The following is a 71,501-nucleotide window of genomic DNA, read 5'->3' as shown; positions in this document are numbered from 1 at the left end:
CAGACCCCTCCATCGCTCTGTGATTTTGAGCAATGGATCAACACTGAGATCAAGCCAGAAGACAAGGAGTGGATGCAGAACTATTACGATGGGAGACAGAGGACAAGGAGATAATGGAGAAGAGACGCAGAAAGGAGGCTCTAGAAAAGAAGCACAAGGAAGAGGAGGAAAGGAGACGTGTTGCTGCGTACAGGGAAGAGAGGGAGAGGAAGCTTGAGCATGCGCTCCGAGCGAAGACAGCGATGGAGGAGAATCCCGATGCCCAGAGGAATTGAAAGTGGCCTCGTTGCACTCAGTAGTCTTCATGACTTGCTAGTTTTATGGATTTTTCATGAACAATGTTATCTAATATTGGACTTTGTATTATGTTGTCATGTAATGCACTTTAAGTATGGACGTACCTAGGACATGTTCTGTGTTATTTAGTTTGTCCTCGTGTACTTCAAATGTTGTTATGTTGATTAATATGGTCTAAAATTAGACCTTTCATAGTGTTGTTGGTTTCATTATTTTTTGTCATAATATTGAGTTTAATATTGCATAGGTAGTGAAACGAGCTCACGTAGTGTAAATAAAACGTAACGAAGTAGTGGATTACCTAATTCAACATAAAATGGCATGTGATAACATGTGCCAAACTAAGGTACAGAGGTTCTAGACTAAACTTAACATGTCTTAGATAATTGAAGCAAACAACAAGCATATGAAATGGCATGTGAGAACATATACCAAACAAGGGTACATAGTTCCTTCGACTAACCCTAACATGCCTTAGGTGATTAAACAAAAATACACAAACACATAGATGTGGCCCGCTAAAAAGATTGGTTTGTCATAATAGTGTGGCCATATAGTAAATTGTGTTGCACCTTCTCTACAGTATCCTCCCATTGTTGGTGGTGGTGGCGGCGGGGGTGGCGGCGGAGGCCCCTTGTTCCTAGATTAGGGCAGGTGCAATATGGATCATTGCAGAGTGCCTCCTGTGAACCGACACCATTGTTGTTGTCGTCCTTGCAACATGCCTCCTTTCCTCCTCTTCCTTGTGCTTATTTTCTAGAGCCTCCTTCCTGCATCTCTTCTCCATCATCTCCTTGCCCTCTGTCTCCCACGGTAACAATTTCTACATCCACTCCTTGTCTTTCGGCTTGATCTCAGTGTCGATCCACTGCTCAAAATCACATAGCGATGGAGGGGTCTGCAACAAATGCAATTATTACAAAACAAATAAATCATGCAAGACTTCATTTGACACAAAATAATTATTACACAACATCAATTTATCACCATCTTGTTAATGCGGCGTTGACGAAGTGTAGGCTCAAACACAAAATTGGCACACATCCAATACCTCTGCCTATACGTGTCCTCTTCATCGGACTTGGCTAGCTTGCAAGGATCACCGCACCAACACATGGGCACTAGAACACCACTAGACAGAGGTAATGGGTCGAAGGCATTTCCGGTCATCCGGCCATAACTACAATTGAACCAAATTTGTTTTAAGAACCGAAAGCAATGAACATTAAATCATAAACCTAAGATTTTTCCATTTGTTGCACTTAAATGAAAACATAATATAACACGATGATAAGAGATTACCTTGGCTTACTAGCTTTACCACGCTTTAGCATCCTACCGTTAAATAATACGAAAAATAAAAAATCACTTCAAACATTAGGTAATAACGTATTGCAAAATAGATGTAATGTATACCAAATTAATGCGTAAAAATGATAAGGGGAGAGAGGATACCTTGCTCGTAAAGATGTATGGATCAAATCCAAGTATCAAGGTCAAATTCATCGATTCAAGAGATTGGACGGGTTAGGGAGAGGAAGAACCCGAGAGGGAGGAGGAAGAAATGAAAGCAGCCTCGACAAGGAAAACTTAACCGTGGGTTTTGAATCCATGCTCGGCGTCAGGATCCATGGCTCTAAGCTCGAAGCCGAGATCCATGGCTCCGAGGTCGGAGCCACAGATCTTGGCACCGAGCTCGGAGCCAAGATCTATGGCTCCGAGGTACCGGCTACCTCATTGCCACCTAGGATGCCCTGCTGTGCACGGTCAGGCACCTCGGAGCTAAGATCTTTGGCATCGAAACGTGTTACCTCGGAGCCATGAGTCCTAACGCCAACCCCAGAGTCTGAAGATAAGTTTATGTCTCCCAAGGGCCAAACTTAAAATTTCTTAAAAAAGACCAAATTAAAAAAAAGGCCACTGAGCCTCGCCAGTCGCCACGCACGAAGGAATGATCTCCTTCGCCTGGCGTCGCTCGTGCTACGGCGATCAACAAATCACATTGTACTGTACTAGTATGTGTACTACTGTTACGGATCGCATTGTCTTTATAAAAAATCGGAAGACAACGAGCGCGTGCACTGTTCTCGTGTGGCGATCGATCGGCCCTGCCGACGTGAAAGCCTGGTGAATAAGAAATAAATTCAGGGATAGGGGGATGGCGGGTGCAGAGAGTGTTAGTCGGAGGGAGATGGGCCGGCACTGCCATGCCCGGACGTACTAGTAGTAGACCGTAGCGTAGATAGATAGGAATAGGAATGGCAGCCTTCTTCCTGTGTCTTCACTCCCCATCCGGCTTTCAATTGAATTATGCGCGTCAACAGCGTTCTTGTCCGAGAGTCGTCGTGTTTAGGCCTTGATACTAATAAAAAAAACAACTTCGCCTTGTTTGGAGACCGACGTGATTCTCAGCCTTCCCTGCGTGCTGGGTAATGTTTCGGCAGGACCACGCTGTGAAAAACGACCCGAGACTGTCTTGCAGCGCAAGTGTGGCTGAGATTTCCCTAGCCAGCACGAGTCACCGTTTTCACAACTTCGCCTGTTTCGAGACGCTCGCGTTACTTCTCGTCTGTTTTCTCCACAGGCACCACAGGCTTACCCTCGGGCTCGGAGAAAGATACATCATGTAAGGATGTTCACTATCAGCGAGAAGCGATTCGTGACTGCTTATAGTGCTTTTGATTGATCGATAATGCTCGAAAGCCGGGACCGGCCATTTGGACGCCGCACGGCCTAGTCCGCCTCGCCGCTTCCGCTCACTCCACTCTCACGCCCGCGATGCGCGCTCCCTCCCGTCGCTTGCTCCGCTCATCGCGCGCCCCGCCGACGCAGATATGCCACCTACACCGCGCCACGCCAGGGGCGGATTTAGGCCTAGGGCAACTAGGGCCACCGCCCTAGGCGTGGCCCAAAAAGTCCCTTATGATATATGTAGTTATCCAGCTTGGTTCTAGATATTGGGCCAACTGTGTACACCCCAAACGGCCCAGAAGTCCAGCACAGAGAGAAGAGAGGCAGAGCGCGCAGATGGGAAATCGCGGGTGCGGCCGCGGCGCCCATCTCCGTTCGGCCATTCCTCTTCCTCACTTATAACACCCTCGTTGTTACACTGTACAATCTTTTGCTAAAACACTGTATGTGCATCATGTTTATGTGATAGTGTATGAAATATAATGTGTAAATAAATTCCTGTGACTTGAAACGTTTATCGGAAACGCGAAACGAATGTTATATTTTATGTCGCGTTATATCGCTTAGAGTTCTAAACGAATTTTTATTGAACGAAAATGCTATAGAACGCATACCCGGCACTTTAATAAAGTTTGTAGTACAAACTTCGTAGGTGACGATGAAATACTTACGGCCGAGAACGGGATTCGCTAGATAGCTTACTTAATAGCTTGGAAACTTCGCGAATCCGAACAAAAACTTAGTCAGTTTCTTAAGTCGGAAAATGAGTCGACGAAGCTAAGTTTGAGAATTTTTATAGGAGGATCGGGTTAAGTAGTGGCATGGTATTAGGGTTTGTTTTAGTTGTTTGATATACCATCTCGAACGTAAAATAGTTGGTTTAGCAATTGAAGCATTGAGGTGGGTTTTGGGCACGCTTTAAAAAGCGTGCAAGGCACATTCCCGAGCGGGAGCAGTGTCTGGCCGTGGTCAGCAGACCGCGGTTCGGCTTGCCGCGCGGCACTGGCCTGCTCCTGGCGCGCACGCGCACACCGCCATGCGGGCCCGCACCACCACTGCCGCGCTTGTGCAAGCACCCACACACGCACACGCACACGCACGCGCACGTCGCGCCCAGTGACCTGGCCGCTCGGCCAACACCGCCGTCGTCGCGGGCCTGTTGCCCTGGCTTGGCCACTCGCGCCGCTTCACCGTGTCGCTGACCCCGCGCGTCGCGCCACTACGCTGCTGCTAGCCGTGGCCGCTTGTGCGAAGTCGCCCACGTGCACTCTGCCACCGCCGTCGTGTCCGCCTGCCGTCCTACCGCCTCGCGCTCGCCTGTGCGGTGCCGTGAGCGTGTGGCCACACTTGGCCCTGCCCGCACGTCACCTTGCCCGCCTGCCTTGCCATCGTGTTCACGCTCATCGTGACGCTGCGCTGCTGCCTCCCCTGCCCAGCGCCACGCCACTACGGCACACAGAGCCGAGCCGTCGTCATCGGTTTGCAAATTATGGTCGTGCGGCCCACTGTCCTTAACGCGTTGGTCGTTTCCTCATCGCCCTGTAGCCGTACGTGATTGTGCACCAAAGTGATAGCCGCGTCCCGCCACGGCAGCGACGAGCCACGCCATGCCTGTCTCCCCTGTTTCTCTGGCGCCGTGGTCGCCGGATCTGCTCCTCTAAATTCGTCGTAGTGGAGCCACCTCAGTTCAATTAACCCCGTCCACAACTCCGTCGTGTAGTCAGCCAACCGCCCGACCCCACCTTGCAGCGAGCCTTGCTGTGCCATGCTACAATTCGGAGTTTTCCTCTCACCGGGTCGTTAAGACCGCCGTGGCATGCATCGAAGGCAAGCTCCCTATCCAGCGCAACTCGTGTCAATTCGTCGCACCGCTAACTTCGCCTCCACCTACTCGTCACCCTACGCACCTTTGCCTAATCGCTACCACCGTCTAGCCTTCCCTGACGCAGCCTTGCCACCGCCGTGCGCCACCGCACCGTCCGTGCGCACTCGGCCAGCTTGGCTCGGGCCACCTCCAGTCAAACCACCGCCTTGATTGGTTCCGTGGTGAGTTCCTTGAGCTCACTAGCTATCCCAATTTATCCGGCGTTGTCGTAACTCACCGGAACGCCACCGCCGTGATTGCAGGAGCTCTGCCGCCGTGGACCGGCCTTGCTGCGGCGTCCCAGCTCGCGCTTCCTTCGTCCAGTGCTTCGCGTTCAAGCCTAGTAAGGTATTGGCTCCGTAGATAGGGCGGGGAAGGGCTGGTCTGGCCGACGTAACCGCCCTGTGCCAGCGCCGCCACGCCGATGCGCGCGCGGGTGCCCGAGGGTATCATCGTTGCGAAGATAGGTTGTTTCGAGGGCTTATCTGCGAAGTAGATGAGTGTAGGACGTGGGTCTTAGAGTGATTTGCCCTTAGGTCAGGGCCGTTTCGCAAAACAGCCAAAGCGCGTGGGCCTCCCCGTTGTGGGCCGTCGGTGCCCGGCTGGGCCGCACCCCACATGGGCCGCGCCGTGCGTCGCGCGCGCACGCGCGTTGCGCCGAACTGGGCCGAGCCGCTCGCGTCTTGGGTCGCGCGGTAGAATTAGGTTTTCCAATTTCCAGTAAAGTTATGAATGCTTATTCAATTTAGTTTTGAGCTAAATTTTGATAAATTGTAGTAAATCTTATAGATGTTAAAAAATAATGAAACAAAATTTGTTAGGTTCACAAAAATGCCATCTATCTATTAGTGTAGTTAGTTTACAGTTAGCTGTGATAAGGATAGGTTCATAAATTTGATTTAGAAAGCTTAGTATTATGTAGGTTAATATTTGTAGGAATTTTTGTGGCAAATTGACGATATTTTTAGCCATGAAATTTTTACAGTAAGATCGTTAGATTATTATGTACTCACTGTAATTTTTGTAGCCCTAGAGTAGGTTGATAAATAGAGTAGCTAGTACCCCTGTTTAATCATATATAGAGTAAATCGGTATTAAGAGTAAGAATACCTTTAGTTGCGAAGATAATATATGTCATGCGGTATACTTGTTAGTGTTAACAGTAGGTAACTTAGCACCTTAGTCTGTAGGACTAGCTTAGTAGCTTGATAGATGTATTTTATTTTACGAGCTTCTGTTGCCGTATTACTAAGTGTTGCATCATTATTTCATGCATGTAGATCACAAGTTGGTAGAGTTCGTGCACAAGTTGGTAGAGTTCGTGCTCGTGGACGAACATGACTACGAGAAGGCCATTGAGGAATACGAGGAGGAGATCCTCGTGCATGAGGGAGCCCCAGAGCCTTTTGGTGTTGACTTTGTTGACCCACCGCCTGTCCAAGACAAGCCCCGGTGCACGACCCTTATTTTAAATAATCACTGAACATATATGATGTGCATTTACGTTACAGATATTTTATGGAAACTATGTGCATAAATCTATCTACCTATGAGTCCTACTAGTATAGGTCGAGTAGCTGCTATGCTCAGAATTTCGGTAGCGTGAGTAACCTACCGTTACTCACAATAGGTGATAATTATGACCACTCATGATAAAATGGTGGAAAGAAAAAGTGGTGACTGGGCAGGGATATGGTTTGGGAGAAAGAAAAAGTGGTGACTGGGCAGGGATATGGTTTGGGTACTGGTGGGTGTAAGAGGTTTTGTCCTGCGGCCAACAGGGCATAGCTTGATTACACTTTTTCCCTGTTTGTGTCGGTTAAGGACCAGCCGTTGCATAAGTCTCGAGGCAAGTCACAGATTTATTATCCCAAGCACATACTTGGGTATGGGCGCAGGGAAGACTTGTTGCTCTTTTGTCGTAGGTTCTGGCTCTTTCTGGACTGACTGATTGGAGGCGGGGATGGTGGAGGTCCCTGCACCGCACTAAGTCCAAGACTTAGAAGCAGGGGCTTGGAGTTTAAGTTTAGACGGGGACCTAGACCCTATGACAGGAGGGTGATGGGTTGGTCCTCCTTTGGTCTGAGGTACAAGCGGGGCATGTGTTTTTGGGTACCCAACTGGAGGCATTGATTCGCGAATCACCGGGCGATCCGGTACAACTTGTTTTGGGTCTAGCACCATAGTAAGAACTGAAAGATGAAAGGTGAAGAAAGGGAATTGATTGCTCAACTCTTGCTTGAAAGTAGAATAGGTGCTTACATAAAATGGTTAGATAATGAATTAATCATGGCTGATAATAATAACATAAATAAGGACTCACTATTAGTATTGCTTTCTGCAAAAAGGGAACCAGTAAACCATAAAGCTTTGCATATCCCTTGGAGTCGGAAAACTATTCCCACTATTTGGATAAGTCTTGCGAGCACATTTTGTACTTAGGGTTTATTTACCCTTGTTGTAGGTAACGCTTGAGGAGGACCTTTGTGTGAAGGATTCTTCTGGTGGGCACAAACGGATTCTTGTTCTTTATCACTAGACGTTTATTTTTATTCCGCTGTTTACTATTCCGCACTCTGACTTTGGAAATATAATAATGTACTTTTTTACGAACTCTGGATGTATGAAATGGATTAAGTATTGTAACTCGTTCTCATTATTGGATCCTTGGGGGAAAATGTGGATATTTCGGGTTCTCCATTGGGGTGTGCCCGACGGATACCGCCCGATGTAGCTTGCTTTCAGAGTGCTTAGTGTCTGGTGGAAGACGAGCGCCTCCGTAAGTGTGTTATTTCGGGCGGTTCTGCCACATCACTTCCTCTCCCACTCTGCGTTCTGAGTTGCTGCTAACCCTAGCGCCGGCGGCCATCCTCCACCGAGAGCCAAGCGTCGGTCCACCCTCGGCCCTCGCTCATTGTCTGTCGTCCTCCTGTGGTCCCATCGGACATTGGTTCTCCACGCGCTAGTTCTTCTAGCCCCGGCACAACTGCTCTGCCGCCCAGCACGGCGGCGGCCGCCTAGGCCTGGCCATAGGCCACACTAGATGGCGTCCCGTGCCCGGTAGGCCAGCATTTTGGTGCAAGCAGGCGGCAACAGCGCAACAGGCAGGCGCATGCCACAAGCGCCTCTATCTCTATGGTGTGCTGGAGTACATAGTACTGGTCTATGCCTCTGTGCTCTGTTAGACTATTATTACTCACTGATTGCAAGAGGGTTAACTGACTAAGCCTAGGTAATTCTTCCCCATTCTAAAATCTGAGTTTTGTTTTAAAGTTTAACTCTCCCCGATCTAGAAATTCCTAAATGAATAATTGATTATTATGTTGATATTTGTCAAGTCTGAGTCGAGGAATAAGATTGTCGAAGGGGGTAATTGGTAGAATTATAGGACGATTTGTTCTGTTAAACTAGATATCTTTGCAAGCATCAAAGATGAAAATAATTTGTATCAATTATGTTGTGTATTCGAACATGGAATTGAGATATCATCTAAATTTATACATTTATAGGCTAGTTTATTATCTATCATTATTATTGGGTCCGGTGTGGTTAGTATTTTAATCCGGTGCAGAACATATATGCACTTTGACAGTGGCCCTAGGAGCCAAAATCAACAAGCTCCGCCACTGCGCCATGCGCTCGGAATCGCACCTCCCACGCAGACTAGCGCCGCCCTCCATGGCCGCGCGCGCCATCTGCCTGCTACAACCACTGCCGAGCCTATGCCTCTCGGCTGGACTAGCACCGCCCTCCGCGTCACTCCTTGGCATCGAACTCCGCACTAGCATCGAGCTCCGCGTCGACGAGCCTTTTGGAATCGTATGTTTCACGCGATTCAGATGTATGTTTCATCTTTATGTTCTATGTGTTTCATCTGGATGTTGCAAAAGGAATTGGAGTTGCATATGTTGCAATAGCTACATGCGTATGTTTCAAGTGTATGTTCCACATATTTCAGCTGTTTCAGATGTATGTTGCAAATGTATGTTCTAAATGTTTTAGACGTTTCATCTAGATATTGCAATGACTATACGTTATGTTTCAAGAGTATACTGCGTATGTTGCAACGGTCGGAAAGATGTTGTAGAGGAGATGAGACATTAGGACGGGGAAGGGGTGCGGCCGAGACAGCGTGGCGGAGGACGGGGGCGTGGTCGGGGATGGTGCGTGGAGCGTGGTGCGGCGGGGAAGGAGCGACACGTGGTGGGGAAGGAGCGTGGTAGGCTCAACACGGGGGTGCAACTGAGATGGGATTGAGGCGCGGGATGGGTTGCGTGTGGCCGGACGTAGTCGCTTGCGTGATATGGGCCACGGGCTACCGGACGTGATCGCTGGCGCGGGATCTCTACGAGCACGGAGGCGTCCGATGCGCCACCGATGCAGGCGTTGAAGCTATGTCCAGACGTCCAGTCGCTAGCCCTGCCCTGCTCGAGCGCTGGCCTCCGACCTGGACGCCGTACGACACCCCACCTCGTTGTTCCCTCTCGCGTTGCTCTTTCATGCCCGCCACGCGCACCCCGTCCACGATGCGCGCTCTCTCCCGTCGCCCGCCCCGCTCATCGTGCGTCCCATCGACGTGGATATGCTGCCTCCACCGCGCCTCTTGCTTGGAATCGTGCCTTCCGCCTAGACAAGCGCTGACCTTCGCGGCCGCGTGCGCCATCCGCCTGCTGCTACCACTGCCGAGGCTCGTGCCTCGCTGCTGGACTAGCGCCGCCCTTCGTGTCACTCCGTGGCATCAAACTCCGCGCTAGCATTGAGCTCTGCATCGACGAGCCTTTTTGCAACCGTATGTTCTACGCGATTCAGATGTTTGTTTCATGTGTTTCATCTTTATGTTTAACGTGTTTCATCTGGATGTTGGAAAAGGATCTGGTGTTGCATATGTTGCAATAGCTACATAAGTATGTTTCAAGTGTATGTTCCACATGCTTCAGCTGTTTCAGACGTATGTTCCAAATGTTTCAGCTGTTTTTCAGACGCATGTTGCAAGCGTTTCATCTTGATGTTGCAATATTACATAGGTATGTTTCAAGAGTATGCTGCATGTGTTGCAACGGTCGGACGAATGTTGCAGAGGAGATGATACATTAGGATGTGGAAGTAGCACGACCGAGATAGTGCGGCGGAGGACTAGGGCACGACGGGGGATGGCGCCCGATGAGGGGAGAAGCATAGGCTCGGCTGGGGGAGGAGCGAGGCGTGTCGGGGAAGGAGTGCGGCAGGCTCAACGCGGGGGCGCAGCCGGGATGGATTGAGGTGTGGGATGGGTCGTGCGGGGAAGGAGCGTGGCAGGCTCAACGCGGGGGCGCAGCCGAGATGGATTGAGGTGTGGGATGGGTCGTGTGTGGCCGGACGCAGTCGTTGGCACGAGATGGGTCACGGGCTTCCGGACACGATCGCTGGCGCGGGATCTGTGTGAGCACGGAGGAGTTCGATGTGCCACCGGTGCAGGCGTCGAAGCCACGTCCAGAGATCCGGGCGTTAGCCCTGCCCCTAGAACAGTGTTTTCCCCTAACAATAAATTAGCTTCAGCCGGCTTATCAGCCGTTTTCCGAGAGACAAAAAAAAAGGTCCTATTCGCTTTGCTGAAAAGTCATAGCTGAAAGTACTGTTCGCTGATTTGTTGCGAAAGAAAAGCACTATTCATTAGCTGAAATAGTACGGCTCGTAAGACCAGCAAACATGGCCAAATATGTTTTTTTTTTGTATACGGGAGAAAGAGAGAGGAGAGCTGTACGATCCATTGCGAGGCAACCATGTTATCCAAATCCCTAAATCAAGGTACTGCGATTCTGAAATGGAATATATTCCTCTTGAAAACATGGTATCCGCGATAGAATACAATACAGAGGTGGGCGAGCCGCGTTTTCCTCACCGTCACCGGTGGTGGCGACGGCATCTCACCGCCCGGGGGCAGTGACGCCGATCGCGTGGGCAGCGACGCCGACGCCTCTCATCCAGTCATCCCTCGCTCCCGCGCACGGACGCGTCGCCTAGGAAAATCACCCAAGAACCAAGATCAGCCGCCGCCGTCGCCGGGGGACAGCACGTACGCGGCCCGCGGGATTATTTTACCCGGCCTGTCGGGCGTTGCGGTGAGCGGGCGCGGCAGCAGCATCGCGCACCTCCCACGGCCTACTCTGCTGCTGGTGCTGCTAACATGTCCCCATGGACGGCCGATGGGGTTTTGTTTAGTCGCCCGCGCGGAAGCAAGCGAAAACACGAAGGGCACCGGCTGCCTCGCACAGGCCCTGCTGGTATCCCCTTGCCCGCCGCATTACGCGACGGCAAGACGGTATTAGTTTAAGCTCCCCCGTGCCATCTTTCCCGGGGCTCCTACTCCTAATTAACTACGAGCGCGCGGTGTCGCGCCCTCACCGGTCAATCTCAAGATTCGGCATGCCCGGCGGCCCTCCGATCCGTTGACAATGACAGGGACGTCGAAGCCTGATAAAATGGCTGCAGCCTGCAGACGAGCTGGGCGTTGCTGTGATTAAGGCCTGTTTTCGTCACGAGATTAGCGTGTCTGGTCCTGATCGATTCGCTCGTCACCGAGCAATTAGGAACGTACGTGGACGGAAGGTGCATGCATGGCCCGGGGGGACAGCGCCGGTTGGAGCATAGCGTACGTCGACCGCCAGGGCCGTGTCCTCTAGTCCCGGCTGGTGATGTGGACCTAATACCTGCTGCTGCGATACGGTACATATATACGCATAGGAAATTTGGAATACGGATGCTTTCAGCGCGACGGAAAGGAACGCAATACCAGTACGTATAGGCGTATAGCTAGCGCGCGTCATGACCCGGAGCTCGTAATGGTCCTGGTCCTGCCCTCTAGCTGGGGATTATAAGCGTGTTCCAGTCGTTTTCTGGGTGGTGTGTGTGTAATGAGGTAGTAAGCCACGAACTTGGGTCCTGAAAATGTGCCGGGACCAATGGTAGAGATAGAGATTTTATCCATCCAAGTACCATTACAAGATCTATGAACCTGCCTGCGGCATCTTGCTGGTACCAAGAAACAAAATGATGGAAAAGTTAGGCCAGCGCCAGCAAAAACACGAGCCCTTGTCAAAGTGAATGAAGGAACACCTGGTGGCACGCACGTACTACGTACTAGTAGTACTATTATGATAGCACCCGTACTCGTGTATACTACCAAAATGTACTGGTACTGGTAGGGGTAGTAGACTCGTAGTCGTAGACGGCGAGAGGACAATTCCTGTCCGGGTAGGCTTTGACCTGACGTGACAACACACGTGCAAGTGTGCGACGCCCATAAAGCCTAGCGGGAGACTGGGGATGGGAGCGACGCGCCGACGCGGTAGAGCCGGGACGACGACGACGAACGTGCAGGCGCAGACTCCGGGCCGGCGGTTATTCAATGACACAAAGCCGCCGCAGCAGCGAAGCCTGCGACTAATCTCCCGTTAATCTTTGGTGTCCAGTGTTAGGATCAAAATACCAAGGGTAAGCCTCTTACTTAGATGAGGAAACTCTTAATGTACCTCGCCCTAGGTCAGCGGCTTGGACGCCGGCGTCGTGGCAGCTTGGTGTTGTGGAGTCCAGCGTAGTGATGGCGAGGTCCAGTGGCGACGGTGACCCGAGTGCAGTGGTGACGGCGATGTCAGTGCAGAGGCGACGACGGAGTCGGTGGGGCTTCCCGTCGCTGGCAGCACCCTTCTTTAGATTGGATTATGTTTCTCTGTAGGTGGTTACGGCGACTCCGGTCAATCTCGTAGTTAGAGCCGTGAACCCCACCTATCTTTATAGTGCTGTGCGACAGAGGCCCACCAACCGTATTAGGGTTGGACGCCCCCGATCAAGGCGCAGATCCAAGGGCCAAATAGACTGTTGGGCCTATTGGTGGAGATCAACTAACATTCTCTCATTTGATCTCACTACCATTTTCCAATTTCATATCCTTTACTTTTGTTCATTCTATTACAGATTAGTGCATAGAGCATGTTTCATCGTCACGGTCAATTTCCGATAGATTTAACAGCTACAACACACCACTCTATTCTGAAATAGATACTTAACTTTGGGCCTTCTTTTATCCAGGAATTTTAGGCTTTCCCTTAAACCCATGCTAGCTACATGTTCTCTGAACACATTGGGTGGTAAGCCTTCTGTAAGTGGATCCACGAGCATCTTTTCAGTACTTATATGCTCAAGACTAATGACATGATCCCAGACTTTATCTTTCACAACATAATACTTTATGTCAATGTGTTTGGCAGCACCACTTAACTTATTGTTGTGAACATACTGTACTGCCGAATTATGATCGCAGTATAACTTAAGTGGTCTATAGATGTTGTCAACCACCTTTAAACGGGGTATGAACTTCTTTAGCCAGTTCACCTGCCCCGTTGCCTTATAACACGCTACAAACTCGGCATACATTGTGGACGATGTAATGACGGTTTGCTTTGAGTTTTTTCATGAAATAGCTTCCCTTGCTAGAGTGAATACACGTCTAGACGTGGATTTTCTATCATCTCCCGCATAATCAGAATCTGAATATCCCACTATATGGAGTGAATAAGATCTTCTATATGTCATCATGAGGCATTTCGTTCCTTGTAAATAACGCAAGACTTTCTTTATTAATTTCCAGTGTCCTGTTCTAGGATTGCTCTGAAATCTGCCAAGTAACCCGGTAACAAATGCCAAGTCAGGGTGTGTACATACTTGAGCATATTGCAAGCTTTCGACAACTGAAGCATATGAAACCATTTTCAATTTGATCGATCTCATACTGGTTCCTGGGATATTGAAAATCCCCATATCTGTCGCTCTTGACTATGGGAGCAGGTGAGGGACTACATTTGTGCATACTGAATTTCTTTAAGATCCTTTCCATGTATGCCTTTTGTGACAGTCCTAATACCCCTTTACTTCTATCTCGGTGAATCTCGATCCCTAGAACGAACGAAGCTTCACCAAGATCTTTCATATCAAATTTTGAGGACAAAACTTCTTTGTCTCCAGTAGTAGACTGACATCACTACTAGCACGTAAGATATCATCCACATACAGGACAAGAAAGATAAACTTCCCATTCTTAAACTTTGCATTGACACAATTGTCCTCTATATTCTCTTTAAACCTAAAATTTCTTATCGTCTGATCAAACTTCAAGTACTATTGTCTTGAAGCTTGTTTTAATCCATAAATGGATTTCTTTAGGCGGCATCTCATTCGTTCTTTTCCTTTTATGACAAAACCTTTCGGTTGTACCATGTAAACATTTTCCTACAAGTCCCTGTTGAGAAATGACGTCTTTATATCCATCTGATGTAATTCTAAATCGTAATGTGCCACTAATGTCATTATGATTCTGAAGGAATCCTTACATAAGACTGGAGAAAATGTCTCATTGTAATCAATGCCTTCTCTTTACGTAAAGCCTTTTGCCACAAGTCGCGTTTTATATCTCTCTATATTCCTTTGAGAGTCAAGTTTTTGTTTTGTAGACCCATTTACAGTCTACTGTTTTGGCTCCTTTAGGAATTATTTTCAAGTCCCAAACTTTATTAGCATTTCATCTTCCATGGCCTCAAACCACTTTGATGAATGATCACTTCTCATGGCTTATTCAAATGAGGTGGGATCATCCTCCATTTGAAATTCCTCAGTATTGTATACTTCATAGTCAGCAGAAATAGCTGATTTCTAACTCTTTGAGACCTTTTAGGGGTCTCCATATTTGACACATCTTCTGTTTGAGGTTGTTGTTGCTCCCCCTCATGTGTGGCAATAGGTTCTATAGGATCCTGAAGAACATGATCCTACTCGTCATTCATTGTTGCCACAGACGGAATAACAACATGTGCTGGCACCACAGTATCTTGCACTGTCGATGCAGCGACAGCAGGTAGTGAGAAAATTGGCTCATGAATCATCGGATTGGGCGCATACACCCGCTTCTCTTCAAGGTCAATTTTTCGAGGTACCATGCTCCCCCTTATCATTTCATCCTTTAGGAAGACAACGTGTCTCGTTTCCACAAACTTTATATGTCTGTCTGGACAGTAGAAACGAAAACATTTTGACTTTTCTGGGTAGCCAATAAAATGATAACTTACTATTTTAGGATCTAGCTTCCCAATATTTGGGTTAAATACTTTAGCCTCAGCAGGACTCCCCCACACACGTAAGTGGTTTAATGAGGGTACTCTTCCTGTCCACAACTCATACAATGTTTTGGGCACCGACTTACTTGGTACTCTATTGAGAATATGAATGGTGATTTTTAACGCCTCTATCCATAGGCTCAACGATAAGGTGGAGTAACTTATCATACTGCGCACCATATCCATCGGGGTACGATTATGACTTTCAGCTACTCCATTCTACTGAGGTTCGCCCGGTATAGAATACTGGGCTACTTTGCCATTCTTCTATAAGAACCTTGCAAAAGGTCTAGGAACTTGGCCATATGGGGTATGTCGACCATAGTACTCCACTCATGGTCAGACCTGAATATCTTAATCTTTAAATTATGTTGGTTTTCAACTTCAGCCTTAAATATCTTAAATTTATCCAATGCTTCTTTTCTTTCTTTGATTGGATAAATGTAGCCACAATGGGAGTAATCATCTGTGAATGTTATGAACGAATCATAACCATCCACACTCTTTACAGAAAACGGACCACAAATGTCTGTGCGAGTAATCTGTAAAATTCCTACGCTTTATTTGACATCTTTCTTAATTTTCTTTATATACTTTCCTTTTATGCATTCTCTGCATTATTCTAAATCTGAGAGCTCTAATGGAGGAAGAATATTATTCTTAACTAGTCTTTCTATTCTCCCCCTTGAAGTATGGCCTCGTCGACAATGCCATAATTTCGACGACGCATTGTGAGCTCCCGTATCCACCATTTTCAGAGTAACACTCTGTCATCAGTTGCTTTTATCAGCTGGGTAGCATATATCTTTGAAGAACCAGTGAACTAACTCTTTATTCTATCGAGGTACTCGGTGACAGTGTCATACTCTGGGATTGAGCCCACAATTGCAGGCTTAATCATATTCTTTATCACAGCCAAACAGATCTTGTTGGTAGTGACCCACTTCCTATGCTCAAGGTCATAGGACATCTTTTGGGATTCAAAATCCTTCTCTTTAGTTGCCCAAGCGGCATCATCCTCGTTTGTCTCCCTCACCGGTGCCACAAGCCATGTGAAACACGGTGAGGTGACTACCTAGTCCACCTTAGTCAAGATGAAGGCCATGTCAAACTTTTTCTTAACATAAAAAAATAACAACAATTGCATGCCTTGATTCCAACGTTGGTCAAAATCAAAACATACAGCTGTTCTTATACATTAATTCTACATCACCGTTGGGCAGAAATATAATTAATGCATAAATCATTAAAATTACGACATTATTATTAACAACATTGGTCAGAAAATAACAACATCATAATCATGTGAAAATCTCTTTTTTCCAATTAAATATCACGTTGGTTCAAAATAACTGGAGAATAAATAATTTCTTTAGCAGCGGAAACATGAAAAATTCATTATCTATGTTTCAGAAGCATTAAACTTTTCTCAAATATTCTCTAAAAAATTATCCCGTTGGATCAAATTTTAACAAAGATATTAAACTAGACAATTCATCGAAATCTGCTTCTAAAAATTAAATAAACTTCAAATCTATTCATGCTATTCCTCTGGCCCGGCCTGCTGCAGCAGTAAAACGGCCCAGCGGCGCAGCAGTGCTCGCGGCCCAGCAACACGCCAGCGCAGCCCATGCCCATTTTGCACGCACGTCCGCTCGCTGCGCCTCCCCCGCGCCCAGGCCGCAACCTGGGCCTGGCCCGAGAAAGTCCTCGCCCGCCTGGGCCGATTCTGGCCCGTTCTCTTGTCGCCGTTGGATCAGATCCGATGGCTGTGCGTGGTTCTCGAGCGAACAAAAAAACCGCCGCCGCGGCCATCTCACCCGAAACCCTATCTTATTTCACATTCTCTGCTTCTCTCTCTTCGCTCGCTCTTCACCGCTCTCCTCTCCTCTCTCAGCGCATCCATGACACCGAGCGAGAGCGAGCAAGGACGGCAGAGCCATGGCGCCGTCGCCGGCCCCCTCGCCGGCGTGTGCGCTCCCCAGCGGGTGAGCGCGCCGCCGTCAAGCGGTCTGGCCACGACGCCCTACGCCAGAGGCTTCGCAACAGCCGCGCCGGTGGGTGTCGTGCCCTAGCGGCAGCGGTGGCTTCTTCTCACGCGCCGACGAGGTGGCAGCGCGGTGCACGGCGAGGTAGACCCCTTCCCCTTTTCCCCTTTCTTCTCCGATTTGGATCTTGTTTGTTCTTCTCGGATTCAACCGATTTGGGGATCTAGGGTTAGGGTTTTTTTTCCCCGATTTGTTTCATTCGATTTAGTTCATCTCTTTCATTTGATTTCTTTTCTTTTCTATTTGTACTGAATCGCTCTCTTCCCCTTCCTCGTCGCGAGTTAGAGTTAGGGTTCGGTTGAACCCGATTCGGTTTTGATTCGAGATCTGCGAGATAAGCCCCTTCCCCTCTTCCCCTTCTTCTCTTTTGGATCTTCTTTCTTTTTCTTTTGGAGTTGAACCGATTTGGGGTTGGGGTTTGACTCACTGGAGTCACTGTTCTTCTTCCCTAGTGAGTGCTTTGTAGGGTTAGGGTTCAGCTTTGATTCTCTTCTAGGCCGAATCCCTCTTCTTTTGTTCTTTCCTTCACCCAGTTAGTGTTAGGGTTAGGGAACCCCTTTTGTCTGCTCAGATCCGAAAGGAGGTCTGTTCTTTTCTTACCGCGCGCCGCGCGGTGGCGGTGGTGACCGGAAGTTCAGTGACGTCCGCCACCCCCGGTCTCTTTTTAATTTTCTTTTACCCGGTTAGGGTTAGGGTTTTATTCCGAAAACAGATCAAACCCTTGTGATTTCTTTGATTTCTTTTCAATGCTTTACCCCATACTAGATCTACACACCGGCAACCTTAACTCCGATACCATTGTTAGGATCAAAATACCTCTCTGTAATGTAGATCAAGGGTAAGCCTCTTACTTAGATGGGGAAACTCTTGATGTACCCCGCCCTAGGTCATCATTCGATCCATGGCGCGCGCAGCGGCTTGGACGCCGGCGTTGTGGCAGCTCGGCGTTGTGGAGTCCAGCGTAGTGATGGCGAGGTCCAGTGGCGACGGTGACCCGAGTCCAGTGGTGACGGCGATGTCAGTGCAGAGGCGACGATGGAGTTGGTGAGGCTTCTCGTCGCTGGCAGCACCTTTCTTTAGATCGAATTAGGTTTCTCTGTAGGTGGTTATGGCGGCTCCGATCAATCTCGTAGTTAGAGCCGTGAACCCCACCTATCTTTATAGTGCTGTGCGACAGGGGCCCACCAACCGTATTAGGGTTGGGCGTCTCCGATCAGGGCGCAGATCAAGGGCCCAATAGACCGTTGGGCCTATTGGTGGAGATCAACTAACATCCAGCTCACCATGCATACCGGTGGTCCAATTCTTCTTGATCGTTGCCAATTGCCATTCCAGTGGTCGATCAGAGGTGGTTTAAGTAGCCCCAAAATATTCTTGGTCTCTCGTCATTTGTCTCCAAGAAACATCACAAGCAGTATCCCTGAACAATGGCGACCCATCCATCCTTGTGTGAATACTGACTGAAGCAAAGGGTTCCGTCACAGAGCAAGGCCCGTCGCTTAAATCCTCGCGACGACCATATGATAGAAAAGGATCGGCAACTGTTCGCCGGGGCGTTGTGTGACGTTGATCCGATCCAAAGGGCCCCTGCCGGCGACAAACGAAAGGGGCGAGTGTGTGTCACGGCGGCATGCATGGCGCCATGATTGTTTCAGCATTGATGCTGCTGAATGCTGATGCTACGAGCCTACGACGATCTGATGGGGGATGGAATCAATCAAGCGGGGACGGACATTGCTACGGGGCAGGCCATCATGGAGATTGCGGCACCTGAGGTCCACATGCTTGTTGCCTTCAGCCTTCACCTGGGGCGCCAAAGCGGCATGCAGTCATGCTCAGTGGTCTGCCCAAATGTTTTTCAAGTGATCACTCACCTTCAACTATCAAACCATCTAATCTGAAATACTCCTGCCGAGTCACTCATCAGCTAGCTTCTTAGCAAACATAACTGTCCATTAATAAACTGAAAAGGCTGCATGCAGCAATTATATTCTTTTGATCCGGAAGGTCAAGGGTAGCACACGCCGTGCCCAGCATCTAGACATTATGCACGAGTAATTGGAGATCCTAGATTAGAATAACCACCTAGAGCTTGATAGAAGTTGCTTTCTAGAGCTGAACTCATCCGAGTTAAAAGCAAAGTCAGGCCTTCTCGGGGCTCTATGTCAGATTGTCAGTGTTGCACCTTGTACTTATCGGGAGACAGCCAGGTCAAGCAAAGTAGATAAACAAATCACGTCTATAACTGAGGCCTTTGATGATACCGTGCACGGTGCACATGGTTACTTTCAAGCTAGCGAATGCAGGCACCGAGCAAAGCTCAGCCTGGAAACAGCATCTCCATCTTCACAAAAACTGAAAGTAAGGATCCCATGCACAAATGTCCCCTTTCAGAGAATCAGATACGTGGACAGGAAGACTATGCTCAAGTATTTTTTTCCCTTTTCTGCCTAATCATGCAGAGTGTTTCTCTGCTCCACAAATATCCCTTTCTGTAAACTTCAGGTAAACCAGCCACGCAGCCCAGTTCTCAGTCACTAGCTCCGGCAATCCTCTTCCTCTACATCCTGGGCCACACACAGCGCTGCAGGCAGGCAACAGCAATACGCAGCAGCGCCCTCCTCATGTCTGAAGCCTGAACACACCCACGTCGCACTGGGCCAGAATTCCCCTCTCGTTTCAGCAGGCCTTGCCTTGCACCACGTAGCCTTGTAGCCACCACAGAACTGATGCGCTGCCGCTGCTTGTCCGCACCCCAAATGGTCCTCCGTATATAACGGCCCGATCGCTCGGCGAGCCTGTACATACTTGTGCAGAAACCACTTGCACCTGAACTACTGATTCCTGAAGCAATGGCCATGAGGGCTCTTCCGCTGACCCCTTCCAAGAGCTCCTCGTTTGAAGCTCACCAAATCAGGCCAAGCAGTGGTGTCCCCAGATCAGTTATAGCTTACGCAAAGGGAAATGAGGAGGAGGGCAACAAGCAGTCGCTGTTCGGAAGCATCACCGAGGCGCTGGACTTCTCGCAGGTCCGGTCGGAGAAGGATGCCGAGCTGCTGTATGAGGCCAGGGAGTCCACCAAAGCTGGAGGGAGGATGACGAGGGAACAGGTATGGAACCACAACCACTGATGCAAAGCAACCGTGGATCGATAATGTTAAAATCAGTAGTCTGATTTATTTTTTCATACGCTTGTTTGATTTGCAATTAAGTATGGAGCACTGAGGCGGAAGATTGGTGGCACCTACCAGGATTTCTTCAAGTCATATGTTGATGGTATCTCATCTATACCTTTCTCATGAGAATAATTAAATGCCAAGTGAATATTCGCGTGTATTGTCTACTGATATTCAGATAAACACCGCATGGCTGAATAAGCTGTATAGTGTGATACGTCAAAAACAATTGCAGTATGATGAAAATAGTGCCTATTGGTCCTTTCTAAAAAAAATAGTGCCTACTGAAAATATATTATCACACACAAAGTTTTGGTTATTCTTTTTTGAACAAGAGAAAGAATATCAAGTTACCGAATACTGACAAACCAAATTGGTTTCAAATTCAGTCGATGGACAGTACGTGGAGGAAGGTTGGGTCGATAAGACCTGCAAGATCTGCAAGAAGGACACAAGGGGGGAGCCAAGGCAGGTTGACAAACTAGGAAGATATGCTCATGTGGCATGCTTGGAGAACCCAAAACCAACAAACTTCTTTGCCAAAATCTTCGCCAGATGAACTATATAATTGTTTCACTCATGGTTACATACAACAGGTAGCGTTCTGGCTTCAAAGGGCCAAACTTTCCTTGTGCACAATTTTTAAAATGAATTGGTATATACTGAGCATCAGCGCATTCCATAAGTTCAATTTCTTCAGTGTACTCAAGTAGATCATGAACGGCGCCATGACCCATAAAGATCAGAGCAAACTACTGAAAATGTTTATATAGTAGCATAAGACTTTACAACAAGTTAGTACTCTTGAGTCATCTATTAGCTCATGTTCCTATCATAATACAGGAGGAGCTTCCAACTGTAAGCTTATTTATAGAACTATGGAGTACTATAAAGCTACTGCATTTTGCTTACCTAATGCTGTAGTTATATAATGTGTTTTTAGGAGTCTCTTGTGTTGAGCATGGACAGGTAGACCCTGCACCTGATGACAGTGCATCCGATCTTAAAGCCCGGCATTACTGTAAACCCAACACTGATCTTTGCTTCCTCTGTGGTCAGCTTAGCTGGTACACTTTCCATGTGCTTCTTTTGAAACTGAACGCCACTCTTGACAAAGAACATCTCAGCCATTGGTTTCAAGAAGCGAGCAATGGTGAGCAATGCCCAGACATATCTAGCCATTCTTGCAAATGTCTGGTAAAATTGTGTCCTTGGATGACCGCCCATCTTGACAAATGCCCTGTGATCCAAATTTCCAAACAAGGAATCCTCCATATTACTTGGTACAGCAACCAGATACTTTTCTCGGCAGAATTTTCCAAAGTTGGAATTCGGGGACTCAACAAGAGCATCGAATGGATCCTTGAAACTCATAACATGGTAAAAAGAATCCATGGAAAAATAGTCCTCTTTGGTCACCATCAGCATTGCCCGAGCAAAGTACGCCTCAACGCAATACTTCTTGTCAGTCCTTTTCTCAAATACAACAGATTTATCGACTGGAAACATAGAGTAGTTGAGGTCCCATCCAGAAACTTTCATCGAACTGATGACGAGTTTCGTGAAATCATGTATGCACTTTGATGAATTCTCAAACAACTCCATGAACATATCTATTGATCCCCCTTTACCAATGTCAAAACTTATTTCTCTGTGCATGAGCAACGCTCTCCGGTCAACTTCCTCCTTCAGTTCCATATTCCTCCTTTCCAGTTCTTCAAACTCTGCTCGCAACAGAACAAGTTCAGAATCTTTCTTGCAGATGTCAGCCTGCAACTCCAGAGCAAGCTTTTGATGCTCATGAATCCTTGAGCTCACATGAGATTGGTACATTGGATTGCTCCACTTGCTGACACCAAAATACAGATCTTTAAGCCCAGCTGTCTCTTCAAGCTCTGACACAAAATGCTCACCAGCGGCCGCAACCTTTTCAGGATCATATGGCACATGTGCTTGCTGAACCTTGAGATAAGCCAGCTTCAGACCAGAGACTGCATCAAGAAGCTTCTCAACAACCGCATCCTCATAGCGGGCAGTGGAAGTTCCAGAGCAACTCTCATGGTCAGAGACTTGATGCGGATATATTTTCAGGTGTGCACCGTCTTCACTGCTGCCCCCGCTGCTGCCGGCGTTGGGCTTCTCGCCGGCGTTCTCCGCGACAGCGACGGAATGCACCTTGCAGATGTCCGTGATTCGCAGAAGCAGGCTGGAAGACGTCCTCCTCATCTTCCCCTTTGCTGGCTCCATCTCCAAGATCAGATTCCGTCCTGCAAGAGGAGACTGAGCAGCGTCCGACTCCGAGCGTCTGTGATCTTCAGTCTGCATGGAGACAACAAGTCAAACGAGCATAGATTCCAAGAAAGAAAGATCGCGGCTTCCAAACATGTTTATTTCGATCGAATCAATGCCATGAACACGGAATGTGGATTTAAGATTGCGTCTAGCCGATTGGCGTCCAGGAGAAGGAAACAAATACAAAAACAATCCAAGAATAGAACATGCCAATCTGCCCTGCAGATGCCTGTAAGTAATGAGGAGTACCTTTTAGCCGGCGGGTCCTGAAACTCCAGGAACTGCTAGCCTCGCGCATCTGAACGGATCCAGGAAGTGAAAAGCCTGCCAAGAATAGGACCCAGAGCGAGAGATGATGAGATCGCCCAGAATCTTCAAGGATCCAAGACTCGAAGTGATGGGGCTCTCACTTATTTAGTGGCAGAGGCAGAGGGCAGAGGGTTTTGGGTGGGGGAGGGAGGGAGGCAACGACCTCGTGGGCTCCAATGGATTCGAACAAAGAAAAGGGGGAGTGGTAGCCAGACAGCCAGGTGGGGGGAGTTTCTTGAGAGTCTCGGAAGAGGCGTGGGGGAGTTTCTTTTGTAATCCCAAGAGGCCGAGGGATGCTGCCGACCGAAGGAAGCGGGCCTTGGAAACCCTAGCTAGCAGCCTTCCTTGTTCGTCGCCTCTGACCGGCCTGGCTCTCTGCAGCTTCCAGTAAAAAAGGCAGTAACCGTTCATCTTTTTATTTCAGGCTCTGTAACTGCAGATCCGACTGACTTCTCAGCTTCTATTCCAGATCGTGCAATGGGATAGAAGGGGAATATTCAGACCTTCAAAGGTCAGAGCGAGTGGTCACACGTTGTTGCAATTAAGAAAGGGTTTACTCCATGAAAGGTGAAAACTGATCTTGAGCCGGCTCTGGTGGTTGAATAACTTCTATCTTCAGTGCCCTCTCCAAAAGATAATGGTAGGTATTCAGTGCCATTTAGAGCGCCCTCGGTATTATTGTAATTAATCTTGAATCATGAATGCCTGAATTTGCTCTGCTCACCCAGACAATGCTGGCCACGGTACCAGCAGTAGGGGAATAAACAAGCTCGCTCTGTTCGCTATGGCTTATAAGCCGTACTTTTTCAACCAACAAATAATATTTTTCTCTCACAACAAATCAATCAACAGTACTTTCAGTCATGGCTTATCAGCCAAATAAACAGGGCAACGATTCAAATTGGGTGAAGATACACTAGGTTTAGATGTCCATTTTAGAAATGGACAACCCAGACTTGCCTTATGAAAGCAACCCAAAGTTGTACTCCTCTTTCCTTCCAAATTTAAAACTCAAAGCGAAAAAGGATTTCGTGCTTTAAAGCGCAAAAGCCCTTGCTAATTTCCTAATCATAAGGCGTTTGAGATGGAAGTAATGGCATCCACGCAACGTCCAACTGTAAATCTAGCTGGTGTCTTCTTTCTTAAGAGTAGTAGTAACAATTAACAAACGCTCGTGCTTAAGACGGCAAATTAGTTAGGTCGCCACTGGTATCCATTTAGCCCATGCTTTGCCTGTCACGGCGCTCCGTATTGAACACTATAGTACTGATCAATACGAGTATCGCGTCGGTTGGCAAAAGATACGGGATCACAAATTTTGCTTTGAGATATGAAGCTTCTTCGGTGCTTGTTTTGGTATAACTAGGTAAATGCACGTGCGAAATACAACAATTCATTCATCCAACAGTTATTTGCAGTGTACATCCTCTATAATAACATTCATATTGTTTGAGTAATTAATTACATTCATCGAACAACAACTTAGTAGATGGGTGTAAATTAGTCCAACTTGTAAACTGCTAGAGTAATAAGCAGTACTTTACTTCTTAAATTGATACGTGTATGGTACAAACAATATGAGTGTGATAAAATATGTATTTTATTAGGTGCTAGGGTTAATAGCAGGTTTACGACACATTCATTATGCGTATGGAATTGTTTATGATGGTTTCGGCAACTATAAGATGGGCATCACGAAGCAGGTGCCCTACTTCACAACGCCAAACATACAAGTCACTAACCATGGAGCCTCATCACCAAGAAGCAGGTGTTGTGTGAATATAGTTAGTCTATTGTTCATGAACTTTAATCCTCTTTTCAAATCATGCCAAGGTAAGCTTTTTCACACGAGGATATTAGTTCTTAGATTTGTCGGATTGGTACCATCATTTGTTTTTGCAGCGATTACTCTATTCTTGGCCAATATTATGATCGTATAAGTTTGTATTTTCACTTAAAGGTGATCAACAATTTGTTGTCAGATACTAATGATAGCATAGGGTATTGATAGGATTATGGTCATAGTTTATCGTGCGATAAGTAGGTCAGATAGAAATGTTATATCTTATTGGTCCAAAATAGAAAATTGAAAACTTCTAGTACATATGTGATTATCTTTTGTAGATTGCAACTGATCTAGTATTGTTCATGATTGATTTGGGATGTTCGTGCTGGAAAGGTTATCTATTAATTCTAGTGTCTAACTGATATGTATGTATTTTGCCATATTAGCAATGTTCGGACCATATATTCACCAATTTGCCACTAGCAACTATACGCGTGTGTTGCAATGGGGTGTATAATTTATTCAAGGACGACGTCATCCAATCTAACTCGTCTTAGAATCATACTCTCCATTTGTTTACATGTCACATTAGATTTGTCCTAAGTCAAATATTACTATCTTTGACTATCCGTTTAAAAAAAACCTTATCATTTCATAAACTTTTGATTATATTATGGAAGTGTTTTTCATAGTGAATCTAAAAACATAAATCTTATATCATGAACCTATGTACTTTTAAAAATCCATGGTCAAAGATACAAATATTTAACTTAGGTCAAATCTAATAAGACGTGTAAGTAAAATGGAGGGAGCACCATGTACCACAGGCAAGCATGTTGTTCTAACTCATAAAGGTATGTGTCATCTTGTGATCAAACTTGACATCTTGTATTAATTCATCTTGAAATCAAACTCTCTTTGACGATGACGAGCATTGCTATACCTCGGATGGACACATGTCATCTTGAATCACAAAAGAATGAAATTTTCCCTTCCCTCAAGTCAAACAAATTTAGGTTATGCCAAATCTAAGAACATACTAACATTTTTATAATATGCAAAAAATATCATTAGATTATAATTATAAACTTAGTAAATTTATTAGGAGACATATATGTTGATATATTTTTTGTAAGATTAATCAAACTTCAAATATTTGATTTGTCTAACCAAATTTTGTTTTTTTGAAGGGGGTATATTAGCTTGTTACTTAAAGGGTCTCTATTTATTCTTACTTTGGCACAACCGATAAGAGATGTAACTATCATTTAAGAATAACTAGTAGAGATGCACGTGTGACACACACATATTTAAACAATTTCATATACCCTAGATGAATATTAATAAATTTTTGACATGTCAATTCATAGGTATCCTATAGTAAAACAGATCAAACACAACCTTAGCGGCAACCAGTCCAAGCCCTCGGTAGTATATTGCAAAATTTACTAAAAGCAATACAACTGCAATCGAAACTCATTATACATTATAGTTTTTCGGTAAGGGGCACAATTGCAATGGAAATTTAGTGTTTAATAAATTACATGTGCGGCACATACGTGTATTTAGAAAAAACAAATAACATCTTAGAAATATATCGAAAGACTTGCATTGCTGATTCATTCTTATAATTAGTTAAAAATGTTACACAAATTTAATACAGAGAGGGGAGGTGGAGAGGACCTAGTCCTTATTCATTTGCACTCTCTCAATTGCTCTCCACTCTCATCTCTCATTTGTTCGGTCCAAGACAAAAAAAATACAATGTTTGCTACATTACAAAATGCTTAAGTACGCTTAAACTCTAGGCGACGGGTCACCACTCGCTTAGCGCTTAACGTTTTTTATAACTTTGATTGATTTTTTACATGACTTCTCTTCTATAATTTTGTATTCGACTTGACTCTTGATATGGTTAAGATTTTTTATTTCTTACACGACTTCCCTTCAATAGTTTTGTATCGGACTTTTATTAGCTATCTATCCACACGAGTAGTTTGAGACTGGTGAAGCGACTAGGTACGATAGGTACATCTAGTGAAGTGTTTGATTGGGTGGCTTAGCCCCTAACTACATGTAGCCTCTAGGCCTGTTTGTTTCCAATTAATAAAGTCGGTGTTTAGATCAAGACTAGTGGCTTGGAGAATGAGGGAACTCCTTTGCCTTGCCGGAGCTACCGCTGCCGTCACCCTACATCCCTCACGCACGCGCGCCGCGCCCCTCAGCCCGCACGCGAGCACGCCGTTCCGCCCCGGTCCATCCCGATCTGTGTCCACGCTGAGTCGTAGGGTCCTCCGTTGTCGCCATGCCGCCCCACTGTCTCCGTCGGTCGGCGTACCGCCTCCCCTGTCGCAGCCGTCCGGTTGCCATGCCGCGCCACCACTGCACGCCGCGCCGCTGTTGTGGGCCAACTCGTCCTGTGTTGTTGGCACCCTTGGATGCGGGCCGGTCCCGTGCACCCCCGCAGCCGGTCCCCAGCCATCGCCGTGCGGTTTCCACGCCGAACCGGCGCCGGTGACGGCTCCTCTCTGGGTGCTCTGCTTTGGAGGATGAGGAAGGGTATGAATCCAAGCTGAAATATTACATAGGGTCTTTATTGCGAAATACATGGCTCATAAGAATAGTACACGCTGGACTACTAGTTAGTTTCGTGAAAGCGCAGGGTCCTTTTTGAGTTTTCACTGGGTCAGTTGGGCTGGCCGTGCTGGGCCGGTCTGCTGCTGTTGCGCTGGGCCGGTCTGCTGCCGTCGCGCTGGGCCGGCTTGTTTGGGCCGCTGGCCGTGCGCCCTGCCTGGGCCTCTGGCCAGCCTGCTCCTGCGCGCCCGCGTGGGCCGTCAGCGCTGTTCTGTCGTCGCTGGGCTGGCTGGTGCCTGCGCGCCTAGGCCGACTTGTGCCTCTGCGCATTGGGCCAGCCTGCCGCCGCCCGCGCTGGGCCGCACTCGCCGCGCGCCGCCCGCTCTCGGCTGCTGGGCCACCGCTCACGCCTGCGCTGGGCCGGTCTACAGTCGCTGCCTGGGCCACGCGCGCCTATGGGCCGCCCGCCGTCTGTGCGCCCATGGGCCGTCCGCCGCCCGCGCGCCGTTGGGCCGACCTGGCCGCTGGCCCTTTTAGTTTATAAGAGCAATTGTTAATTTAGCTTCGTAAATAAACTTGTAGAATTTGTAGTAAATCATAGGAAAATCATAAAAATGCGAAACTAGTTTTGTTAGTCTTCTAAAATTATGATCTATATGTTAGTATATTTTGTTCACATAGTTTGATAATATTCTTAGAAGCTATATAATTAATTTTAGGTACTTAATATTGTAAAAATATAAACTTGTAGGAATTATTGTGATAAATAGGTAATAGTGTTGAATCTGAAATTGGTAAAGTAGGCTCCTAGAAATATTAGGTACTCATTGTATTTTTTGTAGCACCAGAATAATTAGTTTACTAGAGTAGTTAATGATGCCCTATTTTGAATAAAGATTAAATTAGTAGAATAGAATAAAGAAACACCTTGGGTTTGTAGAACTAAAATATTTGTTGGAAAATAATGCCTTATTCGGCAATATGGATACGTAGACCAACATTAGAGCTATCTCGTTAGCTTGTGAGGCATGATCGGATTTCTAAGCATTCCGGCTATCGTTGAGTATTTACATCTATGTATTTGCATCAATGCATATCATATAGGTACGATGATGGATCAAGGATCAATCGAAGGATGATTGAGAATTCAAAGATGGTGTAATGGTATTCTCTCCAGAAGATGATGCAATGGGCTTTCTATTCAGATGATGGTGGATGATCTGACGATGCAGATACTAACTTTTTAATATATATCTTACCCAGGCAAGCCCCGGTGCATAACCCCTACTTTTTTGCAGTTTAAATTATATTTGTGCATTAAGTTTTAAGGAGTTGAATGAAACCCACTTGCATATATATATATATATATATATATATATCTTTATCCCATGAGTCTTACTAGTATGATAGGATCGTGTAGAATGCTATGCTACAGGACTCCGGTAGAAGTCGAGTGATTGCCTGTCACTCGCGAGAGATAGGAAATATATTACCACATTATTATCACTTGGAATATATAAAAATGGTGGAAAAGGAAAATGGTGACCGGGCAGGGATATGGTTTGGGTATTGATGCCATGAAGGTTAAGGACCGGTCGTTGCATAAGGCATCGTGGGCAAGTCGCAGATTTATTATCCCGAGCACATACTTGTGTATGGGCGCTTGGAAGACTTGTTGCTCTCTTGTTGTGGGTTCCGGCTCTTTCCGGACCGACTGTTAGGGTTTTGTTTTGGTGAAGGAGATCCTTACACCGCACTGAGTCCGGAACTCAGAGGCGAGGGCTTGGAGTCCTAGTTTGAATGGAGACCTAGGACCCTAGGATAGGAGGGTGACGGGTTGGTCCTACTTATGCCTTGGGCACAAGCAGGGCATGTGTTTTTAGGGTACCCAGCTAAGGGCATTGATTCGTGAATCGTCGGGCAATACGGTATGGCTTGTTTCATGTCTAGCACCATAGTAAGAACAGAAAGATGAAAGATGGAATGGAAAAAGGAACTCTAATTGCTTACCACCTGCTTGAAAGTAGCACAGGTGCTTACATAGAATGGTTATTTAATGAACCAATGTGGCTATTAATAAAAATCGAATATAATGACACACTCTTAGTAACGCTTCCTGCAAATGCAATAAACTCATAAGCCAGATAGCCTTGCATATCCTTGGAGTCTTTTCTTTCCTCCTGTCGGATAAGTCTTACTGAGTACAATTGAGTACTCAGGGTTTTATTCCCCCTGTTGCAGGTGACAGGTGGATGCTAGAGCTCACCCTTGTGTGTGGATACCTCCTGGTGGGCTCAACGAGGATTCCTTTATGCTGCGATCGTAGATTTTATTTACAACTCTCACCAAATGCTTTTATAAATGAAAGTTTCATAATCTGTTGTCGTAGTTTATATATCAATACTTCATCATGTCATGTTAGATATTTATTTCCGCTATAATTCGGATCACTTGTTTATATTCCACTGTTCAATTAAATTATTTATAACTCTGATAATATGTTCATATTCCGCTATTATAAATGATAAATATTGTACTCTGATATTACATGCAAAGTGATGTAAGAAATGGTTAAGAATGATGTAAGCTTTATTCTCTCATTTGTGATCCTGATGACAAAAATTTGGGTTCTCCCAAACCGAGTAATTTAGTATTCTCCCCTGAGTGCTTAGTGTCTAATGGAAGACAAGCACTCCTGAAAGGCATTAGATTAGGCGGTTCTGCCACAGGTGGTATCAGAGCGCAAATGAGGAAATAAGGCTTCGGAAACCTTTTCTAAAATAAAATTTGATAACAAATTCTTTTCAAAAGTTAGGACGTATGTATGCGAAGTTATATAAGTAGCCATATTACTATGGTTATGTATCCCGGATAGATGGTACTCTGCTGACTTAGGTAGGCTTAATCAATTTTTCTATAGGTACACTGCCTCGAGCATAGTCCTATAGTATCGACTAGTTACAGGGAGAGAACGATGTGCCAAAAATCTGAGAACGGTTGCCCTATATGTTGGCAACAGTGAAAGGACGTGTAGGACGTGCATTCATGCATATCCTGTTTGTGCATTGTAGTGCTGTATTGCTTGCAGATATGCCATCCATAGGTGTCACGCGTGTCGTATTGTGCATGACTAACTTGTTCCGGTTCCAGAGTTAGGTCTGCACTGTGGTTTCGTGTTTCACGTTCGCTGTGGTTCATGCCGGTCGTGACCCATGTCTCCCCGTACCCCTTTTCTTCTCTCCTGTCGGACCCTTGCCCTACAGTCGTACTAGTCAGTAATGGCATCGCACGTTGCTCACCTCAAACGCGCGGAATTTGGTCGATTCATCGTAGTGATCCCACGCGGGAACCCTGATGGACCACGCCAAGACCACTGAATGCTCCGCCTTTATAAGAAGAGCCTGACTTAGCCCTTGGTACCACCACTCGGTGCATTTTAGCTCGCTTAGCTTTTCCTTTGAGCCAGCTTTTCGCTCTGCCTTCCTCACCACCACCGCCAGGGATGGCAGGAGCCTGGGTTAGTAGTTACTGCTTAAATGTTGAGGGTTTTCCTAGAATCCTACATGCCACCCTACAAAAGCTCGGAGTCAAAGATCATCCCGAGTATGAGGGTCGTGAGTATGAGGAGCATGGCACCGAGCAGTGTGAGGTTACCGTCTACATCGAGAAGAGTGAAGAGTTCCCTGACCTCACTGAAGCCTGGAGTGTGACCGCAACCAGGTTTAGCTTCATCGACACCTACCAGGTTATGGCCCGTAAAGCCTTGCGGTACCTTTGCCAGGTCTATGAAGAGCCCATTGGCCTTACCCCCATGAGGTTCTTTCCACCTTTGGACAAGAATCGATGTGTATGGAGGGCTCGCATGGAGGCTTTGCAGGGGTGGGATGCGCAAGAAGACAGTCCAACCGTGGTGCACTTGACCATGTACCTGCTTGCTCTGGATGAGCAGTATGACCGGCAAGCCTTGGAGCTGAGGGCGTGTCTTCGGCGCACCGAGGAAGCTGAGATCTTCAACCGGATGCTCCAGGTGCAGCTCATCGAAGCGCATGCCAGTGAGGCTGCTGCTGAGAGCCGAGAGACTATCATGTCGGAAGCTCTGAAGGAGGCTGAAGACTGACATGTTCATCAGCTGCGTGCGGCCTATCTTGTCACTAGAGCCAAGCGGAGGACGCTGGCTACTGAAGGGCAGGATGCCTCGATCTTGGAAGGGATCCCTATCCACCTGCCTGAAAGAAGGAGAACCCGTGTTGCAGTGCCATCAGCACCTCCACCGTTGGAAGTGTTAGAAGAAGAGCCCTTGATTTCTCTCACTCAGCCATTGCCACGAGAAGATGTAGATTAGTTGCATTGGGATGCTGTACCCATAGTAGTAGTGCTTTTCGTCGCTGTCCTCCAGTATTGAACTCTTGCCGTTGTTGTCGTCCGTAGTTGTTGAGCTCGTTCGACCGTAGGTGAATGCTATGTCATGAATGGGAGCCTGAATGCCTGTATGTTGTACCCGTATAAGACCGTTGGAATACATATTTTATTTATTTGGCTGGGTTTATTGCGTTCATCTCCTGTAAGTTTCATTAGACGTGCTTAAAGTTTTCAAGGGCGATGTTAAGTAGGTTACAAGAGAAGTTGCCATTCAGATATCATCAAACCAGTCGTGGTTGGATGACATTGGACACTGTATCGGCTAATTGTGGATGTCCCAGCAGAACACTTGAATCTCTATAAAACAAATCTGCCGTTGGATTTGAATTCCTTGTCCCTTGTTGTGAAGGGAAACCTTGTTGTTTGAATCTTTCCTTGCAATACCCCCCTTATTCTGTGGTCTATGACCCCACCGCCTTCATGGCATGTAAGTTGGTAGTAGTTGCCTAGTTAATAGCTTATGGTGCCACGACGACATCAAGGGCTCCCTGTGGAACAGCTGCCACATGGTGACGCTGCTCAGCACGCGCTGGTATCGAGGTTGTTGACCAAGTACCTATACCAAGTTACACCGCCGCACCATTTTGTTTCAAAATATATTCCTTGAAAATGTTTAGGTGTTCAAATAGGAAATCCACAACGGGTTGATGCAATAGTGTTCTCTCAAGGTAAGCAAGAGAAGGTAGTTTTGAAGAAAGTATGACATGGTCTCAGTCTATAGGAAAGACGAATGTGGTCGAGTAGTAAGGAAACTTAGCATCGGGTAGTCGGGAGTGATTGTAAAAGTCTGAGTGGATGTCATGTCCCAAGCCCTATGTTTAGTTGACCGCGCTACGCATGCTGGGTTATTTCGCTGCGTGCCCTACGAACGTTGTCCGTATCAGGCCCTTAGCTCCCCATTCTTGTGTGGCCGCGGCATCGTGCCGCACTCGTCGTCTTTGTGCACTATGTGTTTCTCCTTTTCCTAGCATCCGGTCGGCTCTTGACTCTCATGCCACGTCCTCGTACCGGACCCCCCTTCCCCTTTCTATTTTCTCTTGGAAGCATGACCGCCCACACGCTTGCCTCATCGAGCAGACCTCCCCCTCTCCTCACCTTTATTTCCCATCCGCTCGCTTATGCAGTGAGCGCACCATGGCCGTGTTTATCTCCATAGCATGAACCGTCAGTGTATTCCAACGCTGCCTCCACTTTCGGTGTGTTGCGCCCCACCTCTGTTCGCCGCTATAAAATACCTTTGGTCCTTGCTCTTCTTCTTCATCCCCATTCCTCTAGCATTCGGAGTAGAGCTACGAGCTCCAGTCGTCAGCCGAGGAATTAGGTTCGTCAGTCTGAGGTGATGGTGTAATATGAGGAGAAGAAAGGATCTTGTTCATCAAAAAAGTTCAAGTTCCCTTGGTTAGTTTGGTCTTAGGGTTCAAAATGTTTGAGTTATGGGAGTCCTGTTTCTAGATTTGTTGGTGCTACGCTATGTTTTGGATAATCATTATCTTGTTGTTTCTCCATTGCCCTCGTCTATCTCGACTTCGGGATTAAGTCTTTGTTGTATTAGGTTGCTCTTAATCATGTATCCCTAGATCCTCGTGTGGGTTAGTATTCGAAGTCGTATAATCTTTCGTGTAAATTTTCGAAACGAGTTTCTCGGAATTTTTGTTATTATTTTATTTAAAAGCTACTTGATGTGATAAGCGAATCCCGTGTGACTTAGTTTTGTGGACTCAGATAAACGCCCAAGTTATATTACTCAGTGTGTAAAGATATTTAGGAATGTCGAACGACGATTCTAGCGAACAGTTTGTTCTGTTAGATTAAGCATGAAAAGCAACTTTTATAAATAAAATAAAATCCATTCATAAATAGAACAATATATATATACTCATGGGTTTATTTTGATAAGCAAGAACTGACGAGAGAGCGAGCGCAACAGCTTCGTCTATGTTTCCTAGCATACAACGTACTCGTTGCATGACAATTATTTACCGTCTCGTTCTCGTCGTGGCTCTGCTTTTCTCTGCATTGCAAAGCTTCCCATCCAATCGCATACGAACTGGTCCACTGCATTGGGCATCTAAAAATGAGCACGTGGTTTGACCCCCCTGCCCAAGCTACATCCTCTCATGTCCCTATACGCGCGCTGGTGCGCCGCTGCCGGCCACGCTGCCCCGTCCCATCCTGCCTCCGCATCGGTGCTCTGGCGTGTGTACAACGTGTACCTCCATCGTGCTGCTTCCCGTTCCTTCCTTTTCTACTATCGTGGAGGAGACGCCCCAGCTTCAGTCTGCCCGTTCGGCCTACTGTTGTTGCTTTGACCTTGCTTGCCTTGCCTGGCTCAGCTTGTCTCAGTCTGTCCTCGCTTGTCTGTACTGTTTCTCTACCGAGCCAAGCACCCGATTGATAGCATCCCAGTCACCTTGGCCTACTCCCCACGTCCCTCCTTTTTCGTCTCCACCATGCTTGCCACGTGTAGGCCACATCGCTGCTCTTCCACGCAGTCAGCCGCCTCTCCTTTTTCCTCCCCGCAGCGCTGCCGTTGCCTTTTCCCTCGCGAGCGTGCGCGAGCTCCTTGGTCCATGCTAGACCACCGTCCATCGGCCGCACCATCCCTGCTGCTCCACGGTGCCGCTCCCTCCTCTGCTTGCCTCGCGTGGTGCCCCTACCATCAAGCCACCCCACGAGCGCGCGCTGCTCGTCCTGCTGCCACCTGTCAGTGTTTCGGACCGAGGGATCCTCAACCAACTAGTAAATTTGTACTGTGTGTTCCCAATCCCGGATGGTGATGCAAAGAGACATAAGGTTTATACTGGTTCAGGCAATCGATGCCCTACGTCCAGTCTGAGAGTTCGATCTTGTATTCCCTTCACCGAAGTGCTTGTAGTAGGGGGTTACAAGCAGGGCGAGAGAGGGAGCTAGTCCCAGGTCTCGGCGTGGAGCGGTGCAGGCTGCTTGAGACGTTGCTCTCAGGCCGCGGGAGAGTGTGCGTGAATTGAGTGAGTGCGCTTGCGCGTGAGGGCCGGCGTGGTCTCGATCCTTAGAAACGGCCCTGGCTACTTCCTTTTATAGCCACAAGGAGGGAGCCAGGAGTACATGAGAGAGCTACATGTGGAGCCTTAGCGAGGAAGGAAGATCTAGTACTGTGGCCTATTCCTGTAGCAGCATAGTGTCAGGAATGGCAATTGGTACTTGATCATTGGTGCGTCATGCCGGCCATGCCCGAGGCTGTTGAAGTCATAGGAGTCCTCGTTGACATTTAGTCAGCATGGCCTCCGCTGTAGGTGACATGCCGTGCCTTGTGAATTTTTGACTTGGTGGCGCGCCGAGGGCTGGCAAGTGTTTGTGGCTGATCGCGCCGAGGCCTGATTTGGCGAGGCTCGGGAGGTGACCTGAGTATGATGCGGGGGCCTCGGTGGTCAGCGTCATACCCGGTTTAGGTGGAAAAGTGCAGGGCGTGTGTCCGCAGGGCATGGTAACCCCTGCACTGTCAGTAAGGGATGGTAAAAAGGAGATTTGACCATTGTCCCATCGCTCATGTTGCTGTACCCTACCGGTCGTGGCTGACGTAGCGGGTGCAGTTAGGCGCATTAAATGGATGGGACAGCCTGCTAGAGGGACCGCCGAGGCGAGAGGGCCTCGGCGGGGCGAATCGGAGAATCGGCCGAGGCCTTGTGGTGGTCCTTCGGCTTTGATATTTGTAAGGTCTAAGCAATCTTTTCGGTTCTTGCTTAGGGTACCCCTTTTTATGGTATCCGACAGTAGCCCCCGAGCCTCAGGGGGAGTGCGAACACTCTCCCTAAGGGTTTGTCGAGACTTGGCTTGCAGCTGCTCCCGTCGGGATTGTGTTTTGTTTTTTGAGGTTCCGGTGGGTGCGCGCGAGCGCACCCGCCGGGTGTAGCCCCCGAGGCCCTGGAGGAGTGGATTTACTCCTCTAGGGGCTTTTTTCCTATTGAGTGAGGAGTTTATTGTGTTTGCCGGACCCCTGAGTGCGAGTTCGGGTCACTGGGTTCTCGGCAAGTTTGCAGGAAGAGCCCCCGAGCCTCTGCACGGAGCGAGAGGGCGATCAGGAGTTCCCCTGGCTTTTTGGCGGCCCTCGCGCATCCTTTTCATTCAGAAGGAGGGGTTATTTGCCGAGCCCTCGAGTGCGAGCCTGGGTCGCTGGGTCTCGGCAAGGTTGCAGGAAGAGTCCCCGAGCCTTTGCACGGAGCGAGAGGGCGATCAGGAGTTCCCCTAGCTTTTTGTGCGACCCTCAGACCTCCCTGCCGGTCTCAGACACGATTTACGTCATGGCAGAGGATGATGAGAAGGCCGAGGAGGAGGTGATGAAGCTTGGTGGAGGCGGCTGAGGCCTCTGGCACGGCGCTGGCCCGGCTGTTCGAAGAGGAGGTGGCTCCTCCTACGCCATCCGTCGACGCTGGCGACCCCGTATTCTGACCTAGGCAAAAGGGGTCATGTAATAGATTAGGACGTACATCATTGTATCATAACGTTTGTGGCCTTCGAGGCCTTTTTAGTACTCGTGTATATATGCTTTTTAATCGTTTTCTATTATGTTTCCCAGCCCTTGCCCTCTGCTCCGTTTCTGAACATATCACTTGCAAAAACTTCCTCGGAGCCCAAGCTGCCCCTCTGGTGAAAGGTGGTGAGGGAGTTGCCGTAGCCCAAAGGCATAGGCAGTCTCGCGGCTCGGCCAACCTTTTGGCCTCGAGGCAGACTTTCGGTCCTTAGGTTTTTTACAATTGATTTGTCAGAGTACGCGAGAGAGTTTGGCGTAGGAATTTTTCAAAAAGACGACTAAAAAACGGTGTCCCCCTGTCTCATTTTTAGACAAGTCCTTTACAAAAACTTCCTTAGAGCCTAAGCTGCCCCTCAGGTGAAAGGTGATGAGGGAGTTGCCGTAGCCCAGAGGCGTAGGCTGTCTCGCTGCTCGGCTGGCCTTTTGGCCTCGAGGCGAACTTTCGGTCCTTAGGTTTTTGCAATCGATTTGTCAGAGTTCGTGACAGAGTTTGGGATTTGGGGGGGGGGAGGTTCCCCCCTAGCTCCCGAGGGGGGCTCGGTTCTGCAGAGGCAGAGTCAAGTCTCCCCCCTAGCGTTATCGTAACGCTGAACCCGTACCGATGGGCTCGGGGGGTTTCTCAAAAATTTAGAACAATTAAAGAACGCTTCTTTATTGTATTTCGAGGAAAATTGTATGACGCTTGGGAATTTAAGGGTAGAAGCGGCGTATCTGTTCTATGTTCCAAGTGTTGGTGAGGATTTCGCCCTTCTCGTAGGCTAGCTTGTAGGTCCCGGGCTTTAGTACTTGGGCGGGCCACCAACTTCCAAGTCGTCGATGAGGTCACTGGCCTTCCTGGACTTGTCCTCGATGTTGTCCACACCGGCCTCGACGGTTCGCCCAATGTGCTCGCCAAAGACCTGGGTGGTGCACCGCTGGTACGTGGCCCCTGCGTTTCTGAGACCGAATGACATAGTCACATAGCAGTACATGTCGAATGGGGTGATGAAAGAACTCGGCTCCTCAGGAGGTGGCGGGGCAGAGCTTGATGACGGGGCATCGCTGCGTGCCACCGGCGTCTTTCCCTTGCCCAGGCTTAAGCTAAACAGGTCCCCAGCCAAGGACTCTATGCCAACAGCCAGGCATGGGATACAGGCGGAGCACGGATCGTTGCCCTGAGCTTGCGCGGTGTCGAGGTGGTCCCGCCCGTGTTGCGCCTAGCGAGCGCGATGAGAGCGGTGGCCCGGGCGCTGCCCACGCCTGGGCTACTGGTGCGTGATGTCGCCGTCGGTTGACGGGGCTCTAGGTGGGAGGAGTACCATGTCGTACTCGTATCCTAGAGACATGAACTCTAGGCTCCCGAACTAGATCATCGTGCCGAGATGTAGTGGTCATATGGGGTCTGCCATCCAGGACTTGTTGGGATGATGAAGTTGACACATAGAGTCCCCTACCTGGCGCGCCAACTATCGGTGTTTTGGACTGGGGGTCCTCAACCAACTAGTAAATTTGTACTGTGTGTTCCCAATCCTAGATGGTGATGCAAAAAGACACAAGGTTTATACTGGTTCAGGCAATCGGTGCCCTACGTCCAGTCTAAGAGTTCAATCTTGTATTCCTTGCACCGAAGTGCTTATAGTAGGGGGTTACAAGCAGGGCGAGAGAGGGAGCTAGTCCCAGGTCTTGGCGTGGAGCGGTGCAGGCTGCTTGAGACGTTGCTCTCAGGCCGCGGGAGAGTGTGCGTGAATTGAGTGAGTGCGCTTGCGTGTGAGGGCCGGCGTGGTCTCGATCCCTAGAAATGGCCCTGGCTGCTTCCTTTTATAGCCGCAAGGAGGGAGCCAGGAGTACATGAGAGAGCTACATGTGGAGCCTTAGCGAGGAAGGAAGATCTAGTACTGTGGCCTATTCCTATAGCAGCACAGTGTCGGGAATGGCAATTGGTACTTGATCACTGGTGCGTCATGCCGGCCATGCCCGAGGTTGTTGAAGTCGTAGGAGTCCTCGTTGACGTTTAGTCAACATGGCCTCCGTTGTAGGTGACATGCCGTGCCTTGTGAATTTTTGACTTGGTGGCGCGCCGAGGCCTGGCAGGTGTTTGTGGCTGATCGTGCCGAGGCCCGGGAGGTGACCTGAGTATGATGCGGGGGCCTTGGTGGCTAGCGTCGTACCCGGTTTAGGTGGAAAAGTGCAAGGTGTGTGTCCGCAGGGCATGGTAACCCCTGCACTGTCAGTAAGGGATGGTAAAAAGGAGATTTGACCGTTGTCCCATCGCTCCTGTTGCTGTACCCTGCTGGTCGTGGCTGACGTAGCGGGTGCAGTCAGGCGTATTAAATGGATGGGATAGCCTGCCAGAGGGACCGCCGAGGCGAGAGGGCCTCGGCGAGAGGGCCTCGGCGGGGCGAATCGGAGAATCGGCCGAGGCCTCGTGGTGGTCCTTCGGCTTTGATATTTGTAAGGTCTAAGCAATCTTTTCGGTTCTTGCTTAGGGTACCCCTTTTTATGGTATCCGACACCACCCGAGCACGCGTTGTCCCTTCCTTTCCCGCTCTGGACCGCAGCGCCATGGCCGTGCCCGCCTCCCGGTTCCTTGCTACCTCATGCTTGTCCCCGCCATGGCAGCGCCCGTGTGGCCTCGGTCTTCTCCCGGTGTCCCTTCTTCTTCCTTCCCCGCGAGCAAGCTCCCGACCCACACTGGTCCGTGCCCCGTAGCCACCCAGAGGCGCCCGTGGTCACGCCATGTTGCCACGCCCTCCTTCCTGGGTGCTTGCAGTACCTTGCCGCCCTTCCGCGCCGTCTACGCCAGAGCTGCCGCTCTCGTCGCCCTGCATCCCTTGCGCACGCGCCGCGCCCCTCAGCCCGAGTGTGAGCATGTCGTGCCGCCCTGGTCCATCCCAGTTTGTGCGCGCGCCGAGTCATAGGGTCCTCTGCTGTCGTCGTGCCACCCCACCGTCTCCGTCGGTCGGCGTACCGCCTCCCCTATCGCGGTCGTCCGGTCACCATGCCACGCCGCCCCACTGTTGTGGGCCACCTCGTCCTACGTTGTTGGCGCCCTTGGATGCGAGCCTGTCCCGTGCATCCCCCGCAGCCGGTCCCCAGCCATCGCCGAGCGGTTTCCGCACCGAACCGGCCGCCGGTGACGGCTCCTCTCTGGGTGCTCTGCTTTGGAGGATGAAGAAGGGTATGAATCCAAGTTGAAATATTATATAGGGTCTTTAATGTGAAATACATGACTCGTATGAATAGTACACATTGGACTGCTATTTAGTTTCAAGAAAGCGCATGGTCCTTTTTACGTTATCACTGGGTCAGTTGGGCTGGCCGTGCTGGGCCGGTCTGCTGCCGTCGCGCAGGGCCGGCTTGTTTGGGCCGCTGGCCACGTGCCCCGCCTGGGCCTCTAGCCGGCCTGCTCCTGCGCGCCCGCGTGGGCCATCAGAGCTGTTCCGCCATCGCAGGGTTGGCTGGTGCTTGCGCGCCTAGGTCGGCTTGTGCCTCTGTGGGTTGGGCCAGCCTGCCGCCACCCGCGCTGGGCCGCACTCGCCGCGCGCCTGCGCTGGGCCGGTCTACCGTCGCTGCCTGGTCCACACGCGCCTGTGGGCCGCCCGCCGTCTGCGCACCCATGGGCCGTCCACCGCCCGCGCACCGTTGGGCCGACCTGGCCGCTGGCCCTTTTAGTTTTTAAGAGCAATTGTTAATTTAGCTTCGTAAATAAACTTGTAGAATTCATAGTAAATCATAGAAAAATCATAAAAATGTGAAACTAGTTTTGTTAGTCTCCTAAAATCATGATCTACATGTTAGTATATTTTGTTCATATAGTTTGATAATATTCTTGGAAGCTATATAATTAATTTAAGTTACTTAATATTGTAAAAATATAAACTTGTAGAAATTATTGTGATAAATGGGTAATAGTGTTGAATCTGAAATTGGTACAGTAGGCTCCTAGGAATATTAGATACTCATTATAATTTTGTAGCACCAGAATAATTAGTTTACTAGAGTAGTTGATAATGCCCTATTTCGAATAAAGATTAAATTGGTAGAATAGAATAAAGAAACACCTTGGGTTTGTATAACTAAAATATTTGTTGGAAAATAATGTCTTATTCGGCAACATGGATACGTAGACCAGCGTTAGAGCTATCTCGTTAGCTTGTGAGGCGTGATCGGATTTCTAAGCATTCCGGCTGTCGTTGAGTATTTACATCTATGCATTTGCATCAATGCATATCATATAGGTACGATGATGGATCAAGGATCAATTGAAGGATGATTGGGAATCCGAAGATGGTGTAATAGTATTCTCTCTAGAAGATGATGCAATGGGCTTTCTACTCAGATGATGGTGGATAATCTGACGATGTAGATACTAACTTTTTAATATATATCTTACCCAGGCAAGCCCCGGTGCATAACCCCTACTTTTCTGCAGTTTAAATTATATTTGTGCATTAAGTTTTAAGGAGTTGAATGAAACCCACTTGCATACATATCTTTATCCCATGAGTCTTACTAGTATGACATCATCGTGTAGAATGCTATGCTACAGGACTCTGGTAGAAGTCAAGTGATTGCCTGTCACTCGCGAGAGATAGGAAATATATTACCGCATTATTATCACTTGGAATATATAAAAATGGTGGAAAAGGAAAATGGTGACCGGGCAGGGATATGGTTTGGGTATTGGTGGGAGTAAGAGGCTGTGTCGCCGTGGACGCGGGGCATGGCTTGGTTACACTGCTTTCCCTGTCCGTGTCGGTTAAGGGTCGATCGTTGTATAAGGCATCGTGGGCAAGTCACATATTTATTATCCCGAGCACATACTTGTGTATGGGCGCTTGGAAGACTTGTTGCTCTCTTGTCGTGGGTTCCGGCTCTTTCTGGACCGACTGTCATGGTTTTGTTTTGGTGGAGGAGGTTCTTGCACCACACTGAGTCCGGGACTCAGAGGCGGGGGCTTAGAGTCCTAGTTTGGATGGGGACCTAGGACCCCAGGATAGGAGGGTGACGGGTTGGTCCTGCGTGTGTTTTTGGGGTACCTAGCTGGGGGTATTGATTCGTGAATCACCGGGCAATCCAGTACGGCTTGTTTCGTGTCTAGCACCGTAGTAAGAACTGAAAGATGAAAGATGGAATGGAAAAAGGAACTCTGATTGCTTGCCACCTGCTTGAAAGTAGTACAGATGCTTACATAGAATGGTTAGTTAATGAACCAATGCGGCTATTAATAAAAATTGAATATAAGGATGCACTCTTAGTAATGCTTCCTGCAAATGCAATAAACCCACAAGCCAGATAGCCTTGCATATCATTGGAGTCTTTTCTTTCCTCTTGTCGGGTAAGTCTTGCTAAGTACAATTGAGTACTCAGAGTTTTATTCCCCCTGTTGCAGGTGACAGGTGGATGCTATAGCTGATCCTTGTGTGTGGATACCTCCTGGTGGGCTCAACGAGGATTCCTTTACGCTGTGATCGTAGTTTTTATTTACAACTCTCACCAAATACTTTTATAAATGAAAGTTTCATAATCTGTTGTCGTAGTTTATATATTAATACTTCATCATGTCATGTTAGATATTTATTTCCGCTGTAATTCGGATCACTTGTTTATATTCCGTTGTTCAATTAAATTGGTTATAACTCTGATAATATGTTCATATTCCGCTATTATAAATGATAAATATTATACTCTGATGTTACATGCAAAGTGATGTAAGAAATGGTTAAGAATGATGTAAGCTTTATTCTCTCATTTGTGATCCTGATGGCAAAAATGTGGATTTTCGAGTTCTCCCTTGGGTGTGCCCGACGAAACCGAGTAATTTAGTGTTCTCCCCTGAGTGCTTAGTGTCTAATGGAAGACAAGCACTCCTGGAAGGCATTAGATTAGGCGGTTCTCCCACAAGTTAGCACATACTAGGTCCTAATGCATATGCAATAAATTATTTCACCTAGTGGCCCTTGATAACTGCATCCACCATGAATTCTCCCATCTTCATGGTACGCCTATCTATCCTAAACCCGATCACGCACTCTATTGTGTCTTGACCGACAAAACGAAATGGCCCTAGCTTTATACCTTTGCCTTGAGCCCCATTTTGTTTTTCTCTTTGTTCTTTTCCAAGCTGGAGCACTTGATCACCATCTTTTGGCCATCTCCATCACATGAGTGCCATCTAGTCTAGTTCCTCCTTGGTTGTGACTTGTGAACCAACCTATCTCATTCATCTCTTAGAGCAAAGGGTTAGTTCACCTAGGTTTCATCAATTATCCAAAACCAAACTAGGGCTTTCACCAACTCACCTTGCTTCATTTTGTTTTTATTCCTTCGTATTTTTTAGTTCTGTTTTCCTAATTATTCTTCCATATCGCATGATTAGTCTTAACGGCTTCACTAACGGGTGTTACAACTTGTGAATCGAGTTGCAAGCAATCCTCTTGCGCATGGGTTAGATTGCTCTCATCTAGGGCACGAGTAAGTGCAACAACAACGACCCACTAAAACTTATGGTGTTTCCACACTGCGGAGTGTGTGCTATCAAAAATATGTGAGTCACACGCAACATCATACCCGCTAGTAGTCACCATCCTTTTACTCTTGGGTCGGTTAAAACAACCAAATGAGAGAACCGGGATTTGATACCACTTGTAGGGTCGAGATGGTGGACTAGAGGAGGGTGAATAGTCCTTTCTAAAACTAATTGTGTCGGCTACCGAAATAAATGCAGAATTAAAACTATTCGGTCTATCCAAGACTACAACCCTCTATCTATCACAAGCACCTTATAAAAATCCTATGCAAGTTATGTCTAAGGTGCCGAGCTAGTGGGAGCTCACCTAATCAAGTCTAGTGTACAACGAACAATGTTTTCCTCCTCTAAAAAGGAAAGCGAACAAAGGTGGCTTGGTCTAGGGTTTTGTGTGGATGTCTATGAGTTATCTGTGGGTGTCTACATGGCAAAGATCGAACCGTCTTTGTCATAGTGATCTTTTAGGAAGTGAAAGCGAATATCGATATGTTTAGTTTTGGAGTGCACTACATGGCTCTTTGCCACACTTATCACACTGGTATTGCACAAAAGAGTGGAAGTCTCTCAAAGCTCAAGCCAAAGTCTCAATGGCTATCATCCACAAAAGCTGGGAGTAGCAGCTAACAACAGCAACGTATTCGGCCTCGGTAGTGGATTGGGCTACAATAGACTACTTGCGAGAGGCTTACATAACAGAAATAGTGTAACAAATAAAAATTGGTACCAATCCATAACGATCAAAGTCGGATCATGAGCCTAATACACCAAAGATGAACCCAAAAACTAACAAGTACCCAAACTGGACTTATGATCTAACCGACACCTAGCTAGCAAAATCAACAATAGAGTAAGCTTTTTCACATGAGGATATTAGTTCTTAAATTTGTCGAACTGGTACCGGTGTTCATTTGTTTTGCAGCAGTTACTCATTTCTTGGCTAATATTATGATCATACAAGTGAACAACAATTTGTTGTCATGTACTAGAGTGATAACATATGTATTGATAGGATTATGGCCATAGTTTATCGTGCGAATATTGCTACTCAAATTTGTTAATAGTAGGCCAGATAGAAATATTATATCTTATTTGTCCAAAAGAGAAGATTGAGAAACTATACTACAAATGTTATTATCTTTTGCAGATTGCAAGTAATCTAGTATTGTTCGTGATAGATTTTGGGATGATCGTGCTGGAAAGATTATCTATTAATTCTACAGTTTAACTGATATGTATGTATTTTTTCATATTAGCAATGTTCGGACCTTATATTCATCAATTTGCCAAGTTGTATTTATTTGATTAGTTTACAAGTTTGTTAGGATCCCAGCTAAACCTAGAGGGGGGGGGGGGGGTTTGAATAGTCCTATTTAAATCAAACTCAAACTATCTATTAGATGCCTGTGCGGCACTGCCCCTCCACCTTACAAGCTTGAGATCACAATTCAAAATCTATCCAAGGAAATTTAGATCGATTAAATTACTGAGCTTCTTTGTGTAGTGCAGAGTCTATTCCACCAACTGAATGTAGTCGGTAGCTCACGCACGAGTAGATCGAGACCAAACCCTAGAATCACCAACAAACCAGAATAGAGCAATACAAATAGCAAGAACACAAGAGGCAAGGTATTTATGTCGTGGTCTAGCTTGCAACAAGGGCTTGGCTACCTCCACGTTATTGAGGAAACCACTAAGGCTTGAGTTTCGCAAATCCTATCCTCTTTGTCAAGTAAAAATAGCAAGTCTCTTGATTTAAGAGGTTCTTCCTAGATGCTTGGGTGATTACAAATATCCCGGAGCTGCCACATAAGTTAAAAGCTTCGACGGGCGACGCCAGGCCGGCTAGGAGCCTTGCTCCAAGAGTAACAAACACAATCCACTAGCTTGGACGCGAACCAAGTGCTCTAGAAGTTGAAGAACAGGTCAGAGACCTCTCTATTACAATTTGGAGGCTCAATCGTTCAAGGAATCGGTAAGAAAACGATGGAGAAGCTTGATGTGCTCCAATGGAGCGAGAGAGAGTGGAAGAGAGTTCTCTGGTCGAGCAGATGGGAGAATGGTCCAACTGACCGTTGGAGAAGAAGGGGGAGATATAGAAATCCCCTATCATTCTAACGGTTTAAGTCGCGGCAGTGCCGCTCAAGCGAGGCAGCCAAAAGGTGACAGAGTGAAAGGCCTGTTGGCTTTGAGGATATTTGGTGGGTATATGAGCACTTAGTTGCATATTGAAGCTTGCGCATTGTATCCCGTTTGTAATACGGCTTTTTCTAAACTCAATTTCGAAATAAAAAAAAAATAAATGCCTTTGAGTCCATTGCCGCTTCTTTTTGTAAATGGGGGCTCCAACGTCGCATGAATTATCCTCCTTTTTATTTTACCTGCTTGTCATCTCGATAAATCTCATTAGTCCTCTAATTACGTTTTTAATATCACTCAAACCTATAATTAGGGTTTGATTGCACTTACAAAGTTGTTGGACTAATTGATACTCTATCCATTCCAAATTATAAGTCACTCCAACTTTCTTGGAGAGTCAAAGCATCTCAAGTTTGACCGATATGATTGTGAGAATTACAAATATTTATGATATCAAATAGGTATAATATAAAAATATAATTAATGAATTTTCCAATGATACTTATTTGGTATAAGAAATGTTATTATTTTATTATATAAATTTGGAGATGCTTCGACTCTCCAAAAAAGTTAAAATGACTTATAATTTGGGATGGAGAGAGTACCCATCTATTAAGTTGTTGTATGGTGGAAGTAATCTACCCATGTTATGTTTAAAAACTTTTTTATGCCACCCCGAAGAAGATGAGTGGAGGGAAGGACACAGAGGGGTAGGCTCTCGCTTGTTGTGCCAAGTGCTCTTGGGCACACAAATTGAAAAATCGTCTAGCGAGGAATCCATCGATGGTATCATGTTTCTTTAGTGCGCGCATTCTCTCTTCCATGTCAGCGAGATTCTAACGTTAACTAGCTCCAAAAGAGATTGTTGGGGGCGTCCTAACGTTTTGTAATTTGTTTCGTTCTCCTTTTCGGACTAAAATTTGAATCGAATCTGCAGAGGAGCCCTTGCCATGGAATCCGATTACTTAGCCGAGTCTATTTACTGTCCTCGATGAAAAGATTTATTGGATCGTATTGACTATTGAGAATTCGAAATCGTAATGACAGACTTAACCGAAACCGTAGCCTGTTTCTCATCTTGCCGCATCTAACCGCACATCTTGCTGCGCAACACGGGAACATCCGATCACCAATGGCTGGTGCGATATTTCTAGGCGTCCTCGCAGGTCTCGTGGTGTTCTGCTCCATCTTCTGGGTCGTGCGCCATTGCCAGGATGGCGCGGGAAGCGCGAAGGGCGGCGGCGGCGTTTCGTCCGCGGCAGGGAAGCAAGAAGCGCTGCTGAACAAGAACAAGGACGACGTCGTCGTCGCCGTCCCTCAACAGCCGGGTGGGGCCTCCGGCCAGCGGGGCCCGGAGCCGAGCGACGGCGACGTGGATGTGTGCGCGATCTGCAAGGCGCGGCTTGCGGACGCGAGCTGGGGCCGGTGCCGGCGCCTGCGGCCGTGCGGGCACGTATACCACGCGGACTGCATCAGCCTGTGGCTCCAGCGCAAGTGGATCTGCCCCGTGTGCCGGGCTGCCGTCGCCATGGTGTGACCCGGTCCGTTTGTGCCGGGCCGGGGTCATGGCCATCGAACGGTGTCGGTGCGTGGACATGCAAGCGCCACGGTGTCCTCGCGCACGGTGCGGCGGTTTACATGTTCGTGTGCGTGCGCTGAGGCTCTTTATGACGGAGTTAATTGTAGCGTTGAAAGGAGCGGTACTGCATTAGGTTCCTATATAGGTCAACGTTCTATTTATTCTTCCCACAATTGTGTTGGCATATCAGTGAGACCGTAAAATTATCCTTTAATCTTCTTTTCCTTGGTCTGCATGGGCCGAGCTTAGAACAGCGTTGTCGCAATAAATCATAAAATAAACTTAGAAAAATACGAACCAGTCTCAAATAAAAAATTTAAAATCAGGTGAGCGGATTCCACCCCCAACAAATGGCTCAAATCATATTTTAACGTCCACAGATCCAGGTTCTTGTGTATCGAGGACAGAAGAAAGTTTTCTACCATCGCATGTTGCAGTGACAAAAATCAGTGCTCGGATGTTTCTCTCTCCTATTGGGGAATTATTTTTTTGCCACAACGTGGCTTCTCTTATCGCGTCCTATGTACTGTTCCCTGCGAATGTAAAGGCAATTTTTGTTTCATTACAAAGTTTTTAACCAATAACTGGTCAATTAATATGTCATTTTTATGATACCAACTTTTAATTATAAATATAAGGGCGCGTTTAGATGCAAAATTTTTTGGGGTTTGGCTACTGTAGCACTTTCGTTTGTATTTGACAATTAATGTTTTATTATGGACTAATTAGGTTCGAAAGTTTCGTCTCGCGATTTCTCACCCAACTGTGCAATTAGTTTTTTTTCATCTGCATTTAGTACTCCATGCATGTGCCGCAAGATTTGATGTGATGGGTACTGCGCAAAATTTTTTGGGAACTAAACATGCCCTAAGTGATTTGGAACACGAATCTAATACCACTACTTTTATTTGGATCACAAAAGTTATATTACCAACAGAGTAGTAAATATATTAGTCAAAGACTTGTCTTAACAAAACATTATTATATGCCTTACATTCACAAATATATGGAATATTGGTTTCAGTTTAGTAGCCAGGGAAGGAAAAAATTTGCGGAGATGCTAGCGCCCGGATGAACGCCCGCGCATACTAGCCCGTTTCCCTACACCATGTTCCTGTACTGGCTCGTTATGCGTGCCCACATCGCCAGGATGTCTCCCGCGCCGCCCGAGAGTATGTGAGGACCGTCTACCTGCACGGCGGCGCCCCAGCAGCTGCAGCAGGCGGCTGCGGCAAGTGGGTCCGATTCAACATGTGCAACATCCGATCTACTTTGCAACGTTCAGATAAAACACTTGCAACATACGTCCGAAATAGCTGAAACACTTGCAACATATGTCTAAGACACATGCAAAACACCAGAAAAAACTTAAAAACATGTGTGTAACCATTGCAAACATTGCAAATCCAGATAAGATCACTTGCAACATACGTATGAAAACACTTGAAACACTTGCATATATATATATATATATATATATATATATATATATATATGCAACATTCAGATCTACTTTTGCAACATCCAAAAGAAACACTTGCAACATACGTCTGAAACAGATGAAACATTTGAAATATACATTTGAAACATACGTGTATAGCCATTGCAACATGTGCAACATCTCGATCTACTTTTGCAACATCGATATAAAAAACTTGCAACATACATTTGAAATATTTGAAGCACTTGAAACATACGCTTGCAACATGCACTTTCAGCGCAATGTCACCTTGCTACCAGGACGAATGGAGGATCGTCGTTGCGGAGCTCCACGCCCGGCGCGGAGGTCGACGGCGGCAAATGGATCTCGCGGTAACACGGAGGTCAGTGGCGGCGCATAGAGCTGGTGACGGCGCGGAGGTCAGCGATAGTGCGAAGGTTGACAGCGGCGCATGGAGCTCGCGGAGGTACGACGTAGGTATCTCTCGTCGGCAGATGGAGCGTAGCTACGGTAGGAGGCGCAATTTCGGGCGGGGGCTCGCGGCGGCGTGGAGGTCTGGCGCGGGCAGCTCGCCGACGGACGGAGCGCAACCATGGCATGAGGCGTGTCTCTGGGCGAGGGGGAGGGGTGGGGGCACGGTGGGCAGCGCGGACTAGGGCGTGCGGCGTGCATCGCGGGCGGGGCGGGGCGGGGCAGTCCGGTCCGTCCATCCGGATGCCCTATAGCAAGCATTTTCGAAAAAATTGTGCTAAGAAATATGTACAAACTCGTAACAAAACAATGCTCTTGTGAAAAGGTAAAAGAAGTAGAAACAACGCAAGCTTTCTACCCGACTGAAAGCCCAATTGCATACTCTTTTATAATCCCATATAAAAGATGTAGCTATAACAAATTTGTATAAAAAAACTAAGCTATCATACTAAATAAGCGTAATTAGATTGACTTGGATTATATTTTCATATTATATATATATATGAATAATAAATGTCTATATTTTTTTAGAAATTTAGTCAAATTTAAATAGCTTGATTAGATATAACACCTATAGAATGACATCATTTAAGAAGCGGAAGTAATACACATAAGCGTTCTTATAGGCCCTACAGCGTACAAACTATGGCCCTGATCGTTTGGGCTGGTTTAGCTTATAAGCCATGGCTAAAAGTACTGTTGATTGATTTGATGTGAGAGAAAAATATTATTTATTGGCTAATAAGCCATAATTTATAAGACAAATACGGCCCAACCAACAGGCTGTACATGCTTAGGCTGCCGAAGCAATTCTCTAGGCCTGCCTGACAAGACGGCGCTGGGCTGGTTAGAACATGTCGGGACTCCGTATCACCTCCATCCAGATCCAGCCATCAGATCGAATCTTTTGAAATTTGGCCATTTTTTAAAAAAGATTTACATTTACACGTAAATCTGACTTTGGACACTGGGAGCCCCATGATGAAAACGTGAATATTTTTCTAAAAAGGGTCCAATTGGAAAAAAATCGAGCCATCAAATACGCTGAGATCCACTAAAAAAACAGATACGCTGAGAAACATCCTGTTTTTTCCATTACAAGATGACAGTGAACCATTTTCACTTATTATAAATTATAGGACATAAAAAAGTCCCTGTGTTTTATTAAAAAAAATAAAACATGAATAGTATTCTGTATCTCTAAACTTTCGCCCTGTTCGCTTGAGCTTATTCAGTACTACTTTTCAACCATAAAACATTATTTTTCTCTCATAATATTTCAACATAAGCATCAGCATAAGCTAAATTTCAGCATTTCTTTTCTTCAAATTGGAACATTACAAATAAAAGTTCCGGCCTTCTAGAACAACTATCTTCAACAACGACACCCAATATATAAGACTCATTTTAGATTTGGCTAGCACTAGAGGCAAAGAGTTATGCTGTTATGCTGTGGCTGCGCTGTGCTGTTGTTATCCACCACACCGGTGGCCCTAGAAACTTCAGAAAAGTTATCGGTTTAAAAGGAATTCTAATTCTATGGCCCTGTATATATTATTCATTACAGTAAAAAAAGTTATTTGCGAACTGATAATATATTAGTTGGTTGAGTTTCTTGCGGTGGAACCTATTCGTCCGGGTTAAGTCCTTGATTGGCACGTGTGGTCGCATTTTCTTAGATTTATTCTAGGATTTAATGTTGTTGTGCTTTTAGTGGTAGGTGACGTCTCTATCGACAGCGAGATGCATATGGTGACTTCATGAATCTTAAGATCTGCCAGCTCAGTCCTTCGGAGGTGATCATATAGTTAAGGTTTACGTACATGTATTCATAGGGTGAGCGTGTAATTATATAAAAAAAGTTATTTAGGTTTTGTGCTTAGTGAAAAAACTAGTAAAGATGATCCACGCAAATAACACCGAGTAGCTAGTTTTGTCATGGTAGTATTTGACTCTATTTATTTGGAAATAAATTCTGAAAAGTTGTCCTCTCTCTCTATGAACCTGTACAAAATCCGTATACTTATTATAAACCAGTTTCATAGTTAAAAAATATAGCTGATTGACTCCTCTTGTTTCTTTTATCCCACTCCTATTCGATTGTTGCGAGATTTGTGTCGAGGCCAAATCAAGATTGCCTTCAGAGTTTCATTCCTCGATAAACATTCAAGTTTCTCAAATGTTTCATTCCCTGGCCCTTAAGATTTAAAATGATTGCCATTACAATTTATAAAGTAGCCTGCTAGCAGTATATCATTAGGCAGTAGATAGTACGTAGAACACAAGATGGATGCCTTGGGATAGCCCTTAAGGACCAGTCTTATGAGCTGTATTATTTCAGTAAACAAATAGTATTTTCTTCTCACAATAAATCAGCAAATAATACTTTTATCAATGACTTTTCAGCAAAACGGCCAGGGCCTAGGATTTCAAATGATTGCCATTACTAGGCTGTCCCAGCTTACATAGGTCATGTTCACTTCGCTGAAAAAATAAGCTAAAACACTGTTACGACTGATTTGTTGTAAGAGAAAAATACTGTTCTGATTAAAAATACAAGTCGAAAAATATAGATTATAAAAAAAACAAACATGCCATAATCTATAATCATTTGGTCTTACCCAATCCGCTGCTCCACCTGATATTTTATCTCAATTCTCCATGGTTTGTTGTCAAATGTCAATCACGTGATAGGTGTGGATGGCTGACATGTTAGATTTTTTTTTTCTCTCGAGGGAGATATATTTAGGTTTAACAGTAGAACTATTGGTTCTGTACTGAGCGTCAAACCTGCATGATATAGCCCTTGTGTAGTTCCCGTCTAAAAACTTTACACCTTATCACATGAAATGTGTAGACACATGTATATAGTATTAAATATGGACTAAAAAAATGACTCATTACACAGATTGTGACTAATTTACGAGATAAATCTTTTAAGTCCAATTAGTTAATAATTTGACAATAAAGTGCTACAGTAACATATGCGCTAATGATAGATTAATTAGGCTTAATAAATTCGTCTCGTGATTTAGTGATGGATTCTTTAATTTATTTTTTTATTAGTATCTAAATACCTTATACAATACCCCGTATAACACCTGATGTGATACGCCCAAACTTTACATCCCAAACAAGCCGTAATAAAGCAACTCAGAAACGAGAAAACGGCGAATGCCAGAAAACCAGATGGTATGCGCAAACCCAGAAAAGTCTACTTCCCTGTCTCTGCCCCCTGATGAGTGACGAGTCATGATACACTATTCCTGAATAATACGCATAAAGGACGTAAAGTCAAACATTATTTCAGGCCTTGTTTAGATTTAGGTTAGGAATTAGTATTTGACACTGTAGTATTTTCGTTTTTATTTGATAATTATTGTTCAATCATAGCTTAACTAGGCTCAAAAGATTCGTCTCGTAATTTACAATCAAATTATGTAATTAGTTATTTTTTTATCTATATTTAATACTCCATACATGTGTCTAAAGATTTGATATGATACAGAGAGAGTAAAAAGACTTACAATCTAAACACAGCCTCAGTGTTCAGCGTCTTGGGACTACAGCTGCAGCTGCAACTGCACATCATCTACAAGACTGCAACTGCAGAATACAGCTGCAGCAGCAGATGCACTTTTTCTGAATGGCGCCAGAAGCTCGTATTTTTATCCCTTGGGAGATACTCCATAAGTGCCTGTTTAGTTTTCCTAAAATTTTGCAAATTTTTTTAAGATTCTTCGTCACATCAAATCTTTGGACGCATGCATAAAACATTAAATATAAATAAAAAATGAAACTAATTACACAGTTTAGATGAAATTCACGAGACGAATCTTTTAAGCCTAATTATAATATAATTAGACACTAATTGTCAAATAACAACGAAAATGTTACAGTATCATTTTCCAAATAATTTCGCCAAACGAGGCCGATGACGTTCACTTGAGTTTTCAGTGAAAGGGACGTAAGTTGACAAATCCGAGATTATCAGCAATAAACAATCAACATGTAGGCCACTCTGAGTCCTGAAAGCTGCTTAGAATGCCGTCTGGATAATCACAAAATCGAAAAGTCGATAAAACGATAAGGCTTGGGCTGCTCGGGGCCAGGCGAGCATGGTAAGGGCCTCTTTGATACGGCTTATGTTGACTTCGGCCTTATCTATTTTGTGTAAATCGAGGTACTGTAGCGTGAAGTCGTTTTGTAAGTCGGGGTTAAAATAAACTAGAAGCCGAAAAAACCAGTTTTTCTGGCTTCACCAACTTTGGCTTCACCAGTAAAGCTGTTTTGGATGAACCATGTCAAGGGTCTTAAAAGAGAATATCTGATATGGCTGACTGGCTGAGGATTTGCTCGGCACGCCAAATTGGCATTCGAGCTCTGGCCCTTTTCATCTACCTTTACAGGTCACGCTTGTTCTTCAGTTCTGTCTGATATGAGCTTTACTCCGAGCCTCCGATGTGATGTTCTGAAATACTCGCTCTTTATTCGCGAAACCTAGTTCAGGTTATCACAAGAGTGCCTCCGACTGCGTAATAACAGAGTTACACGCACGTAGCTGACCTATCACTATCAGGAGGACACGGTAGCTCACTGGAACTGGAATTCGTCCCTGTATGTGCAGCAGTGCTGCTCGTCGTCAACAGCGTACCAAGCTCCTTGAAATCTGGGGCGCCTTAAGTAAGCACGCTGAAAGCGCCACAAACTCCCCGTGGTCCACGTTGCAGTGCTGTCAGCAACGATGAACAGAATCAGATCACATGCTTGCTCGAGGGATGCGGCCAATTTGGACCTTTGATTCGCGCCCTGATCAGGAGTGTCCAACCGAGCCATGGTTGGTGGGCCCCCGTCGCACAGCGCCAAATAAAAGGAGTGGGACCGGGGCACTTGGTACGAGGTTCACCGTAGCCGCCGTTTTCCCCACCTACATCCAAACCCTAGTCCGATCGGGAGGGTTGTGCTGACAATGATGGGAAGTGTCACTGCCACCGTCCTCCTCGACTCCCCTTTCGCCGACGCCAGACTCCACAGCTACTCCTTCACCGCCACCCGTCTTCACCGACACCACTGGACTGCACCGACCTCACCACCTGCGCGATGGCTAGCAGCTTCGCCAAGCCCATTGATGGTCAGGCATTCCTACCCCTCTTCCTCTCGACCTCTCTCGCTCCAGTTCATAGTCTAGGACATTATATCTTGAATAGACATGTACAACCGCTAGATCTGTACCTGGTCGATTCACTCATTATAACAATGGTATCAGTCGCCTACACTAGCGTGTAGATCTAGATCAGGGTAGAAAGTAGAAGGAGGTGATTCGTTTTCACGATTCAGATGAAACCCTAACGCTAGAGAAAGGACGGCGAGTGAAAGAACCTACCCAGGTTTCCAGCGCCGCCGTCCCCATCGCCGTTGCGTATGATGAAGACGACGAGCACCGGCGTCTCGCGGGAAGCTCACAAGAGCGACTGACTCGCTGGCACTCCACCAAGCCATGCATGCACGCTCAGGGCGCCGTCGCTAGATCGCTCGACGGCGGCGCGCTCACCCTACGGTGGGCACGCGCACCGGCGAGGGGACCGGGTCGGCGCCGCCATCTTCTCTCCGGCCGCCATGATTTTGGGTGACAGGGGGGAGATCCGGCCGCCGCGGCGTAGAGAGAGAAGGGGGAGGAGCAAATGAGCTAGGGTTCTAGGGGAGCACGACCGTCCGTGGTTTTTTGATCCAGAGAAATGCACGAAGGTCCGTCCGATCACATCCGACAGCTGGCAGCGACCGCACCGATTTCGGCCCAGGCAGGGAGCTGAAATCCCGGCCCAAGCCTAGATTGCGCCCTGGGCGTGGGGGAGGCGCCGCTGGGCCTTGGGTTTTTCGCTGCTGGGCCGTGGGCTGCTGCTCACCTGGCCCAAATACACAGTATGCTTTACGATTTTCGTTTATAATTTTTAGAAGCATTTATTTGATGTTTTTATTCAATTTTGCATGTGTAAATCTCTATTCATTTTGCACCAACGTGTATATTTTTTAGAGAGTAGATCAGTACATAATGCTTCTGAAAAAGTAGTTTTTCATGTTTTCGCTGCAAAGTTAATGTTTATTTTCTTCTAATTAAATTCGAATCAATGGGAGGATTTAATTTGAAGAGCAGATATTTTTATTCAGTAAATTATGATTATGTTTATTCTCTAATTCGATTGGAACCAACAAAAAATTTAAATTAGAGGAGCAGTTATATTTATTTATGTTAATTTATGATATTGCTATATTTCTGACAACGTTGATAATGGCAATATTATAATTGTGTTCATGAGATTTTATGCATTAATTCTATTTCTGTCCAACGGTGATGTAGAATTAATGTAGGAGAATATTGTATGTTTTAATTTTGACCAACGTTAAATTGAGGCATGCAATTATTATATTAAATGTTTCTCATTTTCTCTGACGTTGTTTTCAGACTCAACCCAATGACGTTTATCTCGTCCATTTCATCTCTCAATAGAAGCAATTATAACACATGGTGAGAGAAGCTTGAGATGGCATTTGCGCTCTCAGACAATGATCTAGCATTTATCTCTCCGTATCCCACTGAGCCTGTGGACCCGGTGAGGACAAAAAATGAGACCGATGCAGCTTTCGCTATTGGGCAGCGTGACCACGCTGAAGTCAGAATGAAGTACGATCTTGATCGTGCGAAGTGAGATAGTTCAAACCGCAAGTGTTTGATGGTGATTAAGGACACTATTGAGGATCCGATAGGGGGTTCGATCCCAGAATGTACCACCACCACTGAGTATCTTAAGAAGGTGGAGAGTCAGTTTACTGGTTCTTCAAAGGCTTATGCAAGCACTCTCATTAAAAAGTTAGTTAATGAGCAATTGTGGGGGGTACGACCCCGGATACCCACGGCAGACCACATGGGCTGCGCCCCTAGGGGTGGCCCTGCCCACAAGATAAAGTCTTATGGGGCACGACTCTGCTCGGCGCCTCCCGCAAGACACCAGAAAGATATCCTGAAGATACTATGAGATCTATTAGGATATGTATGATTTCAAGATTCCTGTAATCAGTTATTACTTTTCGGTTATCTCTCAGATCTAACCGATTTGTAACCCAGCTCCCCGGACTATATAAGGCGGGCAGGGACCCCTTCTAAATTCACGCAATATCATACGATAGCTAATACAAACCAACAGACCACAGGAGTAGGGTATTACGTCATACTAATGGCCTAAACCTGTCTAACTCGTGTGTCTCTATTGCCTTCTTGTTCTTGATCTCACGCTCCTCTGCCAATCAATCTACCTTTGTGGGATACCCCTCGGAGGACTACCGACGATATTCTATCGATAGTTAGCGCGCCAGGTAGGGGTGTGCGTGCTATTTCCTTGTTGAACAAGATGGCTTTTTCCGCAGGCTCTTTGTCCCTTCCGTAGCCTAGCCAGATCTTCACGGTCGGATCCATCTCGTGGGTCATCAACGCTGATGGAGTTGGAGAGCTCCTCGAGCCGGTGTAGATCAGTTCTACGCCGACCACCCTCGCACCTACAACTGGAGATCCGATCTCGAAGCTGATTCTGAGGTCTCCTTCAGCAACAACTCGCCGCCCGCTTCCTCGCTACCAGAGGAGGCAGATCAACAATGACGATCTGATCGAATCCATCGATCAGGTTGGACTGAAGCTTGCCGATTATCTCTCCATCGCCGAATCAGCTCTGGACACTCTGGTTTAGCGCCGACCACCCTCCGATCTAGATCTATCGGAGGCTGCTCGGGAAACTACAGGGGTTACGGCCCTACCCTTTGGGTTCACCAATGCCGCCGCTGCTTACCAACACGCCCTGAGGGGCAAACTCGCCGACCAGGTGGAATGCACCCATCCACTCACCGACCAGGTCGCCGTCCAGCTTCCGCCAGCCGTCAACATGCTACACTTAGGCCGAGGCCCTGGTGTAAGGAAAATGGACCCTAGGCCCATTTACTTTGGATTTTGGTGTTTGATGACTAACACAACCAAATTAGACTAATGAATTTGCAAGTGTTTATTTTGTAGTTCAATAGGATGCAAGACGTGACTTGGACAAAGGCGACGTGATGATCCGATGATCAACACCTTAAGCAAGACCTTAGGAGCACAAGAAAAGACCCAAGAGATCAAGCAAAGTCCAAGCATGAAGATTGGAACCAAGCCGTACGCAAGATCGCGAAGAAACGAGCTCGTAGAGGCGACTGAACACTGGACTGGACGCTGGTGGCTCGGCAGTCGGGACGACCGGACGCTGGACCGGTGGCTCTACAGTCGGAGCGATCGGACGCTGGACCGACTCTACAGTCGGGACGACCAGACGCGAGCGGCAAAATCGACCGGACACAGGGAAGAAGCGTCTGATCGAGTACAAAGAGGTTCTAGAGCGGCAAATCTACGACCGGACGTGTCCGGTCAGTAGCAGAATTGCGGGAGTTTGACCGCAACGGCTACTTTCTCGGTGGAGCTTATAAATACAACCCCCAACCGGCCATTTGAGTGGAGTGGAGTTGAGGATACATACCAAGGGTGTTGATACACCATTTTAGTGATCTCCACTTGCATAGAGCTTAGTGATTCATTAGGTGATTAGCGTAGGTGCTTTGCGAAGTGCTTAGGTTGATTAGACCACCGCTCATGCGCTTGCTCTAGGTTTAGGCCTAGTGTTTAGTGAGGTTTGGATACCTCTTACCACTCGGTGCTTGCGAGCACCATTGTTGTACATCGGAGGGGCTTGAAGTCTTGCGAGATCACACCAACCGTGTTTATGGTGTGGCCGCCACCGTGTACCGGAGGGAACAAGGCCCGCGGCGTTTTGACCGGAAGCTTGATAGAGAAGACGGTGGGGAGCATCCGGGAGAGCCTTGCCGGAAGGCACGTCGGAGACCCACTTGCGTGTGGGGAAGGCCCAAGGCTATCCACGGAGTTACCCGACCGGGAGCTTGACCTTTGCGAGGGATTCCTTGCGAGGGGCTCCAACGAAGACTAGGGGGATGCTTGCGCGCTTCTCGATACCTCGGTAAAAATACCGGAGTCGTCGACGGGAGTTTGCATATCTCTACCTTGCTCTTTAGCTTCTGCATTTACATTATTTACATTACTTGTTTTGCGGTAGAGATAGCAACTCACTAGCAAAATCGTAGTTGCACATTTAGATAGTTCATCTATTGTATAGGTTTTGCTAGAGTTAGAAAAAGAGGCCATAGTTTGGAGTTAGAATTTTTAAGTTGCCTAATTCACCCCCCCTCTTAGGTGTCACGGTCCCTTCTATTGGTATCAGAGCCGGTTGGCTCAATTTGGACCTTTGGCTTAACCGCCGTTGAGCCGACGCCATTTAGAGTGGTTGGGATGGATACCGCTAGGCCTCCGCACTTTGACGGCACTAACTTTCCGTACTATAAAGCTAGAATGGCTTGCCACCTTGAGGCGGTTGATTTGGGTGTATGGAGAGTCACTCGTGATGGGATGAAACCCATCAAGAATCCCGAAAAACCCACAAAGAGTGATGAAAAAGAAATGCACTTCAATGCTAGAGCAAAAATTGCTTGTTTGAACCACTTAGTATGGATGTTTTTAACCAAGTATTCACTTTAAATATGGCACATGAAATTTGGTTAAAACTCCAAGAGCTCCATGACGGCACAAGCAATGTCCGTGAGCAAAAACATTGTCTAGCAAAGCAAAACTATGATTCCTTTACTATGAATGATGATGAGCTTGTTCATGATATGTATTCTCGTTTGAATCTAATTATCAATGAGCTTCATTCTATTGGATTATTAAAGCTAGATGATGCGGACATCATGAGGAAGATCATCTCCGTGCTACCACAAAAGAAATATGCAAGCATCATCACCATCCTTCACAACATGGAGGACTTGAGCAATATGACCCCGGGCATAGCCATTGGCAAGTTAGTGGCATTTGAAATGTCACGGAAGATGGGTCAAGAAGAAGCTTCTTCATCAAGCAAAGGCAAAGCTCGCTTGTAGTGAGAAAAAGAAGATGAAGGGCAAGCAAGTTGAGACAAGCTCAAGCTCAAGTTCCTCAGGTGAAGATGAAGAAGAAGATGAGGACGATGATGATGATGATGAAGATTCAAGTGATGATATATCTTCCTCCTCCACCTCTGATCTTGATGAAGAATCAATCAAAGTGATCAATAAGGTGGAGAAGATGATCCAAAGGCTCAATGTCAAGGGTGTGCCTATCCAAATTCAAGATTTCATTTTCACAAATCAAAGAAAGGAGCAAAGAAAGAGAGGATGCTATGGATGCGGTGAGTTGGGGCACTTTGTGGAAGTTTGTCCAAACAAGCCCACACCCAAGACAAAGAAGAAGGCATGCAAGAACCAAGCCCTCACATCAATAAGATCATGGGATGATTCTTCAAGTTAAGAAGAACCCCATCACAAGAGGTGAGGCCGCAAGCACTCATCATCAAGCTCTTCTCGTGTGTGCCTTATGGCACGAGGTAACGAAAGCTCTTCCTCTAGTGAGAGTGATAGTGATGATGATATGCCTTCTTATCATGAACTTGTGCAAAATTTTTTTAATTATGCTAAAGCTTGCACTAGTCAACAAAAGAAGCTCAAAAGTTTAAAAGAAAAGCTAGATAGTTCACAAAAAGCATACAAAACCTTGCTTGAACAATATGAGAACTTTGCTAATCTCAATGTTGAACTATCTACTAAAATTGAGAAACTTGAGACTAGTGCAACAACAAATGCATGCACAATCAATGATGAGCAACTCTTAAAGAAAAATGAAAAATTAAAAGAAAAGTTAGCTAACTCACAAGAAGCATATAATAGTTTGCTTGCTAAAATGGAAACCATGTGCAAACATTGTGATGAGCTAACTAATAAAGTTGCTAATCTTGAAGCCGTTAGCACAACCCCCACCAAGGCATCTAAAAAGAAAAGTTCTATCATTAACATGTCTAAAAAGGATGCCTCTACTTCTTGTAATGATTTATGTTTAGACTCACCTTTGTGCAACCAAGTTTGTGTTGAGAAAGCTGTTGTAGATACATGCACACAAGAGGTTGCAAAGGAGAATGAGCAACTCAAGCAAGAAGTAGCTCGCCTCACCAAGGACTTGACTCAAGTGAAAGGCAAGGCGAAGCAAACCCAACTTCATCAAGATAACACTGTCAAGGGAGTGAAGAAGCTTGATGAAGGACAAACCGTGGTTTGTTACGTGTGCCACAAGGAAGGTCACAAGTCCTATGAGTGCAAGGTGAAGAATAGGGGAGGAGCAAAGAAGAAGGAGAAAAAGCAAACAAGCAAGCTCTCCAACACCTACACCAACAAGGTGGACAAGAAGGCCTCCACACCTTATCTCTTGAAGAAGAAGAAAAATGACAAGGTGGTGGCCATCAAGGTGGACAAGCAAGCCAACTATGGGGTCAAACGCTTTTGGGTGCCAAAGGAAATTATTTCCAACATGAAGAGCACCAAGAAGGTTTGGATCCCGAAAGGAAAGTGAGAAGTCCGTCGAACGTCGGGGAATTTGGAGACTTGGCAAAGTATGGGTGCATCATGATGGACAAAATCATTGCCAAGTAGGTTAGTGATTACTATGGACCCAAATTCCCCTTCCCATGTTAGGTAACTAGATGTTATTACTTCTCAATTGGTACATCTTGCAATTAGTTTTTCCTACAATTGGTATCTTTAAGCATCTAGTTACTCTTCATGCCTAGGTTTGCATTTGCATGCTTATATCTTTTATCATGCATACACTAGGTATATCTTATGGTAGGCTTGCTCGGTCTCATTTTTAACCCTTGGAGCAAACCTACATGGTTTAAAATTGATTAGAAGCACGGCACATAGCTTGTCTTACTATTGTTCATCTAATATGTGCCAAAGTCCAAATTGTAGATAATCTCTCCCGAATATCTATTTTGAAAATGATTCTCACATTCATGAGATGTCATCTTTCAAGTGGTATTTTTTATTCTAAAATCAATATGCATGATTTCTACAAAGTTTTCTACATTTGTGTGCACATATTTAGGGGGAGTAATTCTACAACTTGGATGCTTTGAGACTAACACTATTTTAAATGGTATCAATTTTTCAAACCTATCACATGTGTAGTAGTCTCATTGTAACGAAATTAGAGTCCCCGGAGTTAAGCATCATTCTTCAATTGGCATCATCATGTTAATTTCATTTCATGTTTATATGCTTTCTCCATGCATTATATAGATTAAATTCCCTTGTGCAATAATGTGCCAATTATGCATATACTTTGCTTTCTATCATATGTATGCATATATTTAGGGGGAGCTTAATCTATATAATATGAGAGTCAAATTTTGTGACCTATTCCTTTCTACATTCAAAGGATCACAAAGTTTGACCCTCCCTTGTGCCACTAATGTCTTCCTTTTCGGTGTTTGATTCCAAAGGGGGAGAATTTAGAGGACCAAACGCAAGCATTAAAATAAGGTGTAATGGTCCGAAAAAGGGAGGATAGTGGATTATGGATTGCCTATGTATTAAAAAAATTTGTAGGAAGCAAGGCTTAAATCCATAATGCCACATGGGGACATTTGCAAGGGCAAGATGGTCTTCAATTGGTATCTAAGTAGGATATTCTAGCATCATATAACCTTGCCCTGTGCATTGCATCCTAGCAAGTAGATAGTTTTTAAATTTAAATTTTTTTATTATTTGCTTGCTTTGGTCATGTTGGCATCAATCACCAAAAAGGGGGAGATTGTAAGGAAAATGGACCCTAGGCCCATTTACTTTGGATTTTGGTGTTTGATGACTAACACAACCAAATTGGACTAATGAATTTGCAAGTGTTTGTTTTGTAGTTCAATAGGATGCAAGACATGACTTGGACGAAGGCGACGTGATGATCCGATGATCAACACCTTAAGCAAGACCTTAGGAGCACAAGAAAAGACCCAAGAGATCAAGCAAAGTCCAAGCATGAAAATTGGAACCAAGCCATACGCAAGATCGTGAAGAAATGAGCTCACAGAGGCGACCGGACACTGGACCGGACGCTGGTGGCTCGACAGTCGGGACGACCGGACGCTGGACTGGTGGCTCGGTAGTCGGGATAACCGGACGCTGGACCTATGGCTCTACAGTCGGGGCGACCGGACGCTGGACCGACTCTGCAGTCGGGACGACCGGACGCGGGCGGCGAAACCGACCGAACGCGGGCGGCGAAACCGACCGGACGTAGGGAAGCAGCGTCCGATCGAGTACAGAGAGGTTCCAGAGTGGCAAATCTACGACCGGACACGTCCGGTGGCAGGCGACCGGACGTTGGCCAGCGTCCGATCAGTATATTGCTGGCTCAACGGTCGGGACGATCGGACGCGTCCGGTCAGTAGCAGAATTGCGGGAGTTTGACCCCAACGGCTACTTTCTTAGTGGGACTTATAAATACAATCCCCAACCGGCCATTTGAGTGGAGTGGAGCTGAGGAAATATACCAAGGGTGTTGATACACCATTTTAGTGATCTCCACTTGCATAGAGCTTAGTGATTCATTAGGTGATTAGCGTAGGTGCTTTGCGAAGTGCTTAGGTTGATTAGACCACCGCTCATGCGCTTGCTCTAGGTTTAGGCCTAGTGTTTAGTGTGGTTTGCATACCTCTTACCACTCGGTGCTCGTGAGCACCATTGTTGTACATCGGAGGGGCTTGAAGTCTTGCGAGATCACACCAACCGCGTTTATGGTGTGGCCGCCACCGTGTACCGGAGGGAACAAGGCCCGCGGTGTTTTGGCCGGAAGCTTGATAGTGAAGATGGCGGGGAGCATCCGGGAAAGCCTTGCCGGAAGGCACGTCAGAGACCCACTTGCGCGTGGGGAAGGCCTGAGACTATCCACGGAGTTACCCGATCAGGAGCTTGGCCCTTGCGAGGGATTCCTTGCGAGGGGCTCCAACGAGGACTAGGGGGAAGCTTACGCGCTTCTCGATACCTCGGTAAAAATACCGGAGTCGTCAACGGGAGTTTGCATATCTCTACCTTGGTCTTTAGCTTCCACATTTATATTGTTTACATTACTTGTTTTGTGGTAGAGATAGCAACTCACTAGCAAAACCATAGTTGCACATTTAGATAGTTCATCTATTGCATAGGTTTTGCTAGAGTTAGAAAAAGAGGCCATAGTTTGGAGTTAGAATTTTTAAGTTGCCTAATTCATCCCCCCTCTTAGGCGTCACGATCCCTTCACCCGGGGTGCCCCTCCAGACCATCCTGGAAGAAACTCCAGGCTCTGAGTCTTAGGGCTCTATGGAGACCCCCGCCGAAACCTTCTCCGAGCAACTTCTCCCTCCACACTTCCGAGGTGGTGCAATCTTCAACGTCAGCATCGACAGCCCTCCTCGAAATGGCGAAACCAAGGAGGAGCACGTTGCTCAGGAGAACTGGAACATCAACCACACACAGCGCCGAGAAAACAAGGCAGCCATTATGAGGGCCGAGGCTGCTCGAAATAATCGGCTTGATTCACAAGGACGACCGCTCCCGCTCCACCGTGACCTCAACAAAGAATTTCTCTGCATTGATGGACACGACATCTTCAAGACTCCAAGCACCAATCTGGCAGTAGCCGCCAATGAGCTCGCTCATTTCCCTCAAATGCCCGAGCTCGCTAAGGTCGTCGCCATGCTTAACGTGGCTCACTGTCAGGTCAATGAGATTCGCGAGGATCGAAGAACTTCGTGCTCTACAAGCACGATTCACTGATCTGCTGTGCTAAGATCCAATCGCCGCCCTAGTCAAAGCCATTTAGCCGACCAGTCGCTACCTCTCTAGGGGGGAGCCGGGGGCCATCGTGCTGAACACCATCACCAACATGACCAGGAGGCCGAATAGGACGCTCGAGTGCACCTCAGCAACCTCCGGGATGCGTGACAACGTATCGAGCAACGTCGCTTCGATCGCCATGAAGACGAAGTGCGTCGCTGCCAGGAGTACGAGCGGGAGTATGGCAACCCGGACTCAGCCCTCGAGCCTATCCCTGACCACAACGCTATAGACAATGGTGTCAACAACCCTGAGGGGCCTCCAGCTTTCACAAGGGCACTCCGAACACTTTGGTGGCCTTGTGGTTTTAAGATCACTAGGGTCGAGCCCTACGAAGGAAGAATGAACCTGACACAGTGGTTGTAGGCTTACGCCACTGCTGTCCGCACTGCCGAAGGAGACACCAGCGTCATGGCGAATTATCTCCCCGTCATGCTTACGCCACCCACCATGAGCTGGTTTACCAGCCTTGCGCCAGACTCCATCGGATCCTGGGAAGAGCTGAAGAAAGTCTTCACCGACAACTATATGGCCACGTGTACTCGACTAGGCACCAAGCTTGATCTCAGCCGCATCAACCTAAAGCCATCTGAGCTCCTCCGCAGCTACATCCGATGTTTCTTTGAGATGAGGAACTCTATTCCCAACATCACAGAAGCTGAGGTCATCACCGCCTTTATCCGAGGACCCCACCATCGCGAGCTTCGCTCCAAATTCAACTGCAAGCCGCCCACTGGCATCGGCGAGATGATCACTATGGCCAACCAGTACGCCGATGTTGAGGAAGCCGAGGTGTGCTTCAACGAGGATGTAGGCACTCATCGCCCGTCTCACCGCTATGATGACCGCCCTAACGACCGATGCCACAGCGACCGCCGCCCCGACGACCGTAGCTACCATCGCAACAGCGGCCATGATCGGACAGAAGGACATAGGCCTGGCCAAAATTGTAGCCGCCGGCCAGACCACATCGTCACCACCGTCAGTCAACCTCACACCAAGCGCAACTATGATGAACAGTACCAAAAGATCCTCGACGGCCCGTGTCCTCTTCACAAGAACGCCAAACACAAGATGAAGGACTGCATTGGTTTGGCTAAGGAGTTCTAGGACAAGAGGCTCAACGATGATGCCAACGATGGAGCTAGAGGTCGCCGACCACCTGGGGGGCAACAACAATGCCTTTCAGGACCACAATAAGGTGGTCGCCACTATCTTCAGGGGCCTCGCCTCCACTGAGAGCAGAAGAGAGCGGAAGCTCGCTGCACGGCGGGTGCTCTCTGTCACTACGGAAGACGCCACCACTAACCCCATCTATCGCCCATGGTCCGAGGTCCCCATCACCTTCAGCAGGGCTGACCAGTGGGCGAATATTCCCTACATAGGGCGTTTTCCCCTCGTCCTCGACGCAACCATACAGAAGGTGCTCTTAAGAAAAGTGCTCGTTGATGGTGGGAGCGCTCTGAATCTCCTCTTCGCCGGAGCCCTAAAAGAGCTAGGCCTCGGTTTGTCAGATCTCACACCTTCCGACTCCACCTTTTGGGGTGTGGTGCTAGGTAGGGCCTCTAAACCACTTGGAGAGATTACCCTACCAGTTCAGTTTGGCACGGCAAGCAACTACCACGTTGAACATATCAACTTCTACATCATGGACTTCGACACCGCCTACCATGCCATACTTGGTCGGCCAGCTCTGGCCAAGTTCATGGTCGTGCCGCACTACGCCTATCTGGTGCTGAAGATGCCTTCGCCTGCTGGAGTCTTGGCGCTATGGGCCAACCTCACCATCGCCTACGCTTGCGAGACAGAGAGTCTCGCCCTCACCAAAGCTACCGACCTCTCCATCCAGATGGCTAACATGGTCACCGAAGTCAAGACGGTGACTGCCAAAGACATGGAGATCCTAGAGCTAGAGCCTCCCCGCGCCTCCGCCAAGTCAAAGGAAGTCAAGGAGGTCAGCCTCGGCCTCGACGATCCCTTAAGACCGTGAAGATTAGGGCTCACCTTGACCCAAAATAGGAAAGCACCCTCGTCTCCTTCCTACATGCCAACGTAGATGTGTTTGCTTGGAAACCTGCAGATATGCCAGGGGTACCACGGGAGAAGATCGAGCACTCCTTGAATGTCTCACTGACCGCTAAACCGATCAAGTAGAAACTCCGCCGATTTGCGCCAGACAAGAAGGAGGCTATTAGGGTAGAAATAAAACAGCTTTTAGCTGTCGAATTCATAAAAGAAGTGTATCATCCAGATTGGTTAGCAAACCCTGTTCTTGTTCAAAAAAAGAATAAAGAATGGAGAATGTGTGTTGATTATACTGATCTTAACAAACATTGCCCTAAAGACACCTTTGGCTTGCCTCGGATAGACGAGGTTGTAGACTCCACCGCTGGCTACGAACTACTCTCTTTCCTTGACTGTTACTCCGGCTATCACTAGATTTTCCTAAAGGAAGAAGATCAGATCAAGACATCGTTCATCATGCCCTTCGGTGCTTACTGCTACACAACCATGTCCTTTGGACTCAAGAATGCCGGAGCAACCTATCAAAGGGCCATCCAGACGTGCCTCGACCAACAGATTGGCTACAACGTCAAAGCCTACATCGATGATGTGGTCATCAATACCAAGGCCACCGACAATCTTATCGTCGACCTTGAGGAAACTTTCACCAACTTGAACAAGTACCGATGGAAGTTGGACCCTTCAAAGTGCATCTTTAGAGTTCCATCCGGTATACTGCTGGGCTACATTATCAGTGCTCGAGGCATTGAACCTAACCCTGACAAGGTCTCCGCCATCACCAACATGAAACGGCCAACATATGTCAAGGATATACAGAAGCTTATAGGCTGCATGGCCGCCTTAAGCCGCTTCATATCATGCCTTGGCAAAAAAGGGCTACCTTTCTTCAAGCTCCTCAAGGCCTCCGAGCGCTTCTCCTAGTCGAAGGAGGCATACACAGCTTTCGAGCAACTCAAGTTGTTCTTAACAAAGCCTCTGATCATGACAGCGCCACGACCAGATGAAACTCTGTTGATCTACATCGCCGCCACTTCTCGCGTTGTCAGCACAGCTATTGTCGTCGAACGCGAGGAAGCCGGGCATGCCTACAAGGTGCAACGTCCGATGTACTTCATAAGCGAGGTACTTAATGAGCCCAAAACTCATTATCCTCAAGTACAAAAGCTATTATATGCAATCCGGATTACATCACGCAAGCTCCGACACTACTTTGATTACTACAAGATCGCCATGGTCACTGAGTTCCCTCTAGGGGACATTCTCCGCAATAAGGAGGCCAATGGCCGCATCATCAAGTGGGCCATTGAGCTCGGTACTTACTCCATTGAATTTAGAAGCAGGCCTACCATCAAGTCACAGGCACTCGCTGATTTCATCGCTGAGTGGACAGAGATCCAAGAGCCTATCATTGCCACTTGCCCTGAGTATTGGGTGATGTACTTCAACGGTGCCCTTAACATCAACGGTGCTAGAGCGGGCATTCTGTTCATTACGCCGACCAAGGATAAGCTCCGATACGTTCTCTGGATATACTTTTCGGCCTCCAACAACACCGCCGAATATGAAGCATGTCTCCACAGACTCTCTATAGCCATCGAGCTCGGCGTCAAACACCTCATGGTGTACGGGGATTTTACACTGGTCATTAACCAGCTTAACAAAGACTAGTCTTGCTCCAGTGAGAAGATGGACGCATATTGCGCCGAAATCAGGAAGCTTGAAGGAAAAGTCTACTGCATCGAGTACCACCAAGTGGTACACGACCAAAATCAGCTCGCCGATCACTTATCCAAGTTGGGCTCTTCTCGCGCCACGATCCTGTCGGGGTTCTTTGTTTAGGATCTCCTGGTGCCATCCATCAAAGAAGATAAGGAAGTTCCCCTCGCCGAGCAACTAGTGCTTATAGTACCTTCATCGGCCGCTGATTGGAGGGAGCAATTCGTCAAGTGCCTCACCAGCGCCGAGGTACCCGCCGACAAGACTAAAACCGAGTGCCTAATTCGTCGAAGCAAGCATTACGTGCTGATGGATGGCAACTTGATGAGGAAAAGTGCCAAGGAAGGGATACTGCAGAAATGCATCACCCAAGAGGAGGGAGTAAAGCTACTTCTTGAAATTCACTCTGGTTCCTACGACAACCACGTGGCCTCGAGAACACTGGTCGGCAAGGCTTTTTGAGCTGTTTTGTATTGGCCCACAGCCGTCACTGATGCAGAAGACCTCGTCTGACGTTGTGAAGGATGCCAATTCTTTGCTATGCAAATACACGTGCCGACACAAGAGCTGCAAACCATCCCAGCTTCCTGGCCCTTCGCACGCTGGGGACTGGACATGATCGGGCCTTTCAAACTATAACACCCCGGTGTTATGCCAGCATTTAGGCACTGCAAATCATGCATATTATGCATCATCAAGCATCCTAATCATACATACCTAATCATGTAAATAATAACTGAAACCTTGCTTCGAAACATATGAAACATGCTCGTGAAACATGAATGTTGCATACACTTGTTTAGAGTTGTTTTTGTCCTAATTATGTTTGCTAGGTTAGTAAAATATGTTTGGCTATGATTGTAAATCATCTAGAATTATTTAGCACAATTTTTGGAGCAAAGTTTGTATTCAAATTGTTGCCAAATTTTGCTTTAAAAATAATTCTCCAAAATTAGGGTTTTGAGTTAAAATTGACTTTAATTTTATAATTCAAAATCTATCAAGAATTGAACTTTGGTCATAAAAGCAAAGTTGTAGAGGATTAAATTCTAAGCAACTTTTATTTTTGGGCCATTTTCAAAAGAAGTCATTTTCTTGCTCAAAAGGTTATTTGAAAACTGATATTTGAAATTTCCTTAAAAATCAAAAATTGAAAAATGCTTTTCTCCTTTCACGGGCCGTCGCCTCCCTTCTCGGCCCACGGCCGAAGCCGGCCCAGCCTGCCGCAGCGTCCGCCGCTCGCGCGCCCAGTGCTATGTCCGGCCTGCCCCCAGCGTTGCGCCGCGCCGTTCCCGCGCGTCGCGTCCCGACCGCGCCAGGGCACGACCGCCGCGTGGCGACCATGCGCCGGCGACGCCCGCCGCGTGGTAGCCACGGCCTGCCTCCGCTCCCACGCACCCGCCTTCATCTGCTGAAGCCGCTGCGCCCGCCACTCCACTCTCCCGCACTGCCTCTCTACTCCGCCCGCACGCGCTCTGCTCTCTTGCCACCAAGCGCCACCGCAGCCCCCGCCGAAGAAATTCGCCGCCAATACTCCACCACTGCCCGCAATCAAGCGCAGCTAGCTCCGCCTCGCTCTCCGGTACCTGGTGCTCGCGGCTGTGACGCCTTTTGAGCCAAGGTAGAGCTTTTTGCGCGTTTCGCCGCCGTCAGTCATGGCGCCGCCATGCTCGGCCACCGTGGAACGCCTCCTCTTTCCCTCCTCCACCCCTTTTTAGTTGCCTGCTTGGGTTCGTCACCTCCTTGCGAACCCTGCGCGCTCGCCCGCTTGCCCGAACCTGGCCGGCAATGGCCGCTGTCCCGCTAGAAGAGCCCGCGCCGCCGTGGCGTCTCGACGCCGGCGTGGCTCCTTCGCCTCGGCCAAGCTGGGCCAGGCTGGCTTGGGCCGAAGCCCCGAGCCAGGCCGCCGCCCTCCCCTTCGCTCGGTCTGAGCAGGCCGAATGTGGCCGTGGGCCAGTTGGTTTCCACGGGCCAGCCCAGTAGTAATAGGAGAATTTTGTTTTTAGTTTTCTTTTATTATTTGGGAAGAGAAATGATTTGGAAAATGTTTGTATACTCAAATTTGCTCCAAATCTGCTGAAACAAATTTTGCTAGGTTCCTTGTCACCAGATCTACCTGATAAAAATATTGCATGTCATTTTTGAGATATTTTTCTGTAGAGCTTTATTTAATCCTTGATATTGCGGATAACTTGAAAAATGTGTAGAAAAACCTATAGGCTTCGGAAAAATATGATTCCAAGTTTGTTAATCTTCTTATGTAATGTACTTCCTAGGAAAAATATGTGTCATGCATGTACTGTAGAAAAATTATGAAGTGTAGTTCAAGTGCCTTTAATGGCTGATTTTTGTTATTTTTGCTAGAGAGCAAAATTTGTATAAAACATGCATGTGATAATTTTTTGTACAGTGATTATTGCTGTGTAGAACATAGGAAAAATATTCCCTCTATTGTTTGACACTTTTCAAAGTACAAAGTATTTTCATGTTCATAATCATGCCATAGCTTATTATTTTTGTGTAGGCTAATCCACTCATTCAAATACCATGAAAATCTGATGGTAGACTACTTAGGGTAGTACTGTGCTATGGTAATTTTCTAAGATTTTTCTAAGCAATAAAAATACATGTTGCTATTCAAACCTATTATTAATTAGGGTTTAATCAAGTGTTGCTTTATGTGTGATTAAGGAATTAGTGAAGCATTGGTGTATCTTTGAAGCATTCAATGATATGTGTTGACTTAGCATATTAGTAGTAGAAGAGAATGCAGTAGATGACATGTGCTTGTAGTATATGTTCTTAGATGATGTTGACTACCTTGCATTCAAGCATATCCATTGTATTCATCTCAACCGATGCACCGATTGCATAAGCACTTACGCACATTGCATCATACAGGACCGCAAACCAAGAACCTAGTCATCATACTCGAGGAGCCCGAGGAGCAGCTCGAGGTGCAGCCGTAGGAAGTGACCGAAGCCGATGAGGAGGATGTTGAGGAACTTCCGGAGTGCCCCGATCATCGCCCAAGCTCCTTCGAGAGAGGCAAGCCCCGGAGCATTTTCTCCCTACTTTGCAAATTATTAATTAAATGCTTTACTTTAATTGATGCATTACGTTCAGGAGTTGTTTGCAACTGTTGCTGCATTATACCTTGTCTACCTTTGTTATACTATATCCTTGTTACCCTGGCATCCGCAGTCGAGTCAATGCTTAGCTGGCTTCGACTGGTAGAAGTCGGGTGATTTCCTGTCACCTGCGAGCTATAGGTGGTTACCTGGATCTGCTTGGATAACTATGTAGTCATAGTATAACTAAGTGTTAAATGAAGTTGAGACCGGACGGAGACTTACAGAGTTTTGAACTGTAGTGCTTTCCGTCTGTGTCGATTAAGGACCGACCGTTGTTGGGCCTCGAGTCATGTTGAACGCATGCCTTACATTTAGCTGACCGGATAAAGTACCTTCCGACCGCGAAGCTGGGAGATTATTCGGGCCGAGTAGATTGCCCGTAGTGCACTGTACCGGAGCAGGTGTGGTAGGACACGGGGGCGAGATGATAAGACCAAAGTGCAGTTGGTCGGCCCCCGGGTACATGTGGTTCCTGGCAAACTCGAGATTCCTAGATAGTTGACTCGGTGATCAATACCTCACTTTAGTGGGTGAGTGAGGTTTGTGTAAGGAATAAATCACCAGCTGGTTAGGAATCGATTCGAATCGCCATCGCTCCTAGATAGTGAGCACTTGACTTGAGTGACTTCATCGTAGTAATGTTAATGGAACACTTAGACAGTTATAATGAATATGACATTATGGAAGTTGTTGATGATCATGGGTTATCATTATTGGCTTAATCACATGTTTGCTCTAGTATAGGTGCAAATGTAGTCGACAGGTTAATAATAATTAACTTGACAACAATGCTTTTGGAAAGGTTCTTGAAATGCTAAAAATACTTCTTTTTGCAAATGAGTCAGCTACCCTACTATAACGCCCTTCATAATCCTCGGTGTCACTTATTTTCGGTTATGTTGGGTAAGTCTAGCTGAGTATCTTCTCGTACTCAGGGTTTTATTCCCACTTGTTGCAGATGGGCAGATGTATTACGGCTACTATATCAACTGCCTTTATCCTGCGATGGGTGATGCTTAAGACCATGGGCATGGTCATTCCTTACGTCTCGTCTGATGCTTTTGTTGGAGATGATCATTAGCTAGCACTGTATTTGAACTCCGTGTGAGTGTGTGTGGTTTGAACAAATGGTTTCCGCTACTTCTATTTGAACTCGTTTTGTAATAACTATGTTTAAACTCTGATGTATCTGTGATGCAAACTTTTATATAATATGTGATGGTGACCGCTAAACTTATTACGATCTTGGCTGGGATGTGAGTTGGTTTGAAATCCTTCGTGATTTCACGGACTACCGGGTTATACGGGCTTAAGTTTGCTACATCGTCTGCTCTGGCGGATGATTTTCTTACTTAATTTCATATAATTAGTCGGTTCTGTTACACAAACCAGTGCTAGGTGGTTTCCGGTACGTATATGTCGCCATTGACAAGTTCTCCAAGTGGATTGAATATAAACCGCTCGTCTCGACTACTATAAAGAAAGCAGTCGAGTTCCTCGAAGATATCATCCATAGATTTGGTCTCCCAAACAGAATCATCACCGACCTCGGAACTACATTTACTGGCC

General features: G+C 46.8%; 3 protein-coding genes and 1 long non-coding RNA gene across 7 annotated transcripts; 3 read left to right on the top strand and 1 right to left on the bottom strand.

Moving 5' to 3' along the window:
• The first annotated feature begins 19,840 nt into the window (after positions 1-19,840).
• Positions 19,841-21,410, top strand: LOC136450497 (uncharacterized). 3 transcript variants are annotated; one of them, XM_066450959.1, is made up of 4 exons: positions 19,841-20,152; positions 20,255-20,318; positions 20,608-20,814; positions 21,278-21,410. In XM_066450959.1, the coding sequence occupies exons 1-3, from the start codon at positions 19,895-19,897 to the stop codon at positions 20,775-20,777; spliced, it is 492 nt and encodes a 163-aa protein (XP_066307056.1). In that variant the 5' UTR covers positions 19,841-19,894; the 3' UTR covers positions 20,778-20,814; positions 21,278-21,410. The 3 variants fall into 3 exon arrangements, with proteins under 3 accessions (XP_066307056.1, XP_066307055.1, XP_066307054.1); XM_066450958.1 differs by having other exon boundaries at positions 21,162-21,296; XM_066450957.1 differs by lacking the exon at positions 21,278-21,410 and having other exon boundaries at positions 20,608-20,903.
• On the bottom strand, positions 21,158-22,887 carry LOC136450496 (protein GRAVITROPIC IN THE LIGHT 1-like). Of its 2 annotated transcripts, XM_066450956.1 has the most exons (2): positions 22,760-22,887; positions 21,158-22,537 (listed from the first exon to the last, which is right to left on the bottom strand). In XM_066450956.1, exon 2 carries the CDS (start codon positions 22,463-22,465, stop codon positions 21,158-21,160), a length of 1,308 nt encoding a protein of 435 aa, XP_066307053.1. In that variant the 5' UTR covers positions 22,466-22,537; positions 22,760-22,887. The 2 variants fall into 2 exon arrangements, with proteins under 2 accessions (XP_066307053.1, XP_066307052.1); XM_066450955.1 differs by lacking the exon at positions 22,760-22,887 and having other exon boundaries at positions 21,158-22,545.
• A 458-nt stretch (positions 22,888-23,345) lies between these two features.
• On the top strand, positions 23,346-29,685 carry LOC136450498 (uncharacterized). The gene is made up of 3 exons (XR_010758367.1): positions 23,346-23,459; positions 28,284-28,442; positions 29,421-29,685. It is a non-coding gene; the product is annotated as an uncharacterized lncRNA (long non-coding RNA).
• A 16,196-nt stretch (positions 29,686-45,881) lies between these two features.
• On the top strand, positions 45,882-46,286 carry LOC136455135 (RING-H2 finger protein ATL39-like). Its single transcript, XM_066455281.1, has one exon. The coding sequence runs from the start codon at positions 45,882-45,884 to the stop codon at positions 46,284-46,286; it is 405 nt and encodes a 134-aa protein (XP_066311378.1).
• Positions 46,287-71,501: the final 25,215 nt, after the last annotated feature.

This window comes from Miscanthus floridulus, chromosome 5, assembly GCF_019320115.1.
Source record: "Miscanthus floridulus cultivar M001 chromosome 5, ASM1932011v1, whole genome shotgun sequence".
Classification (NCBI taxonomy): Eukaryota; Viridiplantae; Streptophyta; class Magnoliopsida; order Poales; family Poaceae; genus Miscanthus; species Miscanthus floridulus.
This window is presented reverse-complemented; position numbering and strand designations above follow the sequence as displayed.

What these genes read in the sequence shown, in the direction of transcription:
- LOC136450497 (XM_066450959.1), top strand. Translation starts at nt 19,895, where the DNA reads ATGGCCATGAGGGCTCTTCCGCTGACCCCTTCCAAGAGCTCCTCGTTT. An exon ending in GGAGGATGACGAGGGAACAG is followed by an intron (nt 20,153 to 20,254) that starts GTATGGAACCAC and finishes TTTGCAATTAAG; the next exon opens with TATGGAGCACTGAGGCGGAA. An exon ending in CTTCAAGTCATATGTTGATG is followed by an intron (nt 20,319 to 20,607) that starts GTATCTCATCTA and finishes TTTCAAATTCAG; the next exon opens with TCGATGGACAGTACGTGGAG.
- LOC136450496 (XM_066450955.1), bottom strand. Translation starts at nt 22,543, where the DNA reads ATGCAGACTGAAGATCACAGACGCTCGGAGTCGGACGCTGCTCAGTCT.
- LOC136455135 (XM_066455281.1), top strand. Translation starts at nt 45,882, where the DNA reads ATGGCTGGTGCGATATTTCTAGGCGTCCTCGCAGGTCTCGTGGTGTTC.